A 66,075-nucleotide genomic window follows, 5' to 3' on the forward strand; every position below is an offset into this window, starting at 1 on the left:
TTTCCCTACCCAGGAGAGGGCGGACTGGGGCTGGTACTACCCTACTCATCTGTGAAACTTCACATAGGGTAGGGATATTTTTTTTTTAATTCTTTTAATGGTACATTTTAGGTATACAGTACATTTACATTTATCATTGGGTGCTTGTACTTGTACATGATGTATTTTAGCTCTTATTTTTCCATTACCTGTATGCCCTTCACCCCCTCCACCCTTCCCTATTTACATAGATTTTGTTTCCATTTTTTTTCTTTTCTTATAATTTTTTCCTTTCCCTTCTTCCCTTTCCCCTTCCCCTTGGGTGGGGATATTCTTGGTGTCTCTCTTAGGAACATCACTGCAGTGGGTGTCACAGGCATGTCAGGTATACTGTGGGTTTGAAGTGTGCAGCATACTCTGGAAAGGAATGCAAGCCTGGACTAGAATCCAGCTATACCACTCAACACTGACCTGGCATGGATAAGAGGGGAAGTCCTTCTGAGCCTTGTTTTTCTTTTCATGTATAAAATAGAATTAACATCATCCAGGGCTGCTGTGCCTTCTTATACAAGAAAACAGGTGCAAATGAGATGTGTAAATAGCACATTTCTAGAGAGATAAGAAAAGATGATTATAGCCTAAAAGAACAGAAGGCACAGTTCCTTCCTGTGAGGCCTGGAAGTCTGAGCTGGGGAGAGAGGACAAAAAAGGGCACATTTACACTGGAACTGGGGTGAAATCCCAGGGCCAAAGAGCTCCAGTGGACTAACTGAGATAAGAATTAGGCTCTCAAGCAAAGGACAGCCACACAAACACACCAAATGCCTAATGAGGCCAGGAAGGGGTCTTGGGAGGTACAAGTAGTAGCCTAGGAATGAAGGCCCTGGCAGAGGAAGGGGTGGTGAAGCCCTTAAATACCAACCAGGCCCTGTTTCCAAAGGAAGTAGGAGCCATTATAGTATTCTGAGCAGGAGCACCAAGTGCTGGACCCTCCTGATCAGGGCTTGGAGGGCTCAGTAATTCTGGCAAGGGTTGTGCCATTCACCCACCATGTCATTGTCACCAGAACCTTTAAGGAGGTTCCTCCTGAGATAAAGAACCCCCTTTCACCTGCAGAATATGTTGCAGGTTCACTGACTCCATCGAGGAAACAAATTGTCTCCAGTCAGGTCATTAAGAGGCATACATGGATTTATCAGGCAGAAATTTAAAAGTACACCCTCAAGGCCCAGGATTTAGCTCAGTGGTTCTGCTGCCTGGCCTGCAAGTGCAAGGACCTGAGTTCGATCCCCGGTACCCCAAAAATAAATAAATAAAATAAAAGTACACACTTAAAAGAGTGTGGCCCTTCAAGAGAGAGGTATGCATTATTTCCTGGAACTGGGAACATTTATGTTTCTCATAAGAGGGTGGAAGTCCCAGGAAAAGGTCACCCACCCCCTACTGGCCCATTTTACAGGTGTGAGCCTAGTTTTTTTTTGTTTGTTTTTGGTTTTATAAAATGGGTAATTTTAAGCACTGAGTTCTGTCAAGCTGCTGCTCTCTCAAGTTCCTGCTCTTTACTTTTTTAAACTAAGCCAATTTATGGATTTATACTATTTTTGAGGAATTTGGGGTGTGGTGGGTCTGGAAGGAAAGGAGCCTAAATTAACCAAGAGAATGCCTGTAGAGATCGCCTTGGGCAACTTCGCCTGGATCTCATAAGTTGGAGTCATTCTAAAAGTACAAATTTTAGTTATAGTTTTCCTCGTCTCCTTTCTACTTACTTTATTTCTTCTATCTCATCATCTCTCTGTTTCACCCCAGTGAGGACTCCAGATGCACCCCTCCCAGGAAGACCTCCACGAAGAAACTGCCTGCCTTAAAGTTGCCCCCGCTCTCTGCACAGTCTTTCCCTGGACATGCGGATGCCTGGGACGGTGTCTGGCAGGTCTCCCACTGGACAAGCACAATCATTGTGGCATCTTGAGGATCCGGCTCTAACTTGCCTGCTTCCCCCCCCCCCCCCTTCCTCCTACACACTCGTGCATATATAGCAGGTGCATACTAAATAGAAAACTTGAAAGAAGTGGAACACACCAGGATCCAGCAAAAACGCAGGTACGAGGTTTTTTAACCACAGGTTTGAAAGGCCGAGCCTGCAGGAGAACGCTCAGCAGACGGACCCAGTAGTACACGCGCGCTGAGACAGCGCACCTCTGGCCGGGGAGACTACATCTCCCAGAAGCCCTAGCCCCAGCCAGGCCACTTCCGTATCTACCCCCGCTACTGCCCTGCCCTGGTTGGGGGGGCATCAAGGGCCGGGCAGGGGAGGCTTGGAAGGGCCGCCGGGTCCGGGATCCGAGATGACGCTCTTCCTGTGCGCCGCCTAGTGTTTCTGTCGTGCCGGTCCCTCATCTCGGCGCTGTGAAGGTGACAGCGGGAGGTGACTGGCTTGGGCCCCGCGATGCTGGCGGCACGGCGGCTGCTCGGCGGGTCGCTCCCCGCGCGAGTATCATCTGTGCGTTTCAGCGGCGACACGGTGAGGCTGGGCCTGGCGCGGACCTAGGGTGTTCGCAGGCGTATCTCGCCGCCGCGCCTCTGCGCTCACGGTCCCTCGGTTCTGTAGTACCTTCTACAGAGCCATCCCTTCTCCCCATCCCCGGCAGGAACGCTGCCACTCTGGCCCGGTCGTAGAAAGGGAATTGTCCCAACGGAAGGCCGACTGTCCCCAGTCTGGATACCTGCCTTACTTTAACAGCCCCTCGGCCTAGCGGGAAGTTTTGCAGGTTGTGAAGGATTCTACTTTCTCATTCTTTGCTTGCAGGCTTGTAGGGTGTGACAGGATTGTTGGCCCATTTTTGCACAAAACACTTTTGGAGAGAGATGCGCTTCTCTTGAGTCCCCCACCCCAGTGCTTTGCTCCCTGTAGTGGCTGAGACGTGCTTTTAAAGGGATGGGAGTCTGAAAGTCAGGTCCTTTTAGCCCTCAGCCAGGTGTTTTTGCTAGCTCATGTGAAATTCCAATCCTCACCTGATGATTTTATCCTAATTTGTTTCCCAGCCCAATGAGCCCACTTCCTTTTCTTTTCCCTTTCTTCTCTTTTTTTCTTTCCTTCTCTCCCTCCTTCCTGTTTTCTATCAGCCAATACATCTTGTCTCTTTGACAGAATTAATAATAAAAAATCTCTGCCTAACCCGAGTTTTGTGCAGCAGTAGAGCCAGGCAAATGCACATGCCATCACACTGGTCTTAGGGAGACAGTGTGATGCCATGTTTCAAGTGTGAATTTTGTCCATGGACAGTCCTGGGCTTAAACTCCATCAGCACCTTTGGCTGTGTGACTTCCATAAGTTCCTTTTACCCTGAGCCAAAGTTTTCTACCCTTTAAAATGATAGAAAATCATTCCTGTCCCAGGGTTGTTATGAGGATGAATTGAGATTTTGGGTTATAAAATGTTTAGCCCAGTACCCACTAAACAAAAGTGTTTAAGTGGTAGTAGTAATTATGATACTTCAAAGAGATTTGGTTTTTGTTTTGTTTTGTTGTTGTTGTTTTTTGAGACAGGCTCTCACTATGTAGTTCAGGCTGGCCTCCAACTGGCAGTGATCCTCCTGCCTCAGCTGAGATTACAGGCATGCACCACCATGCCCAGCCCCAAAGAGTTTTGAGGCTTAGGCCTCTGCCCTGTCTCCTGACCAGCCCCTTCTAAGCAGGAAGACTCAAGAATCTGTAGCTTCTGGCCCAACCCCTCTTGCCCCCAGAGTTCTGCTGGACTTCCTAACCCTCTGTCTCCCCAGGCAGCGGCTAAAAAAACCTCATTTGGCTCACTGAAGGATGAAGACCGCATCTTCACCAATCTATATGGCCGCCATGACTGGAGGTGAGACCGTGCCCTTGGCTCTGCTGGGTCCCATAGCGGGGCCTCCCTGTCATTACTTTCCCCATTCTGTGCAGGCTGAAAGGTGCCCAGAGTCGAGGTGACTGGTACAAAACAAAAGAGATTCTCCTGAAGGGGCCTGACTGGATCCTGGGTGAGATCAAGACATCAGGCTTGCGGGGTCGTGGGGGTGCTGGCTTCCCCACTGGCCTCAAGTGGAGCTTCATGAATAAGCCCTCAGATGGCAGGTTTGTGGGGAGAGACTGGGATATGGTTGCAGTAGAAACCTTGGGGGTGCTCAGGGTTTGCCTGCATCTTGGGGCTATTAGATACTACAGCATAAATGGGGTGGGGAAATGTTCTTGGGCTATAAGTAGGTGGGTTAGTTCTCTCCGGACTTTCTCAGGGAAGGCTGGATTTTGGTTCAGGGATGGCATGTGGTTTAGGGCTCAGTCCTAGTGTAACTGTGGTCTGTCTGACCTGTGGGCCCCCACAGGCCCAAGTATCTGGTGGTGAATGCAGATGAGGGGGAGCCAGGCACCTGCAAGGACCGGGAGATCTTGCGCCATGATCCTCACAAGCTGGTGGAAGGCTGCCTGATCGGTGGCCGGGCCATGGGTGCCCGTGCCGCCTACATCTACATCCGTGGAGAATTCTACAATGAAGCCTCCAATCTGCAGGTGAGTGGGGAGAGCATAGATGGACAGAAGGTATCCAGGGTGTGCCCGCATACCCCTTCCCAGCACAGCTATTCTTAGATGTTTATGCTGGTCTGTCAAGGATCTAGCTAGGAGTAGTAACCACTCTTGCACACATCCTGATCAGGATTTGGCCCCCAAAGCCTCCTTCTCTGGGCTCTCCTTTATGCTCCAGACCCTCAACTTGGGAAACCTTCAAGGGCCATGTGATCCTGAAAGCATAGGCTGACTCCTGGGGCAGGGGCGGGCTGGAGAACTCACACCCTTGTCCCACAGGTGGCCATCCGAGAGGCCTACGAGGCAGGTCTGATTGGCAAGAATGCCTGTGGCTCTGGTTACGATTTTGATGTGTTCGTGGTGCGTGGGGCTGGGGCCTACATCTGTGGAGAGGAAACAGCACTCATCGAGTCCATGGAGGGCAAGCAGGGCAAACCACGCCTGAAGCCGCCCTTCCCGGCTGACGTGGGTGAGACCCTGCCTGACCTGGGCCTTGTCTCACTGTGTCCTTCAGAATCCTGGGTCTGGCCAAGACCCCCTGGGTGGTTCTCATGGTCTCAGTACCCTCTGGGCTGAGGTCAGCCAAGAAATGGGGGTAGTGATAACATGCAGCCCCAGCCAGTGCTACCCACAGTACCTCAGACCCACATCAGGCACCCAGGGTCCCCCAGACTGTGCGTTCTGCCTTCCTGGAACCTGATCTGGGACCCTGGGGTGTGATGCTGAACAGGTGATACAACTCTTTGGAGTTTAGGTGGGGGAAGAACGATAAGGGCAGGGGCCCTCTGCCTAGGAGCAAAACTGAAACAGAACCCACCACCAGGAAACGTGCCCCACTCCCCAGCAGCCACCAGTCCCTTCTCATTTCCCTGAAGGAGTGTTTGGCTGCCCCACTACTGTGGCCAATGTGGAGACGGTAGCTGTGTCCCCCACCATCTGCCGTCGTGGGGGTACCTGGTTTGCAAGCTTTGGCCGAGAACGCAACTCGGGTACCAAACTATTCAACATCTCTGGCCATGTCAACCACCCCTGCACGGTGGAAGAAGAGATGTCTGTGCCCCTGAAGGAGCTGATTGAGAAGCATGCTGGTGAGGCTGGGGCCCAGGGAGCCAGGGTGAGAGGGGCTTGGGAGCTGGGCTGGGTCTGGGTGCCGGACAAAGCTCCTAGCTCAGGACTAGGCAAGTATGCTAACCCTAGCCCTGACTGTCCTTTTGGGGTCTGACTTGGGGCCTCAGGGGGTGTCACAGGTGGCTGGGACAACCTCCTTGCTGTGATCCCTGGTGGCTCATCCACCCCACTGATCCCCAAGTCTGTGTGTGAGACGGTTCTGATGGACTTTGATGCACTGGTGCAGGCACAGACAGGCCTGGGCACGGCTGCAGTGATCGTCATGGACCGCTCGGTAAGGGCTGGCCTCATGCCCCATGCAGTCCTCCTCATGCCAGCCTGTTTGCTGTCCCTCCCTGGGGCTCTCTGAAAACCCTCTGGTGAGGTCTCAGGTCTCAGTTCTTGCAGCCTGAGATACCCAAGGGGTGGGAGAGGAAGAACACAAGGTGCTCTGCAGAGTGCCCTAAAGTCCAGGCGGTGCTGGGGCCCAGGGAGGCTAGAAAAGGCCAGAACTCGAACCTGCGTGGGCAGGCTGCTGCTGGGGGCTGAGGTCCAGGCTTCTGTCTGGCCTTGGGCACCTGCTTACTGCTGCTCATCTCCCAGACTGACATTGTGAAAGCCATTGCCCGCCTCATTGAGTTCTACAAGCACGAGAGCTGTGGCCAGTGTACCCCCTGCCGCGAAGGTGAGCATCTCATGCAGGCTGGGGTCTGCTTCCCATGGCTTCACGTGGTCTCCACCCCCATTCATGTGGCTTGCCTCCTTGAGTGCTGTCCCCTGTCCTGACTATGGGAGACCAGAAGTCCCCTCTTGGTGCTCTGGCTGCAGGTGTGGATTGGATGAACAAGGTGATGGCCCGCTTCGTGAAGGGTGATGCGCGGCCAGCTGAGATCGACTCCCTGTGGGAGATTAGCAAGCAGATAGAGGGCCACACCATTTGTGCTCTGGGCGATGGGGCTGCCTGGCCCGTGCAGGTACTCACTGCCCTGCTGGGTGGCTCTAGGTGAGCATGGTAAGAGCCCAGGGCTTGGGGATTTCTGGACTCTGCTTCACCCAGTGCCTCCCTCTACCCCTCTCTCAGGGTCTGATCCGCCACTTCCGGGTAGAGCTTGAAGATCGGATGCAGCGGTTTGCCCAGCAGCACCAGGTCCAACAGGCTGCCTCCTGAGCCCAGTGCCCTGGCCTGCTGTCTCGAATCCCTCTGTCTGGGATGCTAGGCATTAAAGCAAGTGCCCCCCACTCTCTTGTTGCAGCTTGTTGATGACTTTGCTCTTCACCCAGCCACACACCCCCTCATGGAGGCCTGTTACCAGACATGGTTGTGTCTTCCCTCCTTTTGTGTAGGAAGCAGGGTGGCGTGACATTTGAGAGGGCTGAGACTGGCCCGGCACAGGTCTCTGCAGTGTGGGAGACAGAACAGGCAGTCTGCTCTGTGAAGTGGTGGCCAGGAAGACAGGGCCCATAGCCAGAGAAAGGACAGGCTCTGGCCTGGCCAGAAGATATTTATTTTGGCTTCACAATTTGGAATGGTTGAAGGTAAAACTTGGGGGGTGGGAAAGGTAGAAGGTGGGTATAGCAGCTGGGGCAGCCCAAGCATTCCTGCCAACTCCAGGGTCATCCTGGCTGCGATGAGGAGAGGCCACAAGCCAGGCCCGGTAGCTAGTTGCCGAGCTGGGGAGCCACACCGTCCAGCGGGTGCCACAGCTCCAGGCGGCAGTCACTGCGGCCCAGGCACTCTCGCCAATGGTGCAGGCGCTCTCCACTGGCCTGGCTGCTCAGCTGCACCCCACCTGCAGGAGAGACAGGTTAGGAGCTGGCAGGGGCCCAGGGAGCTCCCCTGAGCATGCTACATTCCAGCTCACCGATAAAGTCATCAGCTGTGCCCAGGTCGTAGTCCCACACAGACACCAGTAGCGTCTTCTTGGCCAGCTCCTCACGAGGGCCTGCATAGAAGAATTCCTGCAGGGAGCGGACAGAAAGGAGTAGGTTGGTTCTTCACAACTTCCAAAACAGGCCCAGGCCAGGGCCATGCTTGGCTCACCTCATTGAACTCGGGGTTCAAGGTCTTCCTCCGAACACTGGTCTTGTATTTAGATTTCTTGCCCAAGTTTGGATGCAGGAAACTGCTAGGGAAAATGAGTGGATCAGGTGTGGCCCTGGAGAGGTGAGGATCAGCCACCTTGCCCTTACTGCCCACCTGTCCACCCTTTTACACTCACAGGCGGACGAAAGGATCCGAGTAGCCATTAGCATCCATGGGGGCCAGGTGGGCACAACGCAGCACACCCACCAGCAGGCCACCCCGCTGAGAGCTGTAGCATAGGGACAGCAGGATGCGCCCACGTTCCTCCCCAGCCACCTCGGCCTCCACTTCCTCCTGCAAGTGTAGGCTGCGGTCAGCCCCATCCAGGCCAAAGCCCACCCCCCACCAGTGTCCCAAGCCCTGCACATGAGAGCTCAAGCTGGCTACAGAGAAATCCAGGCAATGATTTAATTTCCGCAAACAGCTACTTGCCTGGGTTGGCTGTATCCTCTAAGGCCTGAGAAGGGGATGGGCTTATTGGTCAATTGAGCATGTCTTTATCATGGAAAGGAAGGGAACTGATGAGTCACAAGCATGCCAGGGCAATCGTAAGTGCCCATAACCACTCCCTGCAAGGCCAGCCTGGTTGCCATAGAAGCAGCTCTGGGAGGCTGTTCTTTACCTGGGGTCTAAGGAAGGACAGTTCTCTTCACCTTCAATGCTCATTCTCTTTGCCCTCTGTCCTGGGACCCAGATTCTGAACGTTCTTCACTACTCTCTGGAATGCTTGTGCCCCAACTCAGAAGATGCCTGGGAAGAATGTGCTCCCTCTTCCACACTTAGTGTAGAACCAGGCTGCAGGGCCCAGCCACCTTGTCACAGGCAATTCTCAGGAGCACTCTGAGCAGCTGTGTGCATCATAGTGTGGTGCATGGGGTCTGGGACAGGAGGTGGGTGGTACAGAATGTTCAGTGATATCCACTACCCCACTACGGCCTCGTAGGCCTGGTTTACTGAATTGGCGTCTGCAGCAACTTCTGTCACTACTACAGGGCGAGCACCAGATCCTTTGTTCACAGAGTTGCTGGTGCAAGGCCTTCCTTTTCTGGGCCACAAGGCTTGTGGCCAGGTGTTTGGTCTCAGTTAGGGCCAAAGAAATGCTGCAGTCAACTTCAGCGCCTCCAAGCTGGTCTAGGACAACCAGGCCCAGGACTGGGAGTCACACAGGCCCCAGCAGCCAGGGAGCCCAATCCACTTGTTTTCTGTTTTCATCCCACCCACTCACCTCTGGCCAAAGTCAGATACCACTCTTTCAGCCTCTACCTCAGGGTTGTCAGGTCTCTGCTGGTTTGTCCCAAGGACCCTTGCTGACATGCTGCCCTGACAAGGGTGTCACATTCCCCTAGCTCAGCCACTGGGGCCCTGGCCATTCCTGGGGCCTAGGAGGGCTCAGAGCCCATGAAAAATATGGCCCCAAATTCTTCAAGCCCATCTGGGCTTGGATGCCTCCCCAGCCCACCTATGCCCTGCCAGACATAGTTCAGCCTGCTACCCCATCCCTGCTCAGTCTAGCTGGCCTACCTCATACAGGGACATGCCTCGGGCTGAGTCCAGGCTCTTGGGCCTCTTGGTCTGAAAAAGCAGAAAGGGTTGCCATCTCAGTCATGCACTGCCCAGGTGCCCCTGCCTGCTCCTCCCCCTTGGCTCCATTATAAGGCTTCGGCCACACAGCCCTACTTACCAACCTCCGCTTCTCCAGACAGATGTCAAAACTCCTGGCTCGATTGGGCACCAGCTTCTTCAGGGGAACCCGGAGCTCCCCCAGAGGAGGTGCCTGTCGGCGTCGTCGAAGCCTTGGGTCCTCGCACACACACAACCTGATGGCTTCCCGGGTTACACTTGGCCATACAGGCCCCATCCCCCAGCCCTGTGCCCCCCCCCCCGCCCGCCGTGGCCCCAGCCTGATCCTCACCGAAGGGTCTTTCGGCCAGCATCCTGGCGGGTGAAGCCATGATAGGTGAGTGTCTCCTCCCAGACAGGTCCCCTCGTGCCCCGAACGGTGTGGGTCCGAAGCTGGCTGGCCTAGGGGCCAGACAGGGTTGGGGATCAGCCACCCCCCTGCCTTTTTGATCCCATCAACTGAGATGTAGGCCCTGTGGGTAGGGGCAAAGCAGGGGTCCAAAGGGAAGCAACAGGGGCCTGGGTCTTGCCCTCACCTTGCTGGGTCCTGGCAGCAGATTGGCTTTGACGTAGGTATCCACAGAGCCTGAGGCTGGTGGCTTGAGACCCTGGGAACAGAGAGTGGGTGTGAGGTAGACCTGTGGCCCAGCCCTGGATCCCAGGGACCCCCAACCCTCATCCTCACCTTGGCCCTATGGGCTGTGCAGTGCAGGGCGCTGTTGTCCGCATCAAAGAGAAGTGTGAATTCGAGGGTCCCCAGGGCAGCTAAAGGCAGGTGGCAGCCACAGTCAGCCCTTGCTTTGGTTGACCTGGCCCCCATGAGAGAGTGCCTGCCCAGTCTATCCAATGGATGCTAGGCATGCCTTTGGCCCCATCCAGGGATGACCCCTTGGCCTCTCCCCTACTCACTGCTATCATCAGAGTCTGCCTCTGGTTCTGGGTCACGCTGCAGTTGGGGTGTGGAGCCGTTGGCTGGGGTTGCAGCTGGGAGCCAGTCAGGGGTGCGCAGCACGGGCTCAGCAAAAGGGTAGAAGTGGGGGAAGTAGTCAGAGATGAGGCGGATGGGCCGGATGGGGCCCGGGCTCACGTCGATGGCCATATGCTCCTGCATGCTCACCCGCGGCGGCCGCCGCCAGCCCTCTGGCGCCGTGGCCGCCATGAGGGCTCAGACATGGGGCGGGGAGGTCAGGGAAACCCGGGCGGACTGGGGACAGGACCACCGCACCTGGCCACTGAGACGGAGCGCAGAGGCATCGCAGGGATCTCCTGGGAGTCCTAGGACAGAGCACGGGATGCCGAGGTCATGGCGGGCAGGGCTAGGGCCCTAGCCTGGAGGGTCAGGCAGGTGTGGGAGGGACCCGGAATCCAGAGTCCTCCGCGCTTGGCTCCTCACCCGATGAGCGCTGCTGGCTTGGTCTGCAGCTGCTGGCGCTGGCTGTGCCCTTGAGGCCACAAAGCCCTGTGACTGAGGGGACCCGAAGAGTGTAACAGGCAGCAGGAGTGGGCGCAGAATCTGGAGCCCGCACCTTCCCATCCTCACCCTCAGCACTCTCTCCTGCCTCTGCCCCCCTGTTTCACACATTGTCAGACAGAGTTATTTTTACCCACATCATGTGGTCCTGCACCCAGATGAGGAGGCTGAAGGGCCAGAGGTGACAAACAAGGGTGCGGGTGGGTGCCTGGAAGTGAGGAACACGGGGGAGAAGGAGGTGGGGGTATGTGAGGAGGGAAGGAAGGTAGAGGGAGGAAGTAGGGGAGCTCAGGTGCATGTTGGGAGGAGGGGAGGGGCACATGGGAGTTGGGGGTTACAGGGAGGAGGCCCCCCCGCAATCTATGGCCCGGAAATCTAATCGCCTTTGAGGTGCAAGAACAGTTCAGCACCCTTCTACCTCTTTCCTGGCTTGGAATACAATCCTAACCGCTCTCAAGGGTGTCCCCTTGTTTCTCAACAAAGAGGGTCCCCTCGACCTCATGATGACCCTCAGTTTTGTGGGGCTCCCCTCCCCCCTCGTCTTCAGCTCTTCAGACCTTGCCCAGGGTACCTACTGCCTGGACTAGCCTTTCACCTGGCTTCCTGCCTCCTTTGGCCCCAGGTCACCCCTGCAACGGACCTCAGCTGGCTTTAACTTCCCAGCCTCCTTTCCCCTCTTTTCTTCCCAGTTTTCTTGTATTTTTTAAATTTTTAATTAAGAAATAGTAACTGTAGATATTTATGGGGCACAATGTGATGTTTTAATATAAGTGTACATTATAGAAATACTTTTTTTTGTTGTTTTGGTACCAGGGATCAAACTCGGGACCTTGTGCTTGCGAGGCAGGCGCCAGAACCACTGAGCTAAATCCCTGGCCCCCATTATAGAAATACTAAATTGGGCCGGGGATTTAGCTCAGTGGTTCCGCTGCCTGCCTTGCAAGTACAAGGACCCGAGTTCGATCCCCAGTACCAAAAAAATTTAAAAAAAAGAAATTCTAAATCAAGCTAACAAATCTACCCAGTGCTTTGACTACTTATTGCTTAGGGGTTAAGAACATTTAAAAAAAAATTTCAGTACCTGGGATTGAACCTCAGGTCTTTGCACTGAGGTACATCCTTTGCACTGAGGTACATCCCCAAAGATTTTTTTTTTTAATTTTGAGACAAGGTCTTGATAAATTGCTAAGCTGCCCAGGCTGGGCTCAAACTTGCAATTCCACTCTCCCAGAGTGTTAAGATTATAGGAATATACCACCATGCCCAATTTAAAATCTACCATTTTGATAGTGTTATTATTAACTATGGTAGCCATGCCACAGGTCACTAAAGTTCATTTCTCCTATAACTGAAACTTTGCACCCTTTTACTAACATTTCCCTTTCCCAATCTCCCCACCCCAGCCTCTGGTAACCACTTCTCTACCCTGGTTCTAGGAGTTCAACTTTCTTAGATCCCACACAAAAGCAAAGTCATGCAGTATATGTCTTTCTTGCCTGGCTTATTTCACTAAACATGTTGTCTTCCAACTTCATTCATGCTTTTGCAAATGACAGAATTTTCAAGGCTGAATAATACTCCGTTGTATGTGTAGCCCATATTTTCATTATCAGCTGATGAACACTGAGGTTGATTCCACATCTTGGCTTGAGAATAATGCTGCAATGAACAGCAGAGTACGGATACCTCTCTGACATACCGAATTTTATTCCTTCGAGTGTGTACCCAGAAGTGGGATTGCTGGATCATATAGCAGTTCTTTTAGTTTTTTAAGGACCCTCCATAGTGTTTTCCAAAAATGGATATACAATTTACATTTCCACCAACAGTATATGGGGTTTTTTCTTTTCTTGACATGCTCCAGACACTTCTCTTTCATCTTTTTTACTTATTTTGTAATGTAGAGAATTGGTCCTAGGGCCTTGTACACTCTAGACAGGCACTATACCTCTTTCACCTTTATTATTATTCTAAGGGTATGAGGTAAAAATCTCATGACTTTGATTTGCATTTCCCTGATAATTAGATGTTAAGCATTTTTTCATATATCTGTTTGCCATCTGTATGTCTTCTTTTGAGAAGTGTCTATTCAGCTCTTTTGCCTGTTTTTAAATTGGGTTTTCTCATCAATGAGTTCCTTGTATAATTCAGATATTAGTCCCTTACTGGATATATATGCCTTCAATATTTTCTCCCAATCTGGACTATGTCTCTTTACTATTGTTTCCTTTGTTGTGCAGGTTTTTTTTTTTTTAAAGCAATCTCATATTTTTGCTTTTCTTGTCTGCACTTTTGGGGACTTATAAAGGAAATCATTACCCACATCAACATCAGGAACAGATATTTCTTCTAGTAGTCTTGCCATTTCAAGCATTACATTGAGGCAGGCGCTGGAACCACTGAGCTAAATCCCCGGCCCTCAAGCATTACATTGAAGTCTTTAATGCATTTTGTATATAGTATGATCCTCAAGTATTCCTTGGGGATCAACTTTCTCTACTTTCAGTCCAGGGGGCTCACCCTCTTCCCCAGGTCTGTACCTGAGGCCCTGCCAAGTATCCTAAATCCAGCAGGCCACATGATGGTCTTAGGAAAGGGCATGTGACTAAGGCTGCTAACAAAGTACAATTCTGGGTTAGACTGCCTAACAGAGAAGCTGTTTCCTCTTGAAGAGATGGTGGTGCTGTGCCATCCTAGAGCTATTTTCCTTTCCTCATCTCTAACATCTCTGGACTCTACAACCCCCCGAGAGTGAGACCAGCACAGTGGAAGGTGGGGGGCGGGGCACAGTGGTGCTGGACCCCTGGATTCAGCCATGCCTGAAGCTAGTCATCTCTAGAGTTTGTAATGAACATTCTTCTTCAGATAAGGCTAGCTGGTGGGTGGAGTTTTCTATTGCTTGTCCTGGCTGATACCACCCAAGAAGTCTTCCCATACCACTATGTCAAGGTTGGTCCACCGCCCCTCAACTGTCTTAGAACCCTGCTCTTCCATAACTGATGTATAATTCTACTATTATCTGTGATTTATTAACATACAGTCATATTATTATCTGTATGACCTGGTCTAAGTTCTCCTCGACTGAGCATCCCCACCTCTGGAAGACAGCGCAGCATCTGCCTGGTGGCAACACTGTGTGGCATGCAGCAGGGGCTCATCATGTAGCTCTGGGGAGTGGCTTCACTAGACTCTTCTCTGGATCCCAAAGCCCAGCATGGAGGCATGTGGGGGGCCTTGCCCCCCCACTAGAACTCTTGAGTGCCTTTTACGGACATATCCGGGCCTGCTGCAAATCTACCCGGCAACAAGGAAGTAGCCCCAGTACCCTCCTCTTGCTCCTCCCCTCTAGCCCTACGGTATATATGTTGTAGCAGCTTCCGCAATAAACGAGACTTGATCAGAAACCTGTCTTGTCTCCATCTCTCGTGTCCCCTGTCCTTTGTCATTCTCACCCCCCCTCTAGGGTCTCCGTTGACTTACCCGCGGGCCAGGACAGAGGCAGCCAGGCACAAAGGAGAGAGTGGAAGAAACAGATGGAGACCTGTACAGTCCAGCAATGAGAGGGTGGGCTTCCAAGCCTGAGAGGCCTAGTTCAAATCCCAGCTGGGGGTGGCCTAGGGCAAGGACTCTATCCATCCTGAGCTCCAGCCTTACCATCCAGGAACTGCACAAAGCTGTTGAGGGTGAAATGAAATGACTCCAAGTCCTGACACACAGGAAGTGCCCCTGCTGTGGGGAACAGTGTGACTGGCCAGAGAAGCCCCACCAGTGGCCTCAGGGTCTGCCCAAAGTCAGGGTTTCCGTAAAGAAGATACAGGAGCCTAGAATGATCAGACACTTTATTCATTCCTGGAGGGCAGACCTTCAGCCACTGGGCAGCCAAGGGCTGGTCAGGTGGGGTCGGTAGGTGTCAGGCGCTAGCAGCTGTAGGGTGAACTCAGTGATGACAGCTGTAAGTCCCCAGACACGGTGTGGACCATGCAGGAAGACAGGCAGTGTGTAGCTGAAGTGGCCACGCTGGCAAAAGTGGGTATAACCCTGATTCTGTGTCTTCAGCAGGTGTGCCAAGGGCAGCACAAACACCTCCTCCACCTGTGGGCAAGAGGCAGAGAGGGTGCACAGAGGACCAGCCTCTATCCTCCCCCAATGGGTCAGCCCAGTTCCCCAGTGTCTCCCCCACTCACCTCCTCGGGATTGGGCCTGAGGCTCTTCGGATCCAGCTGGCCCACGCTGGCAAGCACTGGTACCACAGTGGCCTTTGCCTGGGGTGGGAGGAGGGTGGGCAGTCAGGGAGACATGGGCTTTGGGGGCTGCAATAGGGAGTCTGAGAGGAAGACCCTACTTGCCATCCAGAGGCCTTTGATTCACCAGCCCGTCCTTGTCCTCACACCATCCATGCTGACTGACTCAGGGTCCTGAATGTACTAGGCCTGCTTATGCCTCTGGTCCTCTGCAGATGGTTCCCCACACTTAGGACCTCCTGCCCTTCCCTTTATTGCCCTAAAATCTCCCATTTGTCATTCAAGCCCAGGATCAATCCCTGCCTACCCTGTGAAGCTTTCCTCCATCCCTGTCCCCAGCTGAGCAGAACTGGCTTGCCCCTTTACCTGCAGCTACCTCCAGCCATTACTTCTCCCTGGGGTTGTGTGGGGATGAAGAACTGACCGACAAGCAGGTCCAGGACACTCCTCCACACTCCAAGTCTGTAGTAATGTGTGACCCCTTGTCCCCGAGGTTCTGGCTCCTGGGCCAGGGCAGGTACAGAGTGATGGATTCGGTGAGGATGGCCTGGGGCCTGGTGGCTCACCTGGTCATACACAGGCCGCATAATGCCCCACACGTGGTCCTTGGGCACTGCCAGGCCCAGCTCCTCCTGGGTCTCCCGCAGTGCTGTGTGTACCACGTCCTGGTCAGCAGGGTCACACTTGCCGCCTGGGAAACTGAACAGGCACAGGGAGTGTGGTCCTTGGGCTCTTGGAGAGGTTGGGGTATCAGCAGTGCCAGAAGGCTAGCGATCTCCCTAAGCATCAGCCTCTGCCCCTAGTTTGCTGTGAGGCCTGGAGGAAGCTATGTGGTGGGGCCGATTAATCTCCCTGAGCACTAGGGTAAGGGAGGCCTTGGGCACTGCAAGATATAAGGGTCTGGCAGCAGGGGCAAGAAGATCCTGGGGCTCAGATGCCCAGATTCTGCCCATGATGGCCTAGTGGTGTTGACACTGATCCTAGGGTGTCTTCAATTCCCGCTGAGGTCGGAGCTAAGGCGGCCTCAAATTCGTCCTGGGCTCCGGACTTGACTCTCTCTTTAGCCGTCGGTAGGGGGCGGAGTCCTGGCTTTTCAGAGAGGGGAAACAGCTCAGAGAGGAGTACCAAGCACCTCAAGATAGTGCGGGCCAGGACCTCGTGCCTGGGGAGGGGCGCAAAGGTCGCTGAGTCCTCGCCGCAGCCGTGGGCTCTCGGGTTCTCCCCAGACCCACTCAGAGACGGAAACTGAGGCTCAGCGGGGCTAAGTGCCTTGCCCAAGGTCCCCGCCGTCTCCGGGGCTCGGCGGCCTCCCGTAGAGGGGAGGGGCTCCCGGCCGGTGTACCTGACGTCCCCTTTGTGCCTTCCGGCCAGGCGACTGGAGCGCAGCGTAAACAGCAGCGCCGGGACGCCGCGCACTAGGCATAGCGGCACGAGCACTGCGGCCATCGCGGGCCGAGAGCGGAACCGGGCCGTGGTCTCGGTCAACAGTTGCCGACAGCGCTGCTCGCCCTCCGCGGACAGAGACTCAAGCAGCATGCCCGCACGCAGCGGGGCACCAAGGCCTTCGGCCGGGTGAGGGAGGGGCCCCGAGCCCTAGGCGGTCGGGGGAGGGGCCGGAGGAACTGCAGAAGGGGCGGGGCCTCGTGGGAGAACGGGGTGGGGCTGGAGCCGGAGAGACTGAGGGCAGCGGGGGAGCCGGAATAGGGCGTTACTGAGCGTGGCCCGGAAATTTTACTCCCAGAGGCCGGGGCGTGGCTTCGCAGTTTGGCGGGGGCGTGGCCGGAAGGGGCGTGGTGAGGTAGCCAGAGTTTCGGCGGAGGCTTGGCCTGGGGGAGAACACTGGAGCGGGGCGTGGAGGGCCTTCCTTGAACACTTGGACCAGATGCAGCCTTGCAACCGGGCTCAGCCCTGCTGACCGCCAGGTTGAGGAGTTAGGGTATCTGGTACCCTCGCCCCCACGGATGTCCGTCCTTCGCTCAAGAGCTTCATAGGAAGAGCTCCGGGAAGTGCAGAGTCCAGACGAGTAGGGCCGCTGGGTGGCACGTGCATCCCCCAGTCTTCTCCCACCAGGCTTCATCAGACGCACCCCAGCCACAGGCCGCCCAGAACTCTTCTCTCCTTCCCTGAGTCTTGATGAGATCCTCAAATCTTTACTCTCATCCCAACCCTGGCCTCTGTGATCATTGCCTGTCGTGGTCCTACACCTCTTGAGGACCAGATGGCCCCAGCCTTGCTCACAGCACTTGGACATGGAATGGCAAATGCCAGCCACCATACTTTGCAGTGTGACTTTGAGCAGGTTGTGTGCCTCTTTAGGCCACAGTTTCAGTCCTTATCTGGGCACTTAAAACGAGAACCCCAGCTTCCTTCATAGGGTTTAGTTCAGCTCTGCCACTTGGCTGGCGTTACCACCTTTACTATCACTGGGTTCCCAGGAATGTGGGAGCCCTTGGACAGAGCTTTTTGATGAATACAGAGCTGGTTTAGAGACTCAGGTCTAGGAGTTACTGAGGACAGAAGTGTTTTGACCACTCATGCCATATGGTTTAATGCTGAGGAGAAGGGAGAGGTAAAACTGGGTTTGGAAGGATCATACCCAAGGCAGGAGGGGAAGGATTCCCAGTTGTAGGGGTGGGAGGTAGGAGGCCTGGTTCCAATCCTGGGACTGTCTCAGTTTTGCTGTGACTGGGCAGGTAGCCTTGCTCTGAGGGCTTCCAGCTGCTTTGCTCTCTTTGGGTGCAGAGGCTGTTTCATGGGTTGAGGGTCCAGAGTAGGAAGGCTTCCACAGGGCTTCTGCCATCACTGAGAGTCCTGCCCAGGCCCCAGGCATATGGTAGTAGAGGATAGGATCCCCAGCCCAGTTGAGAGGGTGAGGCCTCCCTGATTCCCATCAGCCCGGATGTTGGGGATAGAGTACGGTGCTGGTCGGGTCCTTGGGATCCCAAGGTGGCTTGGGGCTCCAGGGTATGGGGCCCGGTAAGCAAGGGGCCTGTAGGTGGCTGGGGCTGGCAGGGCCTCAGTGGGAGGCAGCAGCTGTTGGTGGAGCCGGGCAGGTGTCCTGGAGGTGGAGGCTGAAGTTTTGTCGAGGTCTGAGGAAGGAAATGGTCTCAGCTCATATCTTCAGCCCTCATCCCAGACTTGCTCTGTCCCCTTTCCTGCCACTGTGGTCCTGAGTTGCCTGTCTTGGCCTACCTTAGCCTTTACCCTTTTTTCTCTACCTGGAATTTCTTCCCCACCTCCCTTCCAAATTCTTCCCAGTTTTCCAAGGCCCAGCTGGGAAGCACCTCCTCCAGGCAGCCCACCTGGCACCCCCCGCTTTGCTCTCAGCACCTGGTCTCTGCCTTGTTCTCTCTCCTCTGGGTCTCATATTGTCTTAGGAATCTCTGCCTCCCTGTCCATGTCCACAGAGGTGCCCAGTGGGCTTGCTGATCATGCTGAACCCTTTCCTGACTTCCTGGCAGCCCTATAGCTCTGCCCACTATGTCTGGGCTGGGGCCTTTACCTTTGTTCTGCTCTTTGGGGCCCTTCAGCAGGCAGGGACTGAGACTGCTGTGACTCTGGGTTGGGATGTGGAGTAGGGGCTGTGGGGCCACAGGCCTGAAGATGGGACAAATAGGAAGAGGGGCAGAGAATCAAGATGAAGAGCTCAGCCCAGGGGTGATGGTCAGAGTCAGATGGTGGGACCCCAGCACAAATCAGAGGGTGCGATCCTACAACAAGGTGAGGGGTCGAGGCCTTAAGAAATGTCTGGGGTAGGGATGAGAGGCTGAAGTTAGGGCAGCTGAATGGAACATCAGGAGCCAGACAATACCAGGAGTCCAGGTCACTCTCTCTGAAGCCCTTGGCAAAAGGGTTGCTGGCAATTTTCAGCTGGGTGATCTATAGAGAGAAAAGGCAGTTATAGGCTGGCCCTGAGCCAGTGAGGGGTTGTGGGGCCCAGAGTCAGCCACTCTATCCACCTGGGGCCCAGATCCCTTGGCCTGGGAACTCTGGAGCCAGTGGACGGGAAGGCAGGGGAATGCCTGGGGCCAATGCCCAGGGAGACAGGAAAGGTGAGTGTCTGTGGTTTGTGGAGGCTAAAAACCTCAGGCCTCAGTCTCCACCCTTGTGAAATTGCCTGGTAGCTGGTGCCTCCTAAGCCAGACCCACCCGGTGGTTCTGATAGGCCGTCACGGCTGTGAACTGGGTCTCCGTGAAGATGAAGGACTTGAAGTTCTCCTGGGCATAGCGCTCGCTATCCTTGCGTGGGTCCACGAAGACCACGTGGAAACGGGGCTGGTAGCGGTGCATGGAGTTGAGAATGATCTGCAGGAGGGGCAGAGCTGTATGCAGAGGGCGGGGCCACAGCCAACCCTCCTGAACTTGGGTCTGAGCCTCTTTGTGTTCGAGCGGCCTTGTCTACTGTCACTCATGGTCCACCTCTCAGCTTTACCTTCAGAACTGTTCAGAATCTGACCACCTCTCCACCACTGCCTCCACACCAGCCAGCCACTGTCATCTTTCCTGAGTTCCTCAACTGATCTCTCGGCCTCCACCTTGACCCTCTACCCACACAGCCCCAGCAGAGTACATCATAGAGCTCCCCTGGTCCACACCCACCCTACAGAGAAGGAAAGCCCACCCTCTCCTTGGGCAACGCCCTGCACAATCAGCCCTGGGTGTGGCTCTCTCCTTCCACTTCCCCTTCTTGCTGCACTGCAGCCACACAGGCAGCTCCTTATGGTTCCTCCAACCCACCCTCTAGTCACTAGCCTCAGGGCCTTTGCACTTGCTGTCCCCTGCACCTAAGCAGCCCCCCCTCTCATATGCATAGATTCCCTCTCTTCCTCACTTCCTCAGGTCTCAGTTCAAATAATGCCTCACCTGCCTGTCTCTGCCCACACCCCTGGCTCCTGTTTCTCTTTATCATTTATCACTGTCTGTGACTGCATTTAGTGTCTGCTGGGCTTCTGGCTTACCATCTGCCCTTGACCCCAGATGTGAGCCTGGCAAGGAATCTATCTGATAAAGTGTCAGTGGTGCTGTATTCTGGCACCTACAAGCCTGGCCTATTGCAGGCCTTCCATACAGTGCCCTCCCTGTGCCCTGAGAGAAAGATCCCCTAACCCTAGCCCACTTCCCACCTGCCTGGACAGTTCTGTGTGTCATCCAGCCCCTAGCCAGGTGAGCTTGAATGTCAGCAGCAGGCAGGGGTACTGGATGCCATGGCCACTGGGCACCACCAAAGCCCAGGCCAGCACCAGCTCTAGGCTTTATCCCCATCAGGACCCGGAGCCTCCACCCTCTGCCCAGCTCAGCCCCTCCCACCACAGCCCAGGCCTCACGTGGCCATTGTCATCCAGGAGGTTGTTGGTCAGCTTGAGCTTGTCAAAAGACACAATCTGGCGCATCCATTGGGCACCCTTGGCCGGTGAGTCGGGGTGGAAGTGCACGCGGCCGGGCGTGGCCGGGTCAGCCTTGCCTGCCACCAGCCAGGCCGAGCTGTGGAAGGCATACCTGGGAGCAGAGAGAGGTGTTCAGGGCTGCCCCCACCCATGCCAAGCCCCACCACTACTGCTGGGCAAAGGTGGTGGCACCCCACCACTACCCACCTGGCCCAGAGGGCATCTTGCAGATCAGGAGCCAAGCCTCAGAATACTGTCAGCCCTGAATTCCCTGTGGCATACCTCACTGGCAGGAGTCACGATAACCCCTGCTGTCCTGGGCTAGACCTCTCTGCCTGTCTCAGGCTAGCCCGTTGCCCCGAATTGGGCTTCCCTCATACCAGTAGGCTGTTGCCCTATGGATCTAATTCCTGTTCCGAGGGCCCCAAATCTGCATGCACTATACCCTAGCAGGCCCAGACCTGTATCTCTTGTCATCCAATGGGATGAAGTCCATGAGCAGGGCATAGTCGGCCAGCGTGTCCATGCCCAGAATCTTCACCTGGAAGGTGGGGAACATTCTCCTGCAGGACGGAGGCGCTTGGTAGCCCCAATGAGTAGCGCTCAGTAGCCCCCAGCCCTGGCCCCCTGCTCTGCTCATTGCCCATGGCTATACCTGCCTGCCTTGGTGACAATCATCTCGGTGCCCAGCTGGTTGAATTCCTCCCACAGAGGCTTCATCTCTAGCTGAACCGTCACTCCGGACACACGTGGGTTTTTGGGGCTCTGGCCAGGGGCCTCAGCCACGGCTTGGGCCTCTGAGGATCTGCAGCAGGAGCCTGATGGGAATGGTGTCCCCAGCGGGGGCTCCCAGTTGGAGCCAGTCACAGGGAGGGAGTAGATCTCTGAGGGCGCAAGCACACTCAGGCCAGCAGACAGGAAGGCTGTGGGGAGAGGGTATAGTGTGGGCCCCACTGCCCTGCTCACCCCAGTCATCACCAGCCAGCCTGCATCCTCAGGTTGTTCCCACGCACCTCTTCCTTCGGGAAGCTCTCCCTACCTGCTTAGCTTGTGTCCCAGCATCCCCCAGTCAGCATCGCTTGGTGAGATCAAGGTTCATTTTAAAGCTTTCCACCAGCAAGCTCCTGGAGAGTGGAGGCAGAACCTGTCTTTCCCCCTAGGGGAATTTGTGAGCCATCCTGTGGCTCTGTGGCCTAAGGCAAATTGTTTTGCTTCCTGGAGCCTCAGTTTCCACACCTGTCAAAAGGGGTTCTCCAGACTGCCTGATGGGGCCAAAGTGAGGATTCTTGATGACACAGGCCTGGAGCACAGTAGGCCCTTCGTAAACAACACCTGTTATAGACGATGCATGTGTGGGGCTGCAGGGAGTGGGAAGGGTGACTTTCCAAGCTCCACGGAGCCCCCACTCCTGGTGCTGCTTAAGCAGAGCCAAGTGGAGGGGAGACCCCATTCATCCCAAGTGCCCTGCTCCACATGTCGGAAATGTGCCTGGATCCTGCCTCCAGAAACCTAACATCTTTCCCTCCCATTTCTTCACTTTTTCCTACAGATCCTGTCTTGATGTGCAATCTGGACAGAATCCAGGCCACAATAAGAGCATTTTACACAAATCAAAATGACTATTTAGAAAAAAAAAGAAAACCCAAATTAACAAATGGTGAAGATGTGGGGAAATTGGAACCCTTATGTGCTGTCGGTGGAAATGTAAAATGGTGCAGCCACTGTGGAAGCAAGTCCTTAAAAAATGAAAAGAGATTAGGCAGGGGAGATTGAGGCAGGAAGGTGGAGAGTCCGAGGCCAGCCTGGGCAATTTAGTGACTTAGATCCTGTCCAAAAATTAAAAAATAAAAAGGGCTGGAGATGTAGTTCAGTGGTAGAATGCACCTGGGTTTGACTCCCAGTACTAAAGAAACAAAGATTACCATATGATTCAGCAATTCCACTTCTGAATCTATACCCAAAAGATTGAAAGTAGGAACTGAAACAAAGATATTTGTAAACCCATGTTCAGAGCAGCATTATTTGAAAAGCCAAAATGTAGAAGCAACCTGTGTCCACTAACAGATGAATGGATAAATAAAATGTGGTGTAGACATTCAGTGGAACATTATTCACCCTTAAAAGGAGGGATGTTCTGACATGCAACATGGAGGAGTTGAGAAAACATTATGCTAAGTGAAAAAAGCCAGACACAAAAGGGCGAGTACTGTAGGATTCTACTCTAAGGGGTACTCAGAGAGGTCAAGTTCATAGAAACAGAAAGTAGGAAGAAATGGAGAGGTGCTCATACAGAGTTTCAGTCTGGCAACATACAAAATGTTCTGGAGATGATGGTTGCACAACAATGTGAATGTACTTAATGCCACTAAGCTCCAAGCCTAAAAATAGTTAAAATGGTAAATTTTCTTACCTATATTTTACCACGACCTGAAATTTTAAAAGGGAAAAGAACTGAAAAATAGAACTATTCGCTCATAGTGCCTCAGGAGGGACTGAGGACCTGGTGGGGCCATAGAACCCACAGAGGCCAGGAGTCAGGGGCCAAGGTTTGTATTTCCAGCAGTCCTCCGACTGAGTGGCTATGAAGCATTTATATGATCATAAAACCATGGGATCCCTGAGCAGAGGGGGGACATCAGATGCTGGGACAGGTGGATGAGCTGGCAAACAGAGGGTAGAGGGAGATTCCTGGGAGGCACTGTGGCTAATGAGGTACCAGAGGCAGTTCCTGGCCAGAGCTGGCACTAAGTAGGTGCCTCCTGAGTGTGTGGGGTCCAGGGCTTGGGGCCATGTCCTCAGCAGTCCTGAGACCCATGGGTGAGAAGTGGCACCTCACTAAAGCCCTGGGATGTCTGCAGTGTGGAGGAGGGAAGGGCCTCTGAAGAGGACAGGCCATGTCCAGGTCCGAGGACCCTGGAACAAGATGGCTGGATGGGCTGATGGCCCGACTACCTACGGCCAGTTGCTTGGCTGCCCATGCCAGCCCTTAGGGTCCCTGTAGATGGGTCCCAAGGCAGAAATGCTCATGGCCTCCCCTGGTCTGGGAGCTTTGCAGGTGGTCACTGGCCCCAAATTTTCTATGGGTCACCCTCTGCCATTCCAGTCAATGTGTTGCCCCTCAGCACTCTCAGGAACTCTGGGGAGGGGAGTGCTCTCTGCTTGAAACTAGAAGCCAGTGCAGAGTTCACAATTTTCAGGGAAATGGAGCACCAGGTCTGGAAGGGAAGTTACAGGATTCTTGTCCAGCCCCCATTCTGATGCTCAAGGGGCTGAGGTCAGCGAGGGCAAGGGACAGGTACATCCCACACAAGCCTGATGAGGCTCTCACCTTCCAGAAGTGGCTCGGCTGCCCCAGCTCCTGGCAACCCCATAATTGTACCGAAGATACTGCAAGTCCATCTGAGACCACAGCCTGGGGAGCCCCTGCCCCACCCTCTTGCCTCAGTCCTAGTCCCTGCTCTGCCCCACCCACCCTGGAGTCTGAGCCCATCCATGAGGCTGCCTCTGCTACCCGAACCATACCTGCCATGGGGACAGCCTGGATGTCCACCTCCTGGAGAAAACCTCTCAGCTGGGGCAGGAGTACAGCTGCCACCCGAGGGGCCCCGCCTGCCAGGAGGGGTGATTAGCTACTCCTGGTCTGGTGGTCCCCAGCACCTCGGCTCAGCTTTCAGGCAAATACAGTCTTCAGTCTCTGCAGGACTGTCCTTTCCTTCTTGATCACCCTCTGTCCACGTCCAATGGCTGAGGTTCTCCCACTGAAGCTGGGCACCTGGTCTTTGAAGGTGAGATCCTGGGCCTGGGATGTGCAGGACCTTCTCCAAACCACCTTCAGACTGCAGTGTCTGAGGCTGGGCCACCAGCTGGGCTGGTCCAGTTCCAGGGCGGGCTCATATGGAAGGGGGGCAGGTGGGAAGGTTCTGACGTTGCAAAGCCCCCCTCCCTCCCTCCTTGTCTCCCTCCCCAGCTTCCTCCCTTCCCAGCTGAGAACCCCCCAGCCATTCCTGATCAATGGGCCCAGGCACAAGTGGGGGTGGGGTCCCCATGTTGAGGACTGGCTGGATGTCCAGTGGGGCCCAGGCCTGGCTGGCTGGAGGGGCTGGGGCTGATGAGGCCTTAGGGAGATTGGGAGGCAGCAGTAGTGGCAGCAGATGAAGGCTGAATGGCAGAGGCGGGGCACTCCCTCTAAGACCCAGACTCCTGGACTAGGCTTGGCAGTGGGGCCTGAGGGTGTGATGGGGGGAGGGGAGGGGTGCAGGAAACACAGGATCAGCAACAGCGATAGCAGACTGCAGGGCCCCCAGACCAGGCAGAAGGGAATTCAGGCTCTTCTGAAGCTCAGCCCCATGAACAAGGCGATAATGGCTGGTCCCTGGCAGTCAGTCCCTCTGCCTCAGTTTCCCTGACTAACCTCAGTGTGTAATCTCTTCTGCCTGAGGTGGTCCAGCCCAGCCTGGGGAGCAGTAAGCCCTCCCCATCTGGAGCAGGGGGCAGTGTCCTCTGGTGATGGTCCTCCTGTAGCCACCACAAGGGTGTGAGTGGAGACTCTGAGTTGACCCAGGTGAGAGAGCTTGGGTGAGCATCACTTTGTCCACTGTCCCTGTCCAGCCTGACTGAGCACCTTCTCCAGGCTGCCCCCATCTGTCCTGAAGCCAAGCATTTGGGAGACAGGGAGAGTAGAGTGCCCCCTAAGCCAGTGCTGGTCCTTTGGTTGAGGTTGGGGGTGCTTTTGGACCTGGCTGGACCGTCCCTGCTTAGTCTGGGAGGGAGCATCCCAGGCCAGGCTGGGTATGCTCAATGGGGATTCCCTATGCCAGCTCTCCCTTGAGAGGCTGAGATGTCTGTAAAGGGCACACCGAAGGGTGATCATGATGCTCCAGGGCCTCCCAGGGCCTCAGGCTGGGCAGTCCCTCTCCTCCCTGTGGCTCAGCCCCCCTTGTTCCAGACTGGTATCTGCAGAGCTGGGAAGATCCCACAAAGAGAGTGGGCTGGCCCAGGGGGAAGAGAGTGGACTGCTGCATAGACCCACGCACAGCTACCTGGAACTCTGTACAAGAGGAGCAGCCCAGCAGCTCCCAGGGCCACCAATGAAGTGTGGCCATGCCACCTGGCCCCAGGATTCCCAGTGTGGTGGGTAGGGAATGGGAGAGATGATAGAGGGACTGGGATTCTTCCCATTCTCGGTGGCTCCTCTTCAGCCCAGATACGAGGGTGGGCAGCCTGGGGTGCTCTTGGCTCCTGCTAGGTGTGGGCACGCCTTCAGTCTGTGTGATGGGAAACGTCCTCACACATGTGGGCCCCCCCCTTGCCTGCCTTTTCTGCCACAGGCACCTCCTGGCCCCCTGCCCCTCATCCATCTTGCCTGCCAGCCTGTCCCTGGTGCCCCAGCATCCTTCACACCTTTTCATCTCGCTGCTCAATACCAGGAGGCAGTGGTGTAGCAGCTATGGCCGCAGGGAGATGGATGGCCAGGCGGGGAGTGCGGGGGGCCGGAGGAGCGACACTCTGAGAGGGTGGAGCTCTGGGCCCTGCATCGCTGGCTGTTGAATTGCACCTCTGCCCGGCATGGTATTGCTCTGGCCAGGCCTCATCCTGACCTGCCTTGTTTGTGGGTGCCTTGTAGGGACCTGGGTGAGAACAGAGGGGACCCTGTGCCAGCTCCTACCTCTGACACTAGAGGGAGGCCTGGTGGAGGTTATGGGAGGAGCATTGGCTTCCCCATTAGGACATCCCTCTGCTCCCACCCTGGGCACCTTCTCTGGGTGCTCCGGCAGCAGGACAGCTTTCTGGGTGTCCCCATCCCCAGCCCTGAGTCCCCCTGAACCACTGTGGCATGGGACCTAGTAAGCACTGGGAAATACACATCTGGGCTGTTTGTGCATTCACACAGAGCCCCTCAGAAGAGCACCCAAGGCACTAGGGATCGAACAGGCACTCTGGGTAGGCACGGGCACAGACATGCACACTGACGAACACGTGGGCACATCTCTGCCCCCACACCCATCTGGCCCAGGACTGTATGACATGAGGCCTTCTGAGTTGTGGGTACCTCTGGAAGCCCCTCTGCTGGGACTAGGACAGTCCCCTCTGGGTTCTCAGTGCAACATGGGATCTCCCCCGAGGCATGTGTGGACAGCTGTGGGCACAGAGACAGCCACAATGGTCCCAGGACACACAGCATGTGTGGCTAGACCTGCCCCAGGCCCTGTGATTAATCCTCCTTCCCTCCATCCACTTTCCTAGCCAGAGGGGCTAGGCATGACAGAGGACATGAACCATGGGCCCCTGGTCATTTCCCATTTTATAATGGGGAACTGAAACCTGGCATTGGGCGGCCTGACAAGGAACATGGTGCATAGGCCCCTGGGCTCAGCCCTGTGCCGCAGCACCCACTTCTCAGATGGGAAACCTGAGGCCAGGTAGGTGTGGCTAGGTTAGTGGGGTGGGAACGGGGGTCAGCCCAGGCAAGGCAGGTATTGAGACCAGGAGCTTCTCTGACTTCATGAAGGCAATGTTCTTCTCATAGTAGGCAGCCTCGTTAATGAACACGGGATACACGGTGGAGTCCCCTTTGTAGAGCACATCCTCGCCACTGAACATCTGGAACACGGGTGTACCAGGCCGCAGAGGTTCAAAGTCCCGGTCCTGGGAAGAAAGCCAAGGCCAAGGTTAATGGGGCCAAGGTGCTCCGCCTAGGCTGGGGAGCAGGAGCACAAGCCCAGCTAGTGGCACCCAAGAGATGACCACTCTTTCACAGCCTTGCCGACCCAGGCTTTACTTCCTTGATCCATGCGACAAGGAGTCTGGTGACATGACAACTTGTTCTACATCTAGAAATGGAGACATCAGACACTTTGGAAAGACAGTTGTCATTGTAGAAGTGTAGCCTAATGGTTACGAGGATAGGAATTTCAGTGCTCTGAGCCTGGGTTCAAATTCTTATTAGCTGTGTAACCTTGAACAAGTTATTTCACTTCTGTGTTCCTCATCCTCCTTGTCTGTAAAACAGGGATAATTTCTCCTATCATTCTGAGATCTAAACTAAGCAGGTTAATAATGCTTACAATGTACTGGAAACACAGTCCGATACTGTCAGGTGACAAATAGAGTTATTTTTAAAATCTAGTGCTATCACTTCATTTTCTTTTTTGTTTTTGAAATAGGTCTCCCTATTTATTCCAGGCTGTCCTCAAGTCAGTTGCTCACTCTGGTCTCAAACTTATGATCCTCCTGCCTCAGCCTCCCAAATGCTGAGATCACAAGCATGTGCCCCCACACCCAGCTATTTTCTCCTGTTTTAAAAAAGTATTTTATTGGGCCAGGGATTTGGCTTAGTGGTTCTGCCGCTTGCCTTGCAAGCGTAAAGACCCAAGTTCAATCCCTGGTACCAAAAAAAAAAAGTATTTTATTGAAAGCATGAGCACTGCTTCTTTGTAAATCCCTGTTCCCTTCAAACTGATTAGATCATGATAGTGATACTTACTACGGTTACAAGTTCGAGTCACTGCAAAATAATGCTATTTAAAGGTTGATGTAATTAAGATAATTGATGAATCATATCTTTTTGACATTTATGAAAATTATATTTTCTTTGTGTATTATCTAAAATTTGTCTGTAATGTATGCTGTTATTTATATATTTGCACAATACCCTGTATGATAAAACTGCGCTTGTATTTGTGTCATCACTTTAGCTTAACACACACACATGCACACAAATTCCCTGCAATTAATGTCTGCTTATAGCTAGAGTAAACTCATTAGCTTATAAATTTAGAGCTGCTAACTGCCTTGCAAGGAAAGAATGGTCTCTCAGTGAAGCTTAACATTGATTTGTGATTAATCATTTTAGTGATTCATCCTTGATCACAGTACAACAAAAATGTCATGCTTGCTCAGTAGTATTAACTCCATTTATCTCATGTGCATTCATAAAACTGCCTTGTCATCTATATGTCTGAATAATACACTTATTAAAAGACCCTCCCAAAAAAGCGCCCCCCAAATACTGTCAAGTGTCACTTAATGATGGGGTTAGTTCCAGAAATGTGCTGCTAGATGAGTTTGTCATTGTGAAACCGTCACAGAGGGCTCTTACATAAACTAAGATAGGGCCGGGGATTTAGCTCAGTGGTTCCGCCGCCTGTCTCGCAAGTGCAAGGACCCAAGTTCGATCCCCGGTACAAAAAAACAAAACAAAAAAACCCCATAAACTAAGATGGCTATACTGCCACTGAAATGTTATCCAAACAACTGCTTAGTGTTCTGAATTTGGCAGTATTGGAAATTGAACCCAGGGCCTTCTCACTAAGCAACATCCACAGCCTTTTTTAAATTTTGAGACAGAATTTCTCTAAGTTTCCCAGGCTGACCTTGAACTTTTGACCCTCCTGCCTCAATTTCCCCAAGTAACAGGTGTACCCCACCACACCCGGCTCTACACGCTTGTACTAAATGACCACTAACATCTGCAAAGTAGATGGGTAGAGCTGGCTTAAGACCCTCCACCCCTTAACACTGAAAGGATGGTGTCCCTACCCCAGAATGTCATTCCAAGTAAGAGATCACCTCAAAATAAAACTTGCAGGGAATAGAGGCTCTGGAACTACACAAGACGCTGTTCAACAGGGACCCTGGTGTGGCAGCAAACAAAGTAGCAGCTGGCAGTTGCCAGGTCTCAGCCATTGAGCCTCTGCTCCACATCTCCTTCCTCCCCTGTTGCTGGAAGCTGAGGAGCCAAGGGGACTGTGAGGGTTGTTGTGGCCCCCAGTGCTGGGCCTGAGTGTGCAAGTCCCAGAAAAGACAAGAAAGGGTCTGGGGCCAGCACCCTGTTCTGCTCTGGTTTCTGAGGGCCAAGGAGCCTCCCTCGGCCTGGTTTCCCAAGCGGCGGCCCCAGAACCTCTCCACACCCACGCACCTGGAGCTGGGGATGTACCATGCCAGCCAGGTCTCCGTCCTCCGTGTGTGGAAAGTCCTCGCAGCCCAAGAATCTGTAGACTTCCATCTCAAAGGCCGGAAAGGCTGTGCCTGTATGGGAGGCCAAGGTGACAGCCCTTACCTCCCTCGGAGCCAGCCCTCTCCTCTGGACCTCAGTTTCCCTGCCTCAGAGTCTCACCCTGGTTGAAGAGCTCGATGAAGTCTAGAGAAGAGGCCACCAGGGATCTCATCTGGGAGAAAAGGTCTGCCCGAAGCACGCCCTGAGCCTGGGGGCCCAGCTCCAGGGCTATGAGAGGAGAGAGGTCTCATAGGATTCCCAGGGGTTTGCAAGCCCCAGGTTGAGGCTCCACCTCTGGGAGACTCCGCCCCCTGGCCCCTACCACGTTTCCTGACCCTTGGCCCCACCTCCTGGACCATGGCCCTGCCCCCTTCATCCCGACCTCGTCCACTTCCCAGAGCCCTTAGCTCACTCATTCCGTGTTTGGCCACAGAGTCCAGGCTGTATGTTTCGTCCTGGGACAGCTGGTACACGAGGACCCGGGAGGGCAGCTTGGGGTTCTTCAGCTGGGGATGGAAGGGGCAAATCAGGAACCCGTGCCTTGGGAGAGGAAACTGAGGCAGGGCAGAGCAGCATCAAGGAAGCACTGGATACTACCTGCTCTGACCCAGCCAAAGGCCTGGAGTACCTGCAGGTAGCGTTCCTGGGATTGATCCCCAGGGGAAAATAGGCTAGGGAAAGGGAGCAGTGTGGCCTGGGCTAGGTCCCCTCTACCCGCTTCCCCAGCTGCCCTCTTTCTGCCCTGTGCAAGGCTGGAACCACCTGTAGGTGGTGGCACAAATGTATGGCAAAGACGTCTGTGGCTTTCGTGATGAAGCAGGTGCCCATGTTGGCTGTGGTGTTGTGCAGATCAAGGAGAAAGTCGAAGGCCTGGCTGGAGCTTTTTGGCCCCAGCAGCTGGTTCAGCTCCCGGGCTCTTGTCACCTCGTACGGCTCATCCGGAGTGGCCTTGGAACTGTGGGGTAGGAGGGGGGATGTAGCTCAGTAGTCTCAAGCAGTCTGCAGTGGCTTGACTGGAGAAGGGACAGCCTCGAGCAGCTGGCAGGAGATACTTAGCACAGCCCAGGGGCTCCTCCTCCACCCGGGTGGCTCTGACCTCCTCCTCGGCTTCCTGCTTCCCCATGAAGTGCCAACCCTGCCACCCACCCTTTGTCCTCCATTTGCTCTCGCTCCAGCCACTCCTCCCAGGCACCATAGCTTCTACTCACCTTTTGGGGCTTGGCTGAGACACCACCTCCTCCAGGAAGTCTTCCCTGGCTGCTGGTGACCCTGCTACATGCTGTATGTAGTTCCCCCACCCCCACACTTAGCCTCCTGGGCTGTGATTGCTGAGCTCTTCCTGTGTCCCCCAGCAAGTTGAGGCCAACACCTTGGTGCTACTCCCCATTGTCCCACATACTAGCCGGGGGCCTGGCTGGAGGTGGGGCCCATGTATAGGCCCTGAAGGAGGCATAGGCAGGAACTGGGGCAGAAGGCTGATAAACACAGCCTATGAGGCTGATCTGAAGGCACCTTGGGGTCTGGGAAACCCAGAGGGGCCTTGACTCAGCCTACAGTCAGGGAGGGCATCCTAGAGGAGGTGTCATTGATCTGGACTTCACTAAAGTGAAGAGGGAGGGCCAAGTAGTACAGGCAGAGAGGAAGAGAGAGCGCAGGGTGGGGGTGGGGCATCGCCTGGACAGCAGCTGGAGTAGTGGCACTCACATAAGGAAGGTGTTGGTGAAGGTACGGTTCAGGTCATGGCCTATGTAGCGGCGACAGACGGCTGTGGCCGCTGGGTTGGCCAACATGGGCAGAGCAGAGAAGCTGGGTCTCTGCAGGTCCACTGGGGTCCGCAGCCAGTGCCGGGCCAGGTAGACACCAGACATCTCATTGCCATGGGTGCCCCCGGTCACAACCACACGGCGCAGGGGCTCCTGGGGCACAGGCAGCGAGCACATCCCTGTGTGAGTGGGGCACCTGGTGGGTGGGCAGACATAGGAGACCTGGACACAGATGCAGGGCTCAGCGCCCAGAGCTGGGTCGGCAGTGGTGAGCTTTCCAGGGCTCAAGGAGTCCAAGCTGGGCAGGGCAGCTGCCAGAGTTGTGATTGGGTTCAGCTGTGTCCCATCTGCACCCTGGAGGCCCAGCTCAAGGGCACCCCCAGCCTACAATGTGTCCTGCCTGAAGTCCCTCCTTTGGAGCCTTCTTTGAGGGTGGCCATTGACCTTCCCCTCTTCCTCTGGGGAGACAACTTTCTATTCCTTTTGGAGAGAAGCTCAGAGGGGCCCAGACATTCAGGGGCATGGACATGGACTGGCTGTGGCACACCTCCTACGGAGGAGGACTGTGCTTATTTTATAGGTGGGAAAGTAGAAGCCGACGTAGAGAATGGAGTGTGCCACAGCAGTTAGCTTTCATGTCTGGGCTCCAGGTGACCCCTGCATCCTCCAGCCACTCCTTGTGCTCCTCTGAGCTGGCACAGCGGCCATGGGAGGAGGCTCCTTACCTGCCGATGAGGGTCTGGGTTTCCCCGGGTCACCAGGGCTGGAGTGTTGCCCCTAGACAGGCAGTATCTATGTGCCCAAGATCACCAGGCAGGAAGTATTTATGCTGAGCTGGAGGACTGGAAGGGGTGGATGGCATGGGCTGAGGTCCATGTGGCCAAAGGTCACAGTGCTGGGGGTCCCCCCCCCCCCAAGCTCCACCCCATGTGCTGAAGCCTATGGGTTCAGATCCCTCAGACAGATTCCTGTCCTTGCACTCTGTTCTTCCTCTGGGAATAGGGACAGCCCCACCTCCAAGGGCCACCCAGGACTCCTGCTGGGAGCTGCAGATGGCCTTGGAGAATTACTTGCCGGGATTCTTTAAGACCTGGACAACAACCTTCCCAGAAAGCTCTGGCTTTGCTGATTGCCAGGTCAAAGGCCACTGCACAGCATGCAGTCAAGGGTGACAGCTGGGGTCTGGCCCAGGTGTTGCTTACCTGGTCAGCTGGGTCCTCTCAGAGAGGCACCTTCCCTAAGGCTACTGAAAGGTGGGTCAGCTGTAGGACAGTGACTTGGTTTTGCCACCAGACAAACCCATGAAAGTTCCTATCCAAGGATGGGCCTTATTAGCCACCTGGATGAGGAGTCTCCCTCCCCCCACCAGATCAGCTACCACCTCAGCTCTTGCAGCTCCCAAAAGGCTGGGGTCACCTTCACCCTAAAGGCTGTGCCTTGTGGGCTCTGAGTTTTATAGCTCTTTGATGCTTTAAACAAAACTTTATATGCCTGTAATCCCAGCACTCAAGAGACCAAGGCAGGAGGATGGCAAGTTCAAGTTCAAGGCCAACCTGAGCTACATAACAAGTTCAAGCCCAGCCTGGACTGCAAAGCAGGACCTTTTCTCAAAAACAAATAAAAACTTCAAAATATTTCACCCAGTATTTTTAGTCATTTTCAGGGGGAGTATAGCTGAAATGACTCCATTTTTCTGTTTTAGGAAATGACCCACAGATGTGGAAGTTGAGGCTCAGACAAAATGTACACAAGCACAGCATACTGGAGGCAGGCTGGAATTGGAAGCCAGCATATCCAGTCAGATCCTATCCTCTCCATGCCAACTCTTCAGGGGTGAGGGGAAAGGACCAAAGAAAAGTCCCCTGCACCTAGCCTGTATGCCTGTCCCTCCCATATGATTTGGCTCTCTGCTGGCAAGAACCAAAGGGTCCAGAGGTCCCTGGGCAAAAGGCAGGGCCACGTTCAGCCTGGTTACCCATTGCCTCCTGTATCCAGGCACTGGGTCCTAAGGTTGAGGCTTCCCCAGGCACTGGGTCGCAGGCCTGCTTCACCTGACATGGCCTGTACTAGAGACAGCCAGCAGCCACCCCAGGGTTCTGCACACCTCTGGCAACACTCAGTTCTGTGTGTGGCCTGTGCTTGCCCTTTGCTCTCTGCCCTGCACTGCAGGCTCCCTAAGCTCAGCTTGAGAATTGTGAGGCCTGTGACTTGTTCTTGCCCCACCAGGGCAGCTGCACCTTGCTAGGGTTCCCAAGAGGGGGTGGAAACTTCCATGAGGGGCCCTTGCTGAGGGTCACCGAACCTTGCAACAGCAGCAGCTGCCTTGTGGGCAGCTGGCTAAGGCTTCAGGAGATAGAATGACCTGGTAGAGACATTGCCCTGCAAGTGCTAAGTGGTGGTGCAGTGAGTGAGTCAGTAGATGAGTCCACTACCCCCTGCCAGCCCCTTCTCTGTTCTGGGCAGGGACCTCCAGCCCTGCTATTTGAATCTGAAGCCTTGGTCTTTGTCCTAATGGCCCACTCAGGCTGCTGAGATCCTGCAGACACATTTGGGGCCTCTGGGGAAAGAACAGCCTGCCCAGTACACTTAGCTATTTTGGAGGTTGCTGGGGACCACTGGTGATTCCTGCCACCAGGTGCTGGACCCCCTACCTCTGAGAGGGCAGTGGTGCTGGAAGGTTTCACAGTCCTTGGCTGGAGTCTAGCTTCCCTATTTTGGTGGGTGTTTGTAGAATGGTTCTAACTCAGCCATCCCTAACAGGCTTTGTGGCCTGGAGAGAGTCAATGCCCTCCCTGGGCCTTAGCTCCCGCCTGGGAAACAGGTGAGGTTCTCCTAGCCTAGGCAGCGGTAAGGAGTGGTGAGCAAGGGGCAGGCAGAGTATCCTGGGATGGGTGCAAACTCAGGACAGTGACACCTTGGGTATCAGTGAATCCAACATCTTCACTTCAGTTGAGGAAACCGAGGCTCAGAAGGGGGTCCGAACTTCAGCCATCCCACATTTGTAAAGCTTGACCCATGAGGGGCTTGTGGCCTAGGAGTCACTCCCAAGGGTCACTGGCTCATTGACTTTGGACCCCACTCCCCACCGTCCACCCTGTGGACCAAGTTCTGAGTCTGGCCTTGGTCCCTGCTCACTGCCTCTGGCCAGCCTTTCTCTCCGCGTCACCAAAGATGCTGTCCTCATCCAGGTCCTTGCAGCCTCACCCCGTGTCCCCGCTCTACTGAGTACTCCAGCCTTCTGGACACCCCTTCAGAGAAATGACACCCTCGGCCTCCTCCACTAGCTTCTCTGGGCTGCCTCTAACTGTGGGTAACCCAGCTAGGGCCTAGGTCCTTCTCCATCCATCCCATCTGCAATGCCTCCCATCTACTTGCTGGGGGCCCCCAAGTTCACATCCCAGACCCAGGGGTATCTGCAGCCACTCACCTGGCCTTCTCTTCCCAAGGGCAGCTCACACCATCAAGTTCCAAAACTAGCTTTGAGAGGCAGGGGGACACAGTGGCACGGGGTCTGCCCTGCAGGGCCTTGCCAAGTGCTTGGTCCTGAGGAACTGCTTGTTAAAAGTCTGGGGCTTTCTCAAGGGGTGCTTTGCTGCTGTGTGGAATCCAATCCCAGGCAGGCAGCCAGGAGGGGATGGGCAGAGGAAATAGTGATGTCTCCACCTCTGCTGAGACGTGCCCTGATTCAGGAGTTGCCTCCTACACAGGCAGAGTAGAAGGGACAGAACAGGCTGATGATTTGACATGTGGGGGCTGGGGTACTGGGAAAGTTCTAGGAAGGTGGGGAGGCCGGCCCAGACACAGGGACAGGGAGAGAGAGAGACCTGCTTGAGGAATCCACTGGGAGTTGAATTCTGAGCATGCCAAGTTGGAGAGATTCGGACACAGGGCCTGCCCCAATGCTTCGACAGTCAGTCTGATTCTCGGGGCTGGGGCCTGGTTTGAGACCACCTGAGTGGGGACGCTAAGCCCCCTTTCAGAGGGTTTGTGGCCTGGTTGGGAAGGAGTGTGGGTAGGAGGCAGCAAAGACAAGTTGGCACCATCTCTCCCTTCTCCCCCAACACCCCACACCCACTTCATTCATTCATTCTTCATTCATAAGCAGCCCCATGGAATCAATGTTGTGGTACTGGGGACACCCCAGCAAACTAGACCCTATTTCTGCCTTCATGAATCTCACTGTCCAATAAAAAGAGTCTTAACTGGGTGTGGAGGGCCCAGATGTCAGTCCACAGCACTCTGGCAGGAGTGATATCTCTCTGTGTTCTCGGGAGCACACTGAAAACCCTCTGGGGTCCACCTGGAGGTCTGGCAGGAACAGCTCAGGGGTCACCTGCTGTACACTGATCCCCATCCCCATGTTTCCCAGTAAGTCTGCCATCACTCAGCTCTGTCCTGCTTTCCCCTGTGAACTCAGCTCACCACTGTCCTGCCTTCAGACCTCAGTTTCCCCATATGTCAGATGAAGTCATCAGTATTAGAGTCTGCCACCCCAGGCCACCTTCTGGGAGCTGAGAGCAGGGAGGACAGGTGGGGCCACCGTGTCCACATCTGCCTGCCTGTGCCCACTGCAGACATCGTGACTGAGCCTGGCACTCCCTCCCCTTGGTCCCCCACACAGCATCAGAATGCTTGTTAGTGACACACTCCAGGCAGATTCCACCAATCGGCCAGATCTAGATTTCAGATCAGATGACATCAGGTGTGCATGGAGTTATTAGCTCTGCCTGTTTATACATCTATTTATAGTCTTCTCTAGCTGTAGAATCTTCCAAGCTTTGGGGCACAGGGGTTTCCCATCACCAAACCTATCTAGGCAGATGGACAGGAGGCTACAGAGGGGACTTAGGTATAGAAAGGGACTGGCCCAGCCACCCAGAGGTCCTGGCTAGCTGGAGGTCTGTACAGAAAAAGCCCCAAGAGTGGGTTCTTCATGGCCTGGGCTGGACACCTGCCTTTCAAGGACCACTGAGCAGATGGGCAGCATCTGGCAGCTCAGGGCAGGTCAGGAGCTGGGCAGCCACCAGCAGCAGGAGGCAGGCATCCCTGGTGGGTGCCAGAGATGGGCAGGTGATCACAGAAGAGTGCAGCTGTGGGAGCTCATGGCCCACCTCAGCAGCTTCTGGGCCTGGGAACTATAGGGTGGGTATCGGATCTCATTGAGCTTCTCCAGGCCCGAGGGAGAGATCAGGCAGGCACGGTGGTTGGAGAAGGTGTTGAAGGAGAACTTGCCGTGGTACCTGCCCGTGCCACTTTTGCCTGTATGGGCACAGGAAGTGAGTGTCTGAGGCCAGGACTCTGTCCGGCCCCGATGTTAGCCCCAGCAGCAGCCCACAGCTGGCAGTGAGCTCAAGGAGCCAGGCAATTCTACAAAGCATTTTACAGATAGGGAAACTGAGGCCTTGAAGAGGCCCAAAGTCAAACAGCAAGTCAAAAGACTTCCAGATGTGAGCCGAGCCTCCCAGGGGGAGTGGGATGGGGATCTGGACAGTAAGGATGGGCAGGGACTCACCGACCCCTCCAAATGGCAGGGATAGCAGAGTCATATACAGGAAGCCATCATTGCCTCCAAAGTTGCCGCTGCTGGTCCGGTCCAGGACCTGGCTCACTACCTGGGGAAATGGGAGAGGCATGGAAGCGGGCTCCTGTCATCGGGGAGGAAGGCTGGAGACTGGTCACATCCCACAGGGGAGCAGAGAGGCCACTGGATCTCCAGCGCTTCCCCCAGATAACCTTCACTGAGCAATCCCCTCCCATCTAAGCACCCTGGAAGGGATGATGCCTTCTCAGGGATGGATTGGATGTGGTGTGGTTGCTACAAGCAGCATGCAAACACAGAGGAAACCCTGAAGCATCAAGGGGAGCCTATAACTTGAGGCCTGGCAGTATGGTTGGGACATTGTAGGAAAGTGAATAGGCCCCACTGGGACCAGCCTGTGGGGTCCCAGCCTTGTGCCAGCCCCCAACCCCATTTGGGGTCTCTGCTCACCATGGAGAATCTTTGCATGGTACAGGAAAAGGAGGGTCCCTAGAGCACTTCTTTCTGCAGAGGGAGCCCACCTGGGCCAGGACAGACAGCTGGCCACCCTGCCCAAAGCCCTCTGCTGGGCAACCTTGTGCAGGACATAATGGTACTAAGCATCCAGGATCACAGTCACCCATAAGATGACTGCTATCCTAAAGCCCTTCCCCAGAGGGCTGTGAAAGGGAATCTGGGCAGTCTATATCCATTTTGGCCCCTCTGTCACCTGCAGCCCACTGGGCCCCACCTGACTGTTGTTGGAGAAGGCGTACAGGGCCAGCGGCTTCTCCCGACGGTTGATGAAGTCGATGGCCTCATCCAGGCTCCTCACAGTCATCAGGGGCAGGATGGGCCCAAAGACCTCCTCTTGCATCACCTTATCCGTCTCCTGCACGTCCACCAGCACTGTGGGTGCTGCGGACACAGGGGCAGCTCAGCCTTGTGCATAGCCGGGACACCCCTGGGTGCAGGACCAGGACTGGATTCCAGGCCAGAGAGTCCCAGGGTCTGACCTCCCAGGACACCAGGCTCCTAGGATCTGAGGATCTGGGATCATTTCCTCAAGGGACAGCAGATGATGGGATGGAGGTCCTTTAAATCATACATTGGTCCCCAAGAACTGGGGTCTGAGCTCAACAGATCTGGAGCTGTGGGACCAGGGTTTAGAATCAGGGAGTCACAGGCTCAGAACCACAGTGAGCTGGAGCATTTGCACTTTGGAATCAGAAGAAGGGTGCTCACCGATGTAGAGATTGCTCTCATCACTCTGACCACCGATGGCCACGCGGCCACAGCTCAGCAGTTCCTGGAGCCGCTTGAAATGTTTCTGGTTGATGATGCGGCCCAGGTTGGGGGAGTTCTGGGGGTCGTCACCATAGAAACGGGTGATGGCATTCTGCAAGGCAGGAAGCAGCCGCTCCTGCATGTCTGGGCTGCACAGGACGTAATCAGGAGCCACACAGGTCTGGCCCATGTTGAAGTAGCGAAACCAAGCCAGGCGGTTGGCCACAGTCTGGGGGTCACAGTTGTCATCCACATAGCAGGGGTTCTTGCCCCCCAGCTCCAGGGTGACGGGCGTCAGGTGCTTGGCGGCAGCAGCCATGACAATCTTGCCTACACGAGGGTTCCCTGGGGACATGGTCAGAAGACCTCATTCTCAACTGACTAGATCAGTAGTAGTGGCGAACCTGTGGCACACAGGCCGGCAGAGGGCTGTTTGTATCACTGAGAACTCTAAAAGGTTCGCCATCACTGGGCTAGATGGTCCAGGCACATGACTCTTGCCCCTCTTCTTCCACAGAGGCTCTTCATGGCCTAGCTCCTGGCCTGCCCTACCCACTGGATGTCTTCAGCCCAGCCATCACTAGATCCAATCTCTCCAAGACTCCCGGGGCTCATGGTCAGCCTGCCTGCTGATTATTTCTGGGACATCTCCAGCTCTTGATTTGTTCCTTACCCCCAGACTACAGCCTGCTCCTTCCACTTTCCTCCCACCCTTGTCCTATGCTGTTTCCTGCCCCAGGACGTTGGCCAGTGCCATCCTCACCTGTGAAGAAAATGTAGTCAAATTTGTGCTCCAGCAGCTTCTGGGTCTCCTCAGGCCCACCCACCACCACGGCAAAGCAGCTCTGCAAGATGGACAGGTAGCTCAGGGGGCAGGTCCAGGGCATAGGAATGTCTCAGCCAGCAGGGCCAGGGGCATGGGGATGTTGGGTGTTGAAGGGCCAGGGGACCCTCACCTGGTTCAGGTACTGGGGCAGCACCTCAGCCAGCACCTTCTCTGTGCCCTTGCTTTTTTCTGATGGCTTCAGTATCACGCAGTTCCCTGCAGAGGCAGTGGGGCAGCAGTGAGAGAGGCAGGTATTCTCATACTCTCCAGGGGCTGCACTCAGAGAGTACTAAAACTGTGGGACTCTAGGGCCCTCTTTGTGCAGGGCTGCTGGGCTGGGAGGGCATAGGACCTGGGACCCTCTCCTCACCGGCTGCAATGGCCCCCACCAGAGGCACCAAGGTCAGGTTCACAGGGTAGTTCCAGGGGCCAATGATGAGCACCAGGCCAAATGGCTCCTTCCGGATGAAGGCACAGTCCATCTTTGTGAGCTGGAGTGCAGGAAGGACCGTGAGACCCTGCCAAGGACTACCCCAAGCCCCACCCCACCCTATACTTCGCTCCTTGGCTCCCTAGGTGATGGAATCCCTGGAGAAAAGACTGATTCTCCCTGGTGTTAGGGAGAACCCCTCCTTCTACTACTACATGGCTAGTGGGGCTCACCAAGTTCGTGCTTGCCGGTTCGTCCTTCATCCAGGCCTGCAGGTTCTTGAGGGCCAGATCCACCTCATTCTGGCATAGAATAAGCTCAGATATGTCTGACTCCAAGGGTGACTGTGGGGGAGGTGGAATAGGAGGTCAGGCTCCTGGCCGGCCAGGGGTCCAGTGTGTGGGGAGGGCACCAGTGGGTCTCACAGGCATCACAGTGGTCCTGCAGGAAATGTGCAGGGTTGGGAGCCTAGACTCTGGCTGCCTGCACTCCAGTTCCACTTGTGACCTTGGCCAAGTGAATTAGCACCGAGTGCCTCGGTTTCCCAAGTGCTTGTAACCTGGGAACAGCAATCAAAGCAGGGTGGCTGTGCATGCTCCTGAGTTCATATTGTAATGTGGCTGTGACACACTAACTGGTAGGGAAGCGTTTGTTAAAAAACAGAAATAGGACTGGGGATTTAGCTCAGTGGCACTGGACCTGCCTTGTAAGCACAAGGTCCTGAGTTCAACCCCCTGTACCAGGGGGAAAAAAAAATTTTTAAAACAAAAACAGAAATAAATTTGGAAATACAGCCAGTCATGTCAAGGCACAAAGACCCTCATTAGGGGGACAGGGATATTATGGAGGATGTGGCCCTGGCTTAGAAAGGACACAGCAGGGTGGGAGATTTAGCTCAGTGGTGCTATGCCTGCCTCACAAGTGCAAGGTTCTGAGTTTGATCCCTGGTACTGGAAAAAAAATAGAAAGGACTGCTCCTGTCCGGACACCGCCCCCCCAACCTCAGTCACCTTCTGCAGGTCCTCGACCAGTGCATCCTGCAGCAGCTGCTTCTTTTCCCGCAGGAACCGGCCCAGGCCCTCCAGCTGCGCCAACCGGAATGCGGCTGGCCGTGTCCACCCCAAGTTGAAGGCCCCCCGCAGCCGCCGCACTGTGTCCTCAAAGGGGTCTGTCCTACTGGACAGGTGGCATGAGTTGGGTGGTTGGGGCTACCCTCACTTTTGGGGACATCATCCATCCACCCCACACCCTGTGGCAGCCCCACCTCTGGCAACCTCATTTGACTCACAGACCTTCCCTGTTGAAGCGTGGCCGTCACTCTGGCACAGAGGAGGATGAAGGATGCAGGAAGTGCCAGGGAAGATGTGTCCTCCAAGGAGGTGCACTTCCTGGCTCGGGCTTAAAGGGGTCCCGTCCAGTGCCTTCCCTGAAGCCAGCCTGGGAGGGGCCCCCTCCATATCTCTGCCCAAGAAGGACCAGAAGCCTTCATGGGCCTGAATGTCTCAGGGGTCTGGGGTGAACTGGGGACCCCAGAGGTCCTGGTGTCTGAGCCAGAACCCTGTTCCTAGTGTGGCCACCTTTACCAGCTGAGGTAGGTAATACTGCTGTATCCTCACTGTGAACACCTGGTGCTTGGTAAAATAATTGAGGTGCCAGAAGAGTCTGCTTGACAGACAGACAGGGGCTGAGGACCCTAAAATCCCCATTGGCTGGGGCTTGATGGCAGCTCCTGCCTCAGGCCCACAGCAGGGAAGAAGCACCCAGGGTTTCCTAGGGCAGGGGCCACCCCAGACTCTACCAGCCCTCGAAGAACATAAATGATGTCCTTCATTGCTTAATAAGATGCATGCCGAGAAAGGCATTATGAGGCAGTCCTGTCCTTGTGCCAGCAGCACAGCATAGGCTCACACAAACTGAGATGACACAGACTCCTGCACACCTAGCTGTGTTCTAACCTTATGGGCCCATGGCTAGATGCAGTTGGAACCTCAATTATGTCATGGTACACAACTGTAATTATAGGCAGGCTCAGTACCCCGAAGGTTCCTTGCAGAGCCTGGCCAGGGACCCAGCAGCTGTTAGGTCCACAGTAGAGAGTCAGGAAAGGGATTCAGGATTTGGGACCAGCACATTCAAAGGCCCCTTGGGGCTGATTTTGAGAAACTAGATGCAGCTGGGCTGATGGACAGCCCAGGGGAGCCAGGAGTTTCCCACCGGGCAGGAGTACAGCTTGGAACAAAGGCTGGAAGACAAGCAGCCATTTGAAGCTGAGGGTTTTTTTTTTTTTTTTTCGGTTTTGTTTTGTTTTGTTTTGTTTAGACAAGCATCACTTTGTTTAAAGCTCACAGGCTGAGAAAACCTCAGCTCCGAGAAGCCACCTGATTTGTCTTCCTCACTGCTGCTATGATGGGTTCAGCCCTGGTCTGTGTGGCCCCACAGACCTCTCCCTCCACCAACACTGGGACCGTGTGCCAATCAATTGTGCTCTGATCTTTAATGTCTTTCTGTTGCTTCTAGATTTTCTGCAGTGAGCATGTAATTCTTCCAGAACCAGCAATGAGCAGGGAATATAGCTTTTGGAAACTGAAATCAAAGACTCAGTTCCTGCCTCCCGAACCCCCATTCCCAGACACACACTGATCACAACCCCGGTGACCCAGGTGACAGCCTGGTCCCCTTCTCCCAACATGGCTGCCTCCCAGAGGGGGCTTCTCTGGGAAGGGCAGGTGTCTGGATGCTGGATGCTTCCCCAGGGCCTGTCTGTCATGGAGAAGTGATGCCCAGAAAGGCACACAGTACAGTTAGGGGAGAACCAGGCTGCCTCTCTGCTCTGAGCCCCCATGTCCAACCTGTCACCCTTCAGCCCCAGGCCCTTCCCGATCTTGACCCCCAGACCCCTGGCCATGTCCTACATTCCATTTCCCCAGCCTCCAGCCCCAATCTGGGCCTTTTGCCCTGAGGTCCTTCTGCCCCTGGCCCGTGCCCCTGCAGCCCCACGTACCCCAGTGTGGACGCCAAGCCTGTGCCCTTGGTTGTGCCTTTGTTCAACATTCTGCCTCCGGATGCCCAATTCTGCTCTTGCCCCACTCGCCCTGGCCTCTGCCTCTGCTGAACCTCTGCTCCTCCTGGGAACCTGCTCCACCAGACTCCCAGCCCACGCCTGGCAGGGGCGTGTCCTCATACCTACCCTCTCCCATGCCCGGAGCTGCCCTGACCTCACAGCTTCCTTGGCAAAGCTGGCAAGTCAGCAGGTAGGGTGGGCTGGGCAAGGCTGCTCTGAGTGTCTGCTAGAAGGGTGGCAGGGAGTTACTAGAGGAGGAGAAAAATCACCCAGAGGGTAACAAGCTGCAAACCATCTGGGCCCTGGAAGCAAGTGCTGCCTCCCCCAGGAAGCCCTCACAGGCCCCTGCACTAAATCCTCTACTTTTCCATCCCCAACATCAGGATGTCTGGGTCCAAATTAGGGCCTATGACCAAGAGAAGGGATGACAAATGAGAGGGAGCCTCCTTGGGCAGGGGGCTCGCTCCAGGGTCAAGAGTCATTCAGCTGTTTATTTATTGTCCTACTTATTGTGTGACCTCTGGTAGGTTTCTTAAACTCTCTGAACCTGAGGCACAAGCAACATGGAATTGTCCTGGCTCCTAGGAGGATCACATGGACAGAGAATAGGCAGATCACAGCTCCTGGGATGAAATCAGTGCCACTCAAGGTTGGTTGCTAATGTTCGGAGGTCCTGGGAAACAGGAGCCCCCCACCCCACTGTTCCTCTGTGGTAGTCTGACACTGTCCCCACCCCTCCCTGACCCAGACACCATGAAGATCCCAAGCTGAGGTCCTTGTGGAGGGTTTCTTGGCACAGTGTTCCAGCACAGGCTGGCAGGACTTCTGAGATAACCAGTGGGTATGAGTGGAGCTGGGCCATTGAGAGCCACAGGCTACTACAAACCCTTAACCCCAATCCTTGGTAACTTCAGATATAAATGCTGATGTGCCCCCAACAAAGGAACATGGGACACAGGGATAGGATGGGGCTGGCAAGACCCATTTAAGAGTAGCAGACAGGATGTGGCCACTAAGGAGGCCCATGTTCCCACACTGGGGAGCTCACAGCGCTCTACAGACAGGTTGCATGGTACATAAATTCTATCTCAATAAAGCTGTGCTTTAAGGACACTAAATTGAAAAGAAACCTACACAGTCTAAAAATAAATTAAAATTAAAATATGATGTGTAAAATAATGTGTAAAATATTTTACACATTTTACACATTTTACACATCAATAGATGTGTAAAATGAAAGCATTATAAGATTCCCAACCATACCCTTTGTATTAGTTTCCTGTGGCTGCTGTAACAAATTATTAAAAGGGGGGGGGAGTGGCTGAAAAGAATAGGAATTTACTCTCTCACAATTCTAAAGACAGAAGTCCACAATCAAGGCATGGACAGGACTGTGTTCCCTCTGAAGGCTCCAGGCGAGGGGCCTTCCTGCCTCTTCCAAATAAGGGGGCTGGGAAGGGGGCCATCCTTGGCTTGTGGCCACATCTCTCTGACCCTGGCTCTGTCTTCTCAGGGATACATCTAATCTGTCTCCATCTAATGAGAACACTGAGGGCCGGGGATTTAGCTCAGTGGTTTCGCCGCCTGCTGCGCAAGTGCAAGGACCCAAGTTTGATCCCCAGTACCAAAAAAAAAACAAAACACTGAGACTGGATGAGGGAACCACCTAGATACTCCAGTATAATCTCCCTATCCCACACTCCTTAAATTAATTGCACTTGCAAGGACTCTTTTTCTAAACAAGGTCACATTTGCACGTTCCAAGTGTAGGAGGTGATCTTATCTTTGTGAGTTATTATCAGTCTGCCACAGGGAACAAAAGCCACTTGCTCTGCCACTGCTAGGGAATACTGGACCATGATGTCCAGAAAAATGTTTGCAGAAGTCAACAAATGTTTCTAAGCACCAAGTGGCACTAGTCCCTACCAAAGAGTGTCTAGCCCACAGGGGAGGCAGCACCAAGCTACACACCAGCCACGAAAGATGGTTACCAGGATGGAGAGAGAACAGCTGAGGAGGAGGCAGCTGAGCTGGCCCCTGCAGGATGAAGGTGGATCAAATACTTGCAGGTAGGGGAAGAGTGTACACTCCAGCAGACAGGAAGTGGAGGCAAATACCGAGGCAGGAGGCAGTTACCGGGGCTGCCCCACCTGAGCTAGGAAAGGAGTGACAGCCCAGAAATACCCTGCCAGTAGGGTTATGTGTTAAGATTTGATGCCAAGAGCAACAAGGAGCCATGGGGTGGTTTCAACAACACGGCATTGTTCCCAATCTGTTTTCTTGCGCCCTTCACTGGGAGAATCAGACAGAATCACCTTGGCACAGGAACAAGGCCTTTGATTCTTGTGCTTGAGTGCAAAGGGGAAAGCCACAGGGGGCTGGAGCCATGGGCTGAGCAAAAGGACAAAGCTGTAGAGCTTTTGTGACATCTTTGGGGTAGGGAGGGACCCAGTCTCTGGATGTCATCATAGGTAGAAGTGGAGTTTCATGGGCCGGGGATTTAGCTCAGTGGTTTCACCACCTGCTGCGCAAGCGCAAGGACTGAGCCCCCAGGGCCTTTGCACTTAGTTACATCTCCAGCTTTTTTTTCTTATTTTGAGACAGGGTGTCATTAAGTTACTAAATTGCCCAGACTGGATTTGAACTTGTGATCCTCTTGCCTCAGCCTCCCAGAATGCTGGGATTGTAGATGTGTGCCATCTCAACCTCCAGCTGATCATTGTCCTTCTACGAGAAAGGGAGAGAGAGGTTTGAGACAGACTGGGAAAATGCCATGTGAAGGTGGGTTGAGATCAGAGTTGTGCAGTCACCAGCTAAGGAGGATGTTGAGCCAGCAGAAGCTGGCAGAAATAAGGACCAAAATTTCCTCCTGGATCCTTTGGCAGAAACTCGGCCCTGCTAACACCCTGAGTTGAGACTCCAGTCCTCTAGAACTGTGAGAGAATATATTTCTGACATATTGAGTCACCTAACTTGTAATAAATTGTTAACCCTAGGAAATGGGTATGAAAAGTTTTCTTATGATTTACTTTACATTTTACCAGATACTAGTGAGGTTGAATATATTTTCATTTGCTTACAGATAATTCAAGTTCTTGGTTATTTTGGCTCATCTTTATTGTTATTTTTCTTTATCTTATTATTTGTAAGAGCTCATATATTCTCATTGTTAATCCTTTGCCAAGTTCATCTCTTGAAAATAACTTCTTCCAGTTGTTGACTTGTCTCCCCACTTTGTTTATACTATTATTTGTGATTTTTTTTTTTTTTTTGCAGTTCTGGGGATCAAAACCAGGGCCTGGTGCATACTAGCCAAGTGATCTACCACTAAGCCACATCCTCAGCACTGAGTTAAAGTTTTTAATTTAATGATAAGAGAGAGAAAGACAGGCATTGACATCCAGGAGTTGGCTTGGCACTTTCACCTAGAACTCAGTTTTCTGTTGAGCAAAAACAATTTCACAGAATAGCAACATCAGATGAAGCCATTCTGTGGCCATGATAGATTAAGAAAGAAAGAAGACTTCCATACCCAGGACTCATGAACGTTGTCTAACTCAGATAGTCCGTCATCCAGGCTAATATGAATGATTGCTACTTCTTTTATCTTTATTATTTTAATTTTCAAATTTATTGGGTATGGGTTCATAATCCAATGCATGTATATAGTGTATAATGATCAAATCAAAGTAACTAATAATTTCCCCTCCTTACGTCACCAATCAGTTGAAGGTTCTTTTGCTTAATTCAGATAGAAATCATGAATTGGCAAAGCGCAGCTCTGCTAGTAGCTCCAGGCTTTGAGCACCAATGGCCCTCAGCCCCTAGTGGTACAGCTTTGAGCCCTGATGCTGTGGTCAGCTCTGTCACTGATCTTCATTGGCTGCTGGTCTCTAGGAGAGGCAGATTCCACACCACTTCTTCAGAGAAGTGGCAGCAGTGTTATGGGAGCAGGGTAAGGGCTTTGGGGCTGACAGCCAAGCCACACCTCCTGCAGAATGACCCAGAGAGTAAAGCTTAGGTCTCCTTCTGAACTATGGGTAGAAGCCTCTGTGACTTCATAACTTTTGCATTCTGCATGCCTAAAAAATCAGTGCCTGTAGATGACACCAAGGTTGGTCACTGGCTTGAGCCTTACCCTTTTGTACCATGGCTGCAGTAGCCTCTGGGTGCCTGGATTGATGATCTCAAGGAAACACTTCCCTAGATGGCTCTGAATGAGCAGGATGCCCTGCAGCACTGTTTTCAAAGCGATATCTTTCAAAGGTTGAGTGATGGGAGCACAGGCATGTGTCGCCATGCCTGGCTTGACTGCTGCTTCCTAACCACTGCAGCTTCAGCTACAATGAGCAACAAACCTCAATTATTCAGATAAGTGTGTTCTGGCTGCTACATATGTAATAGCCATAGACTGAGTGGATTAAACAGAAATTTCATTTTTAGAATTCTGGACCCTGTGAAGTCCAAGATCATGTGCAGGCTCATTCATTCTTGCTCATTCAGCCATCATGGTAGATGACTGTCTTCCTGCATTATCTTAGGGGGTCAGGAGAAGGAGAAAGGGAAGAAGGGAGGAAGAGGAGAGAGAGAGATGAAGAGATTCTCTGAGATTTGTGATTTTTATACCATATTTAAAATTAGGTACTATTATGGAATTAAATATGCCTCCTTGTTCATATGTTGAGGCTCTAACCACCCATTTTTTGTTTGTTTCTGTTTTTTGGTACTGCGGATCGAACTCGGGTCCTTGTGCTTTCGAGGCAGGCGGTGGAACCACTGAGCTAAATCCCCGCCCCAACCACCCATTTTGTGGTGTTTGGAGGTGAAGCCTTTGGTAATAATTAGCATTTGATGAAATCCTGAAGGTAGAGTCCTCATCATGGGATTAGTGGCCTTATAAGTAGAAAGAAGCTGAGCATTGTGGTTCACACCTATAATTCTAGAATTCTAGGAAGCTGAAGCAGAAGGATCACAAGTTCAAGCCCAGCCTAGGAAACTTAGTGATATAACAGACTCTGTCTTAAAGTTTTTAAAAGGCTGGGGATATAATACAGTGGGAAGAACCTGGGTTCAATCCCCAGGGCCACAAGTGAATGAATGAATAAATGAATGAAAAAGCAAAAGAAAGAGACTCCAGAGAATTCTCTCTCCCTCCCTCTCTCTCTCCCTCTTTCTCCTCCCTTCCTCCCTCTCCCCTTTTCCCATCCCCCCAAGATATGCCCGGAAAACAAGACAATCTACCAGCCAAGAACAGAGTCACCAGGAATGAATGAGCCTGTACATGATCTTGGACTTCACAGGGTCCAGAATTCTAAACACTGATTAAGCCACCCAGTCTATGGCTATTACAGGTACAGCAGCTAGAACAAAATAATATGGTATGGACCAGGGATGTAGCTCAGTGGTTCTGCCGCCTGCCTCGCAAGTGCAAGGACCCAAGTTCGATCCCCGGTACCCCCCCCAAAATAATAATAATATGGTACACATAAGATGAAAGAATTCATAAACCTCATAATTAATTATGTTTTTTATTATTTGCTAAGTATGGACATTATCCTTAATAGTGGTGTTTTTCCTTAAAGTGATCTGCTCTTTACCTAGTAATGCCAGTTCTCTTTTCATTAATATTTGATTGTCATGCCTTTACTCATCTTCTTCTCACAGAAAATTAAAACAAAGCAGCAGAGTAATATAACGAATCCCAAGGCACCTGTCGAAGATAGATTCTAAGAGGCCTCTAATGTCCCCACCCTCTTATGTCCATGCCCGGTATAATCTTCTCCCTTGAGGGTTACCTAGTGGTCTGGACCTCGTTACTTGCTGCCAAAAAATAGAATACAGAAAAAGAGTTACTTTAGCAATTCAGCTATAAAGATCATGATTTGCAGAATACTGAAAGGATTATACCCCATGACTGTGTAGTATTTAACCCGGAAAGGCAGGTGTGGTTCAGCATAAGAAAATCACATCAATAAAATGAGGGGAAAACATAATTATCTCCAAAGGCAGAGAAGAAGCATTTGATAAAATTCAATGTCCTTTGTCAAAAACCAGAAGAGAATTAAAGCCTAATTGGCCTAATTGGCTTCTGTGACTACAAAGAAGAAAGGCTGCACTCAGGGGTGATTCTATATTGCAGATTAGGGAAAAGTTAAGAGAGCTGAGGTCAAGTTGTTTACCTGAGCCTGTACTAATGGCTATTGGAAAACAGATGAATCCTGTGTTACTCTGATTGCTTGTGCTCATGTTTGGGTGAACAGAAGGCTCCAGGCTCCTCTGCCTACAAGAGCTACGAGCTCCCTGACTGCCTTAATCTGACTCTGTGTCTTTTAGTCATTCATCCTTATTTGCCTCTGGGTCAGGGAGAACAAAGTAGGGGGTCTAGGACCGAAAACAAGGCTGGCAGGGTGGGGTCGACTATAGGTGGCGCCCCAATGTACCACTGGGCTCAGGACCTGGGCTCGCCTACAATCCTTCCATGGGAAAAAACACAAATAAACCTAGGAAATGGGAATCAAAGGGAAGTTCATTAACATAGAAAGGATTAATGAATAACTCATTGTCATTATGGACTCAATAGGAAAAGACTGAAAGCTTTACCACTAAATCAGGGTCAAGACAAGGATGTCTGCTTTCACCACTGCTTTCAATATTTTACATGAAGTCTTAGCCAGAGCAGTTAAAACAGAAAAAGAAATTAAAGGCACCCAGATTGGAAAGGAAGGGGGAAAATTACTTCTATTAGCAGATGATACGATTCTATCTCTATAAAATCTAAAGAATGCACCTCTCCCCTTGACCCTACATACTACTACTAGAGCTATGAAATTCTACAAAGAGGTCAAGTCTACTTAGTAGGGTAAGACTAGTCTCTTCCACAAATGCTGCTGGACTAACTGGATAGATACATATGAAAGGGGAGGTTGGAACCTTACCTCACACATATGCAAACATGAACTCAAAATGATCACCAACCTGTAGAGAAGAACTAAACTAATAAAATTATGAGGGGATAATAAAGGAGTAAATATTCATTACCTTTATTTGGCAATGGATTTTTAGATTTGATACCAAAGCAAGCAACAACAATAAAAAAATTAACTGGGCTTAAAAAAATATTAGAAGTTCTACATATATCACAAGGCATTATCAAGAAAGTGATTTTTTTCCCAACATATAAAATGGGAGAAAATATTTGGGTAAGGATCATATACCAAGAATGTGTAACAGCAAATGGGAAATACCGACAGGCACCCAGGACTTAGAGGCAGAAAGCAAACTTTGTTTATGCCAACAGGCCTGGTTGGGATAATTCCTCAGAAAACCAGGCAACTCTCTTTTGTCTGTCTACAGTTTATATAGGATTTGCAAGCAGGAACTAGTATAGAATCAGAGTGATATTGATAATATAATGATATTATAATGATATTATTATATCATTATAATGATATTATTATATCATTATTACTGATTGGTCTAGCAAGTTCAAACTCAGGGTAAGAAACATTAATTTTAGGGTAAGGTCGGCCAGATAAGGGAGACATATATTTGGAGTACGCATCAGTTCAGGGTGGGGTCTGCCAAGGAGGAATTTGCTTGGGCTGAAAAATAAAACGGCCTGGACTGGTGCCCCACCTGTATTATCCTTCTGTCCCGGCAGCAGCAGGTTGCAGTGGCACTGGCAGACAGAGAGGGAGAGTTAGAGACCCTTGTGCCGGACCTCATCACCAGCACCAGGCCTCTGTGAGTCACCTCAATGCCTGAGACTAGGGATGCATCAGAAATGCATCATATATAGTACGTTCCATTCCAGGATGTGTTCAAGCCCTGGGCAGATAGGGAGTCTTGAAGGTAGATATCAAGGTATGTCCTTGGCAGCATTAGCAGGTTAGATAGGGAGTTATGTTGTTGGCACTGTTAGCAAGAAAACATGTGCTTACAATAATTATTTATTACAGACTACAAAACTTTGGAGTTATTAATTCTGTTTTCAGATTAACCCATGCCACACTTTTCCTTTTCAAATATATAATGAATGCTTGCAATTCAACAAGAAAAAGGCAACCCAGTCCTAAAACTGGCAATGGACTGGACTAGATATTTCTCCAAAGAAAGTGTACAGTGGCCAATAAGTATATGAAACAATGTTCAACATCATCGATCATTAAGGAAATGCACACCAAAACCATACTGAGATACCACTTCACACCCATAGAATGGCTACAGTTTAAAGAAGAAAAAAATGTTGACAAAGATGTGGAGAAATTGGAATTCTCACATGGTGTGGAAATGTAAAATAGTGCAGCTGCTATGGAAAGCAGTTTCGTGATTAAACATAGGAAAAAATGTTAGACATAGAATTACATGACCAAGCACTTTTTTTTTTTTTTTTGGAGACAAGGTCTATATAGTTCAGGCTAGCCTTGAACTCATTATGTAGCACAGGCTGGCCTTGAACTTGCAGCGATATTCCTGCCTCAATCCAAGGATGCAGAAACAACCCCAGAGACCTTCAGCTATCTGATCTTTGCAAAAGGGCCAAAAACATACACTGGAGGAAAGATAGCCTCTTTAACAAATGGTGTTGGAAAATCTAGCTATCCACATGCAGAAGATTGAATCTAGACCCATATTTTTTGTCATATACTAAAGTAAAATTAAAAATGGATGAAATATCTAAATACTAAAACAGAAAAAATCTTCTGGAAGATACAGGCATAAGCAAGAACTTTCTGAACAGAACTCCTATTGCACAAGAAATAATATTCAGAATCAACAAATACGACTATATTGAAAAAGGTTCTGCACAGACAAGGAAACAACTAGCAAAGTAAAGAGACAAGCTACAGAACTGAAAAAAAGAAAATTGCTAGCTACTCTTCAGACTGAGGACTAATGTCTAGAACATATAAAGAAATCAAAAAAATTAGACCACCAAAATAAAAGATCCAATCAAAAATGGGGAAATGAAATGAACATACTTCTCAGAATAAGTACAAATGGCCAATAAATACATGTAAAAATGTTCAACTCTCTGGCCATTAGAGATATGCCAATTAAAACCACACTGAGATTCTATCTTACTCTAGAAAGAATGACTTTCATTAAGAAATCAAATAATAACAAATGCTGGGCCGGGGATTTAGCTCAGTGGTTCCACCGCCTGCCTCGAAAGTGCAAGGTCCCAAGTTCGATCCCCAGTACAAATACAAAAAAAACAAATGCTGGTAAGGCTGCAAGGGAAAAAGAAACCCTTCTACATTGTTAATGGGAATGTAAACTAGTGCAACTACTATGGAAATCAGTATGGAGAGTCCTTTAAAAACTAAAAATGGAAATTCCATCTGATCTAGCTATTTTCCTTCTGGGTATCTTTCCAAAAGAGTTAAAAACATTATACCAAAGCAATGTATGTGTCCCTATGTTTATAGATGCACAATTCAAACAGCTAAATCTTGGAAAAGGCCTTCATGTCTATCAACGGATGAATCAATAAAGAAAATATGGTATTTACATACAATGGAGTACTACTTTGCCATAAAGAAGGAACAATTTGAGTTATCAGTAGGAAAATAGATGCACCTTAAAACCACAATGTTAAATGAAATAAATCAGACAGACAAGCTTAAACATTGTATGGTTTCTCTTATATGAAAAAACCAAATGTTTAAATGAATTAAAGAGCAAAATATGCCAGGCACGGTGATGCACACCTATAATCTCAGCACTTGGGAGGCTGAGGCAGGAGGGAGGATTGCCATGAGATTGAAGCTGGCCTGGACTATCTAATGAGTTTGAGACAAGCCTAAACTACATAATGAAACCCTGTCTCAAAAAAAAAAGACTATTATATATTGTAGATAATAGAAAACAAGGAGATAAATCTTTTGCAAAAGGGAGCCAAAAGATGGGGGCAAGGATTAAGATTTTTATGTACATATACCAACTTCCCGCAATGCATGTAATCACTATGTACTGAAAACATACTAATACAAAATTTTTATATGTGATTTTTTAAAAAAAAGAATTACATAACCAAGCAATTCTATTCCTAGGTATATGCACAAAGGACTTGGAAACAGGTGCTCATACAAATATTTGCATACGTATGGTCAAGCAGTGCCATTCACAGCAGCCCACACATGAAAACCATGTAAGTTCATTAATGAATAGGTAAATTAAACACAACATGGAATATAATTCAGCTAGAGAAGGAGGAATGAAGTTTTGTGGTGAACCTAAAGCTGCTCTAAAAAATAAAGTCCATTTTTTTATTAGTACATGTTTGTAGTACATAATGATTATATGCATCATGAAGAGCTGGTATATGTATATAACACATCTTAATTCTTTTTTGTGTGTGTACCAGGGATTGAACTCAGGACCTTGTGCTTGCGAGGCAGATGGGGCACCACTGAGCTAAATCCCCGGCTCACATATTAATTCTTTTCGTTCACTACAAAATCTATTTTTGAAAGTTGGAAGTACTGATTCAGGCTGCAGCATGATAAACCTTGAAAACAGTCTATTAAGTGAAAGAAGACAGATGCGAAGGTCACATTATATGATTCATTTCATATGAAATGTCTAGCATAGGCAAATCCATAGAGACAGAAAGCTGATTGCCTAGGATGGGAGGGCAAGGAATGGAAAATGATTGCTTAATGGATGCACAGTGTTCTTCTGGGGTAATCAAAAGGTTTTGAAGCTGGAGCAAAACAGTGGTTGCACAACATTGTGAATATATGAAATACCGTGGTCAATTATATGTGCTATGAATTTCATCTCCATAAAATTTTAAAACTCAAATTCTACCCTGTTCTCACTCCTCTTGGCTCTTCCTGCCTGTGCTCTGATGAAGCTGCTTGTCCTGATGTGAGCTGCTCTGTGGAGAAGTCAATGTAGGAAGGACCTCATGGCTACCTCTGGCCAATAGCTGGAAAGGAACCACACCCAAGGCCAGATGGCCCCCAAGGAACTGAATTCAGCCACTAGTTCTGTGTGCAAACTTGGAAGTGAGTCCTTTCCCCTGTGAGTATTGAGATGATCATGTCTCTGACCGCTGCCTTGACCGTGGCCTTTTATCACCTCAGGACAGGAGAGCTTGGATGGACAACTCCTTCTCACAGAGGTGGAAACAGTGGCACAATGGAGTCACTGATCCACAGCTGCTCTGAAACCCAGCCAGGAAGTCAAAGGAAGTTCTCAGATCGTGTTCATGACTCCGCTCTGTCTTCTGAGCTTTCCTTTTCTTTTCATGGCAGGTGACTTGTTTTTGCAGCTGAGTGGCTTCTTCAGCCTGCTTGTGGCCAGTGGAACTTGGAGACCCAAAGGCCCCTTTTCACTCTGCTCTTTTGGTGCCCTTTCAGGCTGCTTACAATGTTTCTCAAAAGTCTGGTGGGAATTCTACCAATATTATTGGGATTCACAACATTCTGTGAAAACTAACACCCAGGTCTTTTTGAGATGGTCCCTGCTGGGAGGGCTGCAAACCTCACTCTTAAGCCCTCTAGGTACCACTGCTCCATGGGACTCTTACGTGGGGAGCTTTGGGTCTGCAAAGGCGCCTGCAGGTAGCGACACTGACCCTGTCTGAGGTCTGAGCAACAAGTCAAATGGTTGCATCCCCAAATTCATCTCTAGAGAGCTCAGAAGCATTTCCTAAATTAGCATCTTGGTATCTGGAACTTTGTAATCCCATTTTTAGACAGGAGGTCTCCCAATTTTGCCCAAGTATCTAGAGCTGCTGGTATGCACCACTGTACTCAGGAATAAACTGAATTTTAATCTATTGTTTTTTCCTTGGAAGAACTGAATTTGAGTCTTAATTTTTTTCCTCACCTGAGTAAGTTTATCTTTGCCTATCTCCCCAGTGAATGATCCTGGGACCTACTAGGGTACAGTCTTGCTCTCCTAACTCTCCCTATTGTCTGGCTCTCTCCCCTCCTTGCCATCTTAATGTCTGGCTTAGGTGGCTGCATTAAAGGCAGAGGTTTTGCAAAAACCAAAAGAACTAACCTAATGGGACACAGTATGGTGTATCACTGGGAACAAGACCATCAGCAATGGGCTGAGCTGCTCCAAGCCTGCTGTGTGGGGGAATGGACACAGAAGCAAGAGTGCTCAGAGACACATTGCACCATAGCCAGTGTCCAGCCATCCTGTTCTCAGCACCAATTGTTTTGTTTGGGTGTCTGGCATCCCCTGCTAGACACTGGGTGGCCCCTGTCCAGGGACACAGAGGCCCCTGCAGGCACAAAATAAATGTCTCACTCTTCTAATAACTCTGAAAGGGACTCCCTAAGGGGAGGGGCTCAGGACAGGTCTGGTGCTTAGGGACAGAGCCGTGAGGGGGTGCCCGTGCTCAGGCCGGGGCTCCTGTGGTTAGCAATTGCACTGGAAGGGGTGGACGTGAGCTCAATGGTACAGCACCTGTTCAGCACCCCAAAAGCCCCCATTTCCATTCCCAGCACCTTAAAAAGAGGAAGAAGAGGAGGAGGAGAAAGGGCAGGGGGTTCCATTAAGTCAAGAGATGGCAGGTTCTGTTGGGCCCAGTGTGAGAAAAAAGGGGAAAGATGGGGACTTAGAAGCAAAAACGAAGTCTTTTATAGACTGTTCTGTTCTGGCAACTTGATGAGTTGATATTATACCAGTTATGGCAAATGCATAGAGTCCTATTTGTAGATATTGGTAGATAAACTGTAGTATCTGGTCTGGTTTCAGATACAAAGATATGTTCCTCCTCCCCTTTATTACACAACCTCATTATAAACTGATTTTTTTTTCTGTATTGGGCCTTGCTATGTTATCCTTGCTGCTCTCAAGCTCCTGGTTTATCACATCTGTCTTCTCTCAATGTAGCATAAAATTTTCAATGCTCAGCCACACTGTAGTGTGCGTCAGTCTCTGGGCACCGGCAAAAATTTCAAACCCCAGAAGCTCCAGGCTGCACAAGACAGCCCACCTTGGCCCCCACACCAACCACATGAAAGCACAAAGCCATCCCCTGCTCCATCTTATTTCATTGGAGACCCATGCTGGCCAATCTCCCTGGCAAATCCTTTTACTGTACGAGGTGATTAATAAATCATATTCCATGTACATTGCTGTCTGTGTGTCATTTGTCCTAATATCCACAGATTCTGGGAGGGCCAGAGTGCCCAGTATCCAGCAAGGGCTTCAGGTAGCAGACCCCACACCACACCCAGTCACCAGCAGCTGCAGTCAAGCTGTTGGCCTAGGCTTCTGTCATTTTGAGGTCTCCCTAAGAGGAATCTACTACCAAGTTTCCTCCACTGGCTTCTGTCAGGGGTCAGTTTGTCCTGGGTGGGTGGAACAGGACCTTGGTTCTTTGTAGACTGGTCCTTGTCATGTGGGCCTTTCCCCAGCACCTAACAATGAAGCAGTAGCTTCATCAGAGCAAACAAGCAGGAAGCAAGGTATAAGCACAATGGACTCAGTATTTAATGACCCACTCTCAAATTAGGTGGGGTGACTCACAGGTATAAATAATCCCACACTCAGGAGGCTGAGTCAGGTAGATAATTAGTTTGAGGCCAGCCTGGGCTACATAGCGAGATTCTGGCTACAAACAAACAGACTCTCAGAAGTGACATCTCCATACTTTTGCCACTATATTAGCTTTCTATTGCTGTGGTAAAATGTATCAAAAAATTAGAAGCTTAAAGCAACACTCATTTTTATCATCACCCAGTCTGAATAAGTCAGGAGTCTGGCATAGTATAGCTGGGTTATCTGCTCAGGATCTTACAAGGCCACAGCCAAAGTGTGGGCTCGCCTGAATTCTCATTAGCCCACAGAGTCTTTTTGCACACTCATTCTGTGAACAGCATCCACTTCCCTATGGTTGAAGCACCAAGGTCCCCATATTTGTGGTAGCTATTGGGGAAGGTGTGTGTCGGGGGGGACACTGTTGGCTTCCTCAGGCCTCCTTGAAAAATATTAAATCAGTAGATCCAATCCACAACAAAGGGATGATCAGTCAGTCCAGCCTAAGATCAAGGGGGTGCAGATTACACAAAGATGTAAAGGTTGAGTCACTGAGAACCCTTTAAGAAGCTACCAGTGCCCCTGGCACTGTCACGGCAGAGGCCCGCTGCCCCCAGACCACGCTGCTGGGCCACGCAGTATATGGATTTGCACTGCAGAGGCACTGGGGGTGATAAAGGCCATGGTTATGAGCTCCAGAAGATAGAGCAGAAGTGAACAACAGAAATAGGGCCTCTCTGAGAGTCCTCAATGAAAATTGAAGCCCACTGGGGAAGTGAAGAAAATCTCTGCAATAAAGGCACACCAAGGGCTGGGGATTTTAGCACAGTGGTGCCGCTGCCTGCCTCACAAGCACAAGGTCCCAAGTTCAATCCCTGGTATAAAAAAAAAAAAAAAAAAAAAAAAGGCACACCAGACCACTGTGATTGGTAAGTTGGTGGGATCAGTACCTCCTATCAGAACCTAGACTCGCTTCAGGGGAAGGGCAGCTGGAACCTGCAGTAGAACCTTGCAGAGTTCAATCCTGCAGAAGGTCAGGGACCTCAACTTGGGCCTTGCAGTCAGAAATCAGCCTGAATCTCAGTGGACTACACCTGGCTTGCTGAGAATAATCGACTGAGATCTGCACACTGCTGCCCATGTTGTCTACCAGGACAACAGAGACACACCCTGAAGGAGGCCCTTTTTAAAATATATATATATATTTTTTCTTTTCTTTTTATCTCTCTCCCTTCTTGTTCTTCATTTCTCTCCCTCTTTGTTCCTGTTCCTGTCCTATTTCAGATTTTTTTCCCACTCTCTTTCCTTCTCTCAATTGTCATTATTCTTATAGGAAGGTGAATACAATTTCTAGCTTCCCTATTGCTGTTAGTTTGTTCTGTTCTTGTCATTGTTCCTTTGTTCTGCCTTTTCCTCTTGTCTTCAATAGTTTCCCAAAGTTTGTGTGATTTTCCTGTGTCCTCTAGCCTCACTTCTAACTCTTCCCTCTCCTTCTATCTCTCTATCTCTCCCTCCCTAATTCCTTCTAAGTCCTCATCCCAAAGGGTAAATTTGCTATATTGAAGGGTTTATTTATGACAAGCATATTTTGGGCTGGTCCTCAATTTTGATCTAGTTCATTCAGTTAAAGGTGACAGATTAATAGCTACCACACGCTGTCATTTTCTAAGCTGTGTTTGATGCTATTGTTGATGGTGACTGTATCACTTGGGTTAAGGTGTCATGATTGATCTAATCAGTTGTCCTCCCTAGTATACTGAAAATAAGATTGCCTAAGAGTCATTAGACTTTCAAAGCCTAAAGACCAGCTGTACCTGGAAGACACCTCTGAGAAGCAATCATTCTGTAAGGATACTAAATGCAAGCAATAAAGATACTCACAATAAGCAATATTGAAGTATCAACCCAGGAATTTAACCAAAAACAGCACCACCAACAAAAATAGAAATGAGAAGACCCCTAAACAAGGCAAAAACTGGGCCGGGGATTTAGCTCAGTGGTTTTGCCACCTGCTGCACAAGCACAAGGACCCGAGTTCGATTCCCAGTACCAAAAAAACCCCCCAAAACCAAACAAACCAAAAAAGGCACAAACCCAGACTTCCAGCTCACTACAGGCAAAGTCTGGGGGCAACGAAGTGGAAAAATCTGATAACCAACCACCTGGACACCCTGAACTGATAGCGCAGGAAGTAACAAAACAGATGAATGAGGTTCTAGAAAAATTCAAAACAGAAATAATTTCCCAGATAACTACAAAAATAGTAAGCAGAATGAAAGACATGATTAGAGACTCTAAAACAGAAACAGATAAAAAAATAGATGTGTTCAGGACAATGATGGAAGCCATGAATGGCCAACATAGGAAAGAAATGGAATCCATGAAACAGATTCAAACAGATATCCAGGAGATTAAAAACTCCATTGAGAGTATTCGCAGCAGAATGAGCCAATGAGAAGACCAAGTATCAGATATAGAAGACAGGATTGTGGTTAGTGACCATGAAAACAGAGATTTCTTAAAAATAGTAAGGGACCATGAGAAATTGATCTAGCAGGTGCTAGATGACGCAAAGAAGAATAACATAAGACTGATAGGAGTCTATGAAAAAGCCTGAGAAAGTACAAATGACATAAAAACCTGTTCACAGAAGTAATGACAGAAAACTTCCCAATCAGAGGAAAAGAATTTGACATACAGATAAGTGAGGCATATAGGACTCCAACTAGCCATGATAAAAAAAAATGTACACCTAGACATATAATAGTCAAGATCCCAGAAATGCAACAGAAGGCAAAATCCTATAAGCAGTTAGAGAAAAACAAATCATATACAAAGAAAAGCCCATCAGAATCACAGCAGACTTTTCAACATGAACTCTCAAGTCAAAGAGAGCCTGGGGTGAAGTATTTCAAGCCCTACAAGAAAATAACCTCCAACCTAGATTGCTGTATCCTGAAAAATTATCTTTCAAAATCAATGGGGAAATAAGATACTTCCATGACAAAGAACACCTGAGAAACTTCATGAATACCAAACCAACACTCCAAACAATTCTAAACAATATCCTAGAAAAAGACAATGAGGGTCACAACTCCATGAGGCCCAACAGAGTGAAGCCATCAGGCAAGGTAAGAAATTAAAGGAAAAGGGGGGAAAAATAAAAAATAAAAAATAAAAGAGCCAACAACAGGAAAATATCATGACAAGGATAAGTCAATACATATCAGTTATAACCATCAATGTTAATGGCCAGAATTCACCAATCAAAAGAAACTGGCTGGCAGGATGGATTAAGAAGCAAAATTCAGGGGGCTGGGGATTTAGCTCAGTGTTTCCGCCACCTGGCTCACAAGCGCAAGGTCCTGAGTTCAATCCCCAGTACCCACCCCCCAAAAAAAGAAGCAAAATTCAACAATATGCTGTATATAACACACTTAATTCAAAAAGAAATTCATAGACTGAAAGTAAAAGGATGGAAAACAATTCTCCATGTGACACAAACCCAGAAAAAAGCAGGGGTAGCTATCTTATTTGCAGACAAAGTAGATTTCAAACCAAGATTAATTTAGACAGACAAAGAAGGTCACTACATCCTTGTGAAGGGAACAATCCAAGAGGAAGAGATGACAATCCTAAATATATATGCACCTGGGGCCGGGGATTTAGCTCAGTGGTTTCGCCACCTGCTGAGCAAGCACAAGGATCCAAGTTCAATCCCCAGTACAAAAAAAATATATATATATATATATATACATACATATACATATATATATATATATATATATATATATATATATGCACCCAACTATATAAAACAAACATTAATGGAATAAGCACTAATACAATTGTAGTGGGGGACCTCAATACCCCACTGTCACAAATAGACAGATCATCTAGACAAAAAATCAACAACGATGGAGTTCGATCCCCAGTACCAAAAAAATAAAAAAATTATATAAAAAAAAATCAACAACGAAATACTAGAACTAAACCAAACTTTTTTTTTCTTTTGTCTTTTTTGGTACTGGGGATCAAACTTGGGACACTGTGGTTGCAAGGCCAGTGGCAGAACCACTGAGCTAAATCTCTGGCCCTAAACCAAACTTTTGAACAAATAGACTTAATAGATGTCTACAGAGTGTTCCACCCCACAAAATCAGAATATACATTCTTTTCAGCTGTACACAGGTCATTTTCCAAAATAGACTACATGATAATTCATAGAACATGTTCAAGTAAATGCAAAGGAATTGAAGTTATCCCCTGTCTATTATCAGACCATAGTGCAAATTAAATTGGAGAGCAATAGCATAAGAAACCGCAAGAACTTCACAAACACATGGAAATTGAATAACACTCTCCTGTACAACCAATGGGTCACAGATGAAATTAAAGAAGAAATTAGACAGTTTCTACAATTAAATGATAATGCCAATACAACATACAGGAACCTATAGGACACAATGAAAGCAACTCTACAAGGGAAATTCATGGCAGTGAATGCCCATACTAGGAAAACAGCAAGCTCCAATAAACAATCTAATGCTGAACCTCAAGCTCCTAGAAAAAGAAGAGCAAGATAAGCCCAAAGCTCATACACGGGAGGAAATTATAAAGATCAGAGCAGAAATCAATGCAATGGAGACTAAGAGAATGATACAAAAAAATCAATGAATTGAAGAGTTGTTTTTTTCAAAAGAATAAATAAAATTGACAAACCCTTAGTCAACCTTATCAAAAAGAGAAAAGAAAAGGCTCAAATCCATGCAATTAGGAACAAAAAGGATGAAATCACAACAGATTCAACAGAAATCCAGAGGATCATCAATATTTACTTCAAGAACCTGTACTCCAATAAAATGGAAAACACAGAGGAAATGGATAGATTCCTAGATACATATGAATTACCAAAGTTGAACAAAGAAGATATAAAAATTCTAAACACCCCAATTTCAATCAGTGAAATTGAAAACGTAATTAAAAATTTACCAACAAAGAAAACCCCAGGTCCTGATGGATTCACTGCTGATATCTACAAGAAATTTAGGGAAGAGCTAATGCCACTACTTCTCAAACTCTTTAATGAAATTAAAATGGAAGCAATACACCCAAATTCATTCCTTGAAGGAAGCATTACTTTGATTCTGAAAGCAGAGAAAGACCCAACCAAAAAAGAGAACTATAGGCCAATCCTCCTAATGAACATAGATGGAAAAATCCTCAATAAGATAGTGACAAACAGAATATAGAGGATCATCAAGAAGATCATACACCCTGACCAAGTGGGATTCATCCCAGGGATGCAAGGATCGTTCAACATAAATAAATCAATAAATGTAATACAGTATATTAACAGACTCGAAGCCAAAAACCATATGATCATCCCAATAGATGCAAAAAAAGCATTTGACAAAATCCAACACCCATTCATGATAAAAACTCTACAGAAAATTGGAATAGATGGTCTTTATCTCAATCTGATAAAGTCTATCTATGAAAAACCAACAGCCAGCATCATACTAAATAGTCAAAACCTGAAATCTTTCACATTAAAATCAGGAACAAGACAAGGATGTCCACTATCACCATTTCTGTTCAATATAGTTCTGGAAACATTAGCCACAGCAATTAGACAAGAGAAAGAAATAAAAGGAATAAAAATAGGAAAGGAAGAAGTTAAACTGTCATTATTTGTTGATGACATGATACTCTATACAGAAGACCTAAAAAACTCTGCTAAATATCTTCTAGACTTAATTGACAGATTCGGTAGAGTAGTTCGATATAAGGTTAACACTCAAAAATCAATAGTTTTCTTGTACACAATTAACAGACTCACTGAGAGAAATTGGGGAAACAGTTCCTTTCACAATAGCATCCCAAAAAATGAAAAATCTAGCAATCAATCTAACGAAGGAAGTAAAAGACCTCTTGAAAACTACAGCACTCTGAAAAAGGAGATTGAAGAGGATATAAGAAAATGGAAAGACATCCCTTGTTCCTGTGTAGGAAGAACCAATATAGTGAAAATGGCCATACTTCCAAAACTGCTATATAGAGTCAATGCAATCCCAACAGAAATCCCAACAGTATATTTCACAGAACTAGAGAAAACAATCCAAAAATTCATTTGGAACCAGAAGAGACCTAGAATAGCAAAAGCAATTCTAGGCAACAAAGACATGACAGGGGGTATCACTATCCCCAATATGAAACCATACTACAAAGCCACTGTGATAAAAACAGCATAGTATTGGCAAAGAAACAGACCCATGGGCTGGGGATTTAGCTCAGTGGTTCCACTGCCCGCCTCAAAAGTGCAAGGTCCCAAGTTTGATCCCTGGTAATAAAAAAAAAAAAAAGAAAAGAAACAGACCCAAGAATCAGTGGAATAGATTAGAAGATGCAGAAACAACCCCAGACATACTCAGCCACTTCATCTTTGACAAAGGAGCTAACCACCCTCACTAGAGGAAAGATAACCTCTTTAATAAATGGTGCTGGAAGAACTGGATTTCAATCTGCCACAGATTAAAACTACACCCATATCTTTCACCATGCACTAAACTAAAATCTCGAAGTGGATCAAAGATCTAAATATTAAAACAGAAACACTAAACTTGCTGGAAGATAGGTTAGGTAGAACTCTTGAAGACACTGGCATAGGAAAAGACTTTATGAACAAAACCTCAGTAGCACAGGAACTAGCACAGAGAATCAACAACTGGGATCTCATCTTATTAAAAAGCTTCTGCACTGCAAGAGAAGCCACTAACAGTGTGAAGAGACAACCTACAATGTGGGAAAAAATTTCTACCAGCTGTTCCTCAGACAAAGGACTACTATTTAGAACATATAAAGAACTTAAAAAAATCAGACTCCCCAAATTTAAAGACCCAATTCAAAAATGGGCATCTGAAATAAACAGACATTTCTTAGACAAGGAAGTAAAAGCAGCAAATAAACATATGAAAAAAAGTTCAACATCACTGGTAATTCAAGAGATGCAGATGAAAACAACACTGAGATTCCACCTCACTCCAAAAAGAATGGTTGCTATCAAGAAATCAACCAATTACAAATGTTGGAGGGGTTGTGGGGAGAAAGGAACCCTTCTCCATTGTTGGTGGGAGTGCAGACTGGTGCAACCACTGTGGAAATCAGTATGGAGAGACCTCAAAAAAAAAAAAAAAAATCTAGGACCAGAGGTCCCATTTGACTCAGCTATTCCCTTGCTGGGTATCCTCCCAAAAGAGTTAAAAGAATCATACCACAGTGATATATGCACCCTATGTTTATAGTGGCACAGTTTGTAATAGCTAATGCTTGGAAACAACCCAAGTGCCCATCAACTGGAGATTGGATTAAGAAGATGTGGTTTTTTTAATAAAATTGAGTACTACTCAGCCATAAAGAAGGAGAAACTAGAGTCATTTATAGCTAAATGGATGCACATTAAGGCCATACCCTTAAGTGAAATAAATAGGATACACATGGGTGAGTACCAAATAGTTTCTCTGGTGTGAGAAACTGAAAGTGTAAATAAGGATCAAAATGTATAATAGATAATGTGAAACAGGAAGAAATTCTAAAGGGGAAGGGGAAGTGGGAGGGGTAGAGGAAAGGAAAGAAGGTAAAGAAAAAAATATGAGAAAAGGATAAAATGGAAACAAAGTCTTTGTAAATAAGGGGGGAGGGGTTGAAGGGAGGGCAGGGGAAAGGGGGAAAAATAAGAACCAAAATATACCATGTAAAGGTACAAGATCCCAATGATGAATGTCATCATATTGTATACGTAAAATGTGCCAATAAACTTAATGAATTAAAAAAAAAAAGGAGTTACCAATCACACAAACCTGTTACACAGCCTCTGTCATGGGTGGGGGCTGTGGGGGAGTCTAATCCCGCACCTTTTGGGCTCTGCTGTCCTATTTACATGACTTGTTTCCTTCTGTGACCTGCGACTTTGGTTTGGGAATTCAGCTTCAGAGAGGCCTTGTCTTCAGACCTGAGTGTTTGGGCTGAAGGGATCCATCTGGAAAGGCTGATGGGTTGGTTTTGCAGGAGTATCATTAGGCAAATACTAGTTTTTAATGTTAATGTCTCAACTTCAGGATTCATAGACCTTATAGATGGTGTCACTTCTTTACAGAGATTTTAAGCTTATATAAAGTAGGCCTAAAATTCCAAGTCTCATGGGAAACTTTTTCTGCATCCAAAGCTCAAATTTCCTTACATGTTTCTGCTTCTCTGGGTAAAAATGTTTTCTTTCTTTTTTCCTACAAGCATTTTCCTGTGGTCTCAGCTTTATGCATGGCCTTAATACCAATTCTCTTGTAAGGGCCCCCTACCCCCATCTGTGCCCCACATGGCCCCTAAATCTCAAGCCCAGGCAGCTGCTTAAGCGGCAGGTCCAGCTGCTTAGGCGGCAAGATCACCACTTGGTTTTCAGTTCTCTTTTCATTTTTGGCCCTAGGGAACTTTGCTTATTTTCTTAAGCTCTCAGCTATGTATTTAAAGGGAAGTTTGTTTCTTACCTAGCATCTCTAGGTGTTTAGAAGGACTTCTTTTAGGAATCTCCCCATCTAGTAAGAATTTAAAGACAGCTGATGTCTCAGATTGGAGATTTGTGGAATTGTACAATTTTGAAATTTCCATCCTGCAGACTGACAAAATTACAGAGCCTCCCCTTTTGAGCAAGAGTGGTGCTCAGGGGTAGAAGCTAAAATCCAGGCTGACCTTCCACACAGAGTTTCCTTGGGAGTTTCTTACAGAGCCTGGGGACCATGCAGCCACCATGCTAAAAGGTCTAACACTTCTCTCCATGGAGATACACTACAGAGAAGGAGCCTTCAGCTCAGATGTGTTGGATCATTGAGAGGCCAGGGTCTGGCTTGAGGGTGGGCAGTGGGGGTAGAAAGAGAAGAGAGGAGCCATGGTACCTGGTGGAGCTGAAGTGGGTGGGAACAGGAAGCAGGGACAGGTCCGGCCTTCAGCCCGGGGTCAAGGGGCTATGAGTAGGAATGGTGTGGGCCCAGGAGAGGACCTCTGGGGAGGAAGGTGGGGACTCCATGACCCTCCCAGGACCCTATCCCTCACCCCCCGCCTCCACAGTCTTTAGTTGAATATTGTCAAGTGCATGCCTGCCCAGACTGGCTGATAATTAATGCCATATTTTATGAAATATCTTGTTTCTTCGTCTTTCCTATAAAAGACTGTAGCATCTTTAAGGACAAAGAATGTCCCTCAACCATTCAGAGCTCTTCACAGTGGGTCTCTGTCTCCTCTGACCACGGGAGCAGGATGGAGAAAGCAGCATGTGCAGGAGGCCTTATGGGGGTCTGGCCCTTCCACTAGCCTCTGCACTTCTGGGCATCCAGCTTGAGGTGTGGCCCAGGCAGTGACAAGTTTATCTGGGCTCTAACAACCATTTCCCAGGTGTAATGGGCATAGGATGATCCCCATGTGGCCCAAAGTACTTCCAAATGGGTAGTCCAGGTCTGTAATCTCAGCACTGGAGAGGCTGAGGCAGGAGGATCACTGGGAGTCTGAGGCCAGCCTGGCCTCCATAGCAAGACCCTATCTCAAAATAACCAAAACCAAAACCAAACAAAATAACAAAGGTGTCCCTTGGAGTGCTATAGGCAGGCATGCTCACAACAGACAGACCTGGGGGCAGGTGGCTAAAGTATAGGTGACACTGGTGCAAGCCCCTGGGCCAGTGGGCCTCGGAAAGGACTGGTCAGACCACCTCCACACCATACCACCACTCCTGGATGGATGCAGAGAACAGTCAGTGAGTGTGGGGAGGGGCCAGGGCTCCAGAAGGGAAGACAGGCTCTGTGCCGGGCTCAGGGGGGAGCACTCGAGCTGGGGAGGAGGACCCTACTCCTCACACCCCGCAGTTCTGAGCAGAGGTGGCTTCCCACAAAGCACCCAGGTGTCCATCCCAGGTGCTCTCCTTCTGTTATAGATAGATGAACTAGATAGAAATATTATAGGCAGTCAGACAGGGCTAGGTCCTCGAGAGGGTCAGGACAAAGTTGAAACACACCACAGCGGCGACTGGAGACACACTGGCTGAAGATAAAGACAAGATGACCAGATCTACATACTTCCTCAAAGAACAAACTCTGGGCCTAATGAAGTCTAGATAGACATTAACCAGAGTGGTGGGTGACCAGAGACCCCTGGACCCACCACTTCCTAGAGAATCTTTGCTCTTTCCATCCATGCTTGTTACA

The 66,075-nt window shown here is 50.2% G+C and overlaps 6 protein-coding genes and 1 long non-coding RNA gene across 16 annotated transcripts; 2 read left to right on the plus strand and 5 right to left on the minus strand.

The window, feature by feature from the left end:
- The first annotated feature begins 2,264 nt into the window (after nucleotides 1–2,264).
- Ndufv1 (NADH:ubiquinone oxidoreductase core subunit V1) lies at nucleotides 2,265–6,879 on the plus strand. Its single transcript, XM_004852217.4, has 10 exons — nucleotides 2,265–2,500; nucleotides 3,759–3,841; nucleotides 3,916–4,086; nucleotides 4,335–4,518; nucleotides 4,813–5,002; nucleotides 5,409–5,621; nucleotides 5,769–5,935; nucleotides 6,244–6,325; nucleotides 6,469–6,614; nucleotides 6,722–6,879. The coding sequence occupies exons 1-10, from the start codon at nucleotides 2,426–2,428 to the stop codon at nucleotides 6,806–6,808; spliced, it is 1,398 nt and encodes a 465-aa protein (XP_004852274.1). The 5' UTR covers nucleotides 2,265–2,425; the 3' UTR covers nucleotides 6,809–6,879.
- Nucleotides 6,880–7,106: 227 nt separating this feature from the next.
- Nucleotides 7,107–11,639, minus strand: LOC101725919 (double C2-like domain-containing protein gamma). Of its 4 annotated transcripts, none has more exons than XM_087205389.1 (12): nucleotides 10,702–11,639; nucleotides 10,461–10,618; nucleotides 10,253–10,327; nucleotides 10,029–10,108; nucleotides 9,880–9,951; nucleotides 9,636–9,745; nucleotides 9,405–9,540; nucleotides 9,245–9,295; nucleotides 7,860–8,017; nucleotides 7,682–7,763; nucleotides 7,503–7,599; nucleotides 7,118–7,430 (listed from the first exon to the last, which is right to left on the minus strand). In XM_087205389.1, exons 1-12 carry the CDS (start codon nucleotides 10,923–10,925, stop codon nucleotides 7,300–7,302), a joined length of 1,374 nt encoding a protein of 457 aa, XP_087061515.1. In that variant the 5' UTR covers nucleotides 10,926–11,639; the 3' UTR covers nucleotides 7,118–7,299. The 4 variants fall into 4 exon arrangements, with proteins under 4 accessions (XP_021120153.1, XP_087061515.1, XP_087061514.1 ...); XM_087205388.1 differs by having other exon boundaries at nucleotides 7,682–7,766; nucleotides 10,253–10,618; nucleotides 10,737–10,808; nucleotides 10,884–10,921; XM_021264494.2 differs by having other exon boundaries at nucleotides 7,107–7,430; nucleotides 10,253–10,618; nucleotides 10,737–11,571.
- Nucleotides 11,640–14,636: 2,997 nt separating this feature from the next.
- On the minus strand, nucleotides 14,637–16,761 carry Nudt8 (nudix hydrolase 8). 3 transcript variants are annotated; one of them, XM_021264493.2, is made up of 4 exons: nucleotides 16,398–16,761; nucleotides 15,422–15,754; nucleotides 14,999–15,076; nucleotides 14,637–14,906 (listed from the first exon to the last, which is right to left on the minus strand). In XM_021264493.2, the coding sequence occupies exons 1-4, from the start codon at nucleotides 16,589–16,591 to the stop codon at nucleotides 14,867–14,869; spliced, it is 645 nt and encodes a 214-aa protein (XP_021120152.1). In that variant the 5' UTR covers nucleotides 16,592–16,761; the 3' UTR covers nucleotides 14,637–14,866. The 3 variants fall into 3 exon arrangements, with proteins under 3 accessions (XP_021120152.1, XP_087061516.1, XP_004852270.1); XM_087205390.1 differs by having other exon boundaries at nucleotides 15,480–15,754; nucleotides 16,398–16,661; XM_004852213.3 differs by having other exon boundaries at nucleotides 15,622–15,754; nucleotides 16,398–16,645.
- Nucleotides 16,502–32,836, plus strand: LOC110350659 (uncharacterized). The gene is made up of 2 exons (XR_002397364.2): nucleotides 16,502–16,627; nucleotides 21,989–32,836. It is a non-coding gene; the product is annotated as an uncharacterized LOC110350659 (long non-coding RNA).
- On the minus strand, nucleotides 17,576–24,150 carry Tbx10 (T-box transcription factor 10). 2 transcript variants are annotated; one of them, XM_087205386.1, is made up of 8 exons: nucleotides 23,962–24,150; nucleotides 21,095–21,563; nucleotides 20,901–21,002; nucleotides 20,380–20,551; nucleotides 19,205–19,360; nucleotides 18,867–18,934; nucleotides 18,558–18,652; nucleotides 17,576–18,144 (listed from the first exon to the last, which is right to left on the minus strand). In XM_087205386.1, exons 2-8 carry the CDS (start codon nucleotides 21,412–21,414, stop codon nucleotides 17,855–17,857), a joined length of 1,203 nt encoding a protein of 400 aa, XP_087061512.1. In that variant the 5' UTR covers nucleotides 21,415–21,563; nucleotides 23,962–24,150; the 3' UTR covers nucleotides 17,576–17,854. The 2 variants fall into 2 exon arrangements, with proteins under 2 accessions (XP_087061512.1, XP_004852271.1); XM_004852214.4 differs by lacking the exon at nucleotides 23,962–24,150 and having other exon boundaries at nucleotides 21,095–21,995.
- Acy3 (aminoacylase 3) lies at nucleotides 26,723–31,374 on the minus strand. Its single transcript, XM_004852215.3, has 6 exons — nucleotides 31,139–31,374; nucleotides 30,197–30,389; nucleotides 29,847–29,940; nucleotides 29,555–29,662; nucleotides 29,357–29,466; nucleotides 26,723–27,084 (listed from the first exon to the last, which is right to left on the minus strand). Exons 1-6 carry the CDS (start codon nucleotides 31,372–31,374, stop codon nucleotides 26,869–26,871), a joined length of 957 nt encoding a protein of 318 aa, XP_004852272.1. The 3' UTR covers nucleotides 26,723–26,868.
- Aldh3b2 (aldehyde dehydrogenase 3 family member B2) lies at nucleotides 31,928–42,392 on the minus strand. Of its 4 annotated transcripts, XR_015448941.1 has the most exons (12): nucleotides 42,260–42,388; nucleotides 40,551–40,577; nucleotides 40,269–40,431; nucleotides 39,492–39,602; nucleotides 39,199–39,319; nucleotides 38,959–39,044; nucleotides 38,766–38,847; nucleotides 37,961–38,347; nucleotides 37,467–37,633; nucleotides 36,710–36,809; nucleotides 34,625–36,456; nucleotides 31,928–32,039 (listed from the first exon to the last, which is right to left on the minus strand). XR_015448941.1 is itself a non-coding variant. In XM_087205385.1 (11 exons), exons 4-11 carry the CDS (start codon nucleotides 39,519–39,521, stop codon nucleotides 36,272–36,274), a joined length of 1,158 nt encoding a protein of 385 aa, XP_087061511.1. In that variant the 5' UTR covers nucleotides 39,522–39,602; nucleotides 40,269–40,431; nucleotides 40,551–40,719; nucleotides 42,260–42,392; the 3' UTR covers nucleotides 32,809–36,271. The 4 variants fall into 4 exon arrangements, 3 of the variants coding, with proteins under 3 accessions (XP_087061511.1, XP_087061510.1, XP_012930200.2); XM_087205385.1 differs by lacking the exon at nucleotides 31,928–32,039 and having other exon boundaries at nucleotides 32,809–36,456; nucleotides 40,551–40,719; nucleotides 42,260–42,392; XM_087205384.1 differs by lacking the exon at nucleotides 31,928–32,039 and having other exon boundaries at nucleotides 32,809–36,456.
- Between the last annotated feature and the right edge of the window lie 23,683 nt (nucleotides 42,393–66,075).

This window comes from Heterocephalus glaber, unplaced genomic scaffold (assembly GCF_053883595.1).
Source record: "Heterocephalus glaber isolate CG9 unplaced genomic scaffold, H.glaber_assembly_v1.0 deba00000594, whole genome shotgun sequence".
NCBI classification, from domain to species: domain Eukaryota; kingdom Metazoa; phylum Chordata; class Mammalia; order Rodentia; family Bathyergidae; genus Heterocephalus; species Heterocephalus glaber.

Excerpts from the sequence above, each read along its gene's own strand:
- Tbx10 (XM_087205386.1), bottom strand. The coding sequence starts at position 21,414 with ATGACTGGGGTGAGCAGGGCAGTGGGGCCCACACTATACCCTCTCCCC. Across the intron at positions 21,003-21,094 it reads ATTGTCACCAAGGCAGGCAG|GAGAATGTTCCCCACCTTCC; the intron begins GTATAGCCATGG and ends TCCGTCCTGCAG. Across the intron at positions 18,145-18,557 it reads CCCCAAAGAGCAGAACAAAG|ACCTCGACAAAACTTCAGCC; the intron begins GTAAAGGCCCCA and ends TTCCTTCCTCAG.
- Ndufv1 (XM_004852217.4), top strand. The coding sequence starts at position 2,426 with ATGCTGGCGGCACGGCGGCTGCTCGGCGGGTCGCTCCCCGCGCGAGTA. Across the intron at positions 4,519-4,812 it reads ATGAAGCCTCCAATCTGCAG|GTGGCCATCCGAGAGGCCTA; the intron begins GTGAGTGGGGAG and ends CTTGTCCCACAG. Across the intron at positions 5,622-5,768 it reads GCTGATTGAGAAGCATGCTG|GGGGTGTCACAGGTGGCTGG; the intron begins GTGAGGCTGGGG and ends TTGGGGCCTCAG.
- Aldh3b2 (XM_087205384.1), bottom strand. The coding sequence starts at position 42,309 with ATGTTGAACAAAGGCACAACCAAGGGCACAGGCTTGGCGTCCACACTG. Across the intron at positions 39,603-40,268 it reads TGGTCGAGGACCTGCAGAAG|TCACCCTTGGAGTCAGACAT; the intron begins GTGACTGAGGTT and ends CCTCCCCCACAG. Across the intron at positions 37,634-37,960 it reads TGAGAGCAATCTCTACATCG|CACCCACAGTGCTGGTGGAC; the intron begins GTGAGCACCCTT and ends CTGTGTCCGCAG.
- Nudt8 (XM_087205390.1), bottom strand. The coding sequence starts at position 16,591 with ATGCTGCTTGAGTCTCTGTCCGCGGAGGGCGAGCAGCGCTGTCGGCAA. Across the intron at positions 15,077-15,479 it reads TGTCCTGGACCTGCTTGTCG|GCAAAGGCCACTGTGGTACC; the intron begins GTCAGTTCTTCA and ends CTCCCACCCCAG. Across the intron at positions 14,907-14,998 it reads TCAGGCCCAATCCCGAGGAG|GTGGAGGAGGTGTTTGTGCT; the intron begins GTGAGTGGGGGA and ends TCTTGCCCACAG.
- Acy3 (XM_004852215.3), bottom strand. The coding sequence starts at position 31,374 with ATGTGCTCGCTGCCTGTGCCCCAGGAGCCCCTGCGCCGTGTGGTTGTG. Across the intron at positions 29,663-29,846 it reads TGTGGCCAAACACGGAATGA|CCCTGGAGCTGGGCCCCCAG; the intron begins GTGAGCTAAGGG and ends CTCCTCTCATAG. Across the intron at positions 27,085-29,356 it reads TGGTACATCCCCAGCTCCAG|GACCGGGACTTTGAACCTCT; the intron begins GTGCGTGGGTGT and ends CTTTCTTCCCAG.
- LOC101725919 (XM_087205389.1), bottom strand. The coding sequence starts at position 10,925 with ATGTGTGAAACAGGGGGGCAGAGGCAGGAGAGAGTGCTGAGGGTGAGG. Across the intron at positions 9,746-9,879 it reads TGCTGCCAGGACCCAGCAAG|GCCAGCCAGCTTCGGACCCA; the intron begins GTGAGGGCAAGA and ends TCTGGCCCCTAG. Across the intron at positions 7,431-7,502 it reads CACAGCTGATGACTTTATCG|GTGGGGTGCAGCTGAGCAGC; the intron begins GTGAGCTGGAAT and ends TCTCTCCTGCAG.